At 39.5% G+C, this 72,089-nt stretch overlaps 1 pseudogene; it reads right to left on the bottom strand.

Moving 5' to 3' along the window:
- Positions 1-35,406: 35,406 nt before the first annotated feature.
- LOC127675510 (peptidyl-prolyl cis-trans isomerase A-like) lies at positions 35,407-45,273 on the bottom strand (annotated as a pseudogene).
- Between the last annotated feature and the right edge of the window lie 26,816 nt (positions 45,274-72,089).

The raw sequence follows: 72,089 nt of genomic DNA, 5'->3' as shown, positions 1-72,089 counted from the left end.
GTGGTAGGGACTGAGTGTTGAATTGCATTCATGGTAAGAAGGCAGAGAGTTTGGGCCAAAACTTGGATTTATTGATAATCCCTAAGACCTAACTTTCAGTTTCCAAATTCCTCTAGCTTAGCCCCATTGCCCAGCAGTTCTACAACTTCCCAAAGCAGAGCAATCAGCTAAGGAGCTAAGTATGTAAACACATTGGCTTCTGAGGTGACATTTTATACTCAAAACATAACACGGGTTTGCATATACTGCCTTGGGCTCTTGGGCCCTACCTTACATGCATGAAATGGAAGAGCCTAAAACCTCTCTGACCTGAGCATTGGGCTCCATTCTGTGACTCAAAGCAGATACACTTTCTTCCCATGCGTGTTACCAAGCTCGCCTTTTAACACTTCTTATTTTCTTGTGTCATTCAACAGGGAACAAGAGCCACAAGCACCATTAAGTGTAGCTACAATCCAGTACAAGGGAGGTGGAGAGTGAGCAAAGGCTCTGCTGAAAGGTGGAGGTCTGGGTAGAATTGCAAAACAATTGTGTCTGTTCTCACAGAACCGTGAACATTAGAATGGACTGTAACTTTAATTTTTCAAATCCTATTTTTGTTTTGTTTTATCAAGACAGGGTTTCAACTGTGTAGCCCTGGCTGTCCTGGAACTCACTCTGTAGACTAGGCTGGCCTCGAACTCAGAAATCTATCTGCCTCTGCCTCCCAAGTGTTGGGATTAAAGGCGTGAGCCACCACTGCCCGGCTTCAAATCCTATTTTTAATGATGGTTCTTAAATGCTTTAACATTCCTTGTAAACCTACCACCCACCAGAGATAATGGGAAAGAAAGGATATGGGGAAGTGGACCTGTTTAGAAAGGTTCTTTACAGCAATTCTTGTCTGTGTTATCTGTAAATCCACAGTCCAGGTCACAGGTTAGTTAGAGGCAGCTCGATGCATTTGCAAACACTTCATGGATACATCAGCAATCTAGTTCGGTAGAGTCAGGATAGTAAACAGGAATCAGCAGCTGGGCCAGGACATAGCAGAGCCAGCCAAGCCTCAACCTGGGCTCAAATGAACAGCAGTGACCAGCAGGAATACCAGAAGTTCTTGGCTATGTCTCTCTCAGGGAAGAGAACATCAGCTAAGATGAGAGACCCACAAACTTTGCACAGCTAGCTGTAACAGCAATCCAAGCTCTGTCTCTGTCACTCCGTAGAGCACTATTTATACCCTCCAAACATCATGTGTCCTCCATGAGCCTTACCTCAGCACAGTTTTTGCCTTAACACATGCATCCAATCAGCCTGAGTCTGCAGAGTCCCGACAAATGCAGCTCAACTATGCAATGCAAGGTAGACCAATACATGTGTGTTGTTAGCAAACAATCCTTCATCACATGTCCTTTCCCATGCTTGCCTTAGCAGAGCATCCCCTCTCCTGTGTCTACAGCAAAGTGTTCCTTCATGAGTGTGCCTTAGCCTTTCACACCTGTGTCCACTTTAAGGCCACATTCCTTCATGTGTTTGTCCCAGCAAAACACCATCCAACCGACTTTCCAAAGAACGCTTATGTGTCCACATCAATGGAACACCCACATAGGGGAAAGAAAGGACCCTAAAAGGAAAACAGGCAATGCCACAGGCTTTTTCTAGACAGTTCAGGACTTGTAAGGGCTATCTCCAGGAACACCCACACTAGGCACAGTTATGGTGAAGGAGAGTTGCTGTTTTTCACCATAAACAAGTCTCTGCATTTAGCAGAGTGTCTGGTTCATGGAGACAGGGAATGGATACAACAAAATGGCCATTTTCTAGCACTAAAGCTAGAGCTAGGAGTAATGTGGCCCTCAGAGGGCAGTAGCTTCCCAGAGAGCTTGCTGGTGTAGTGCTCTGAGTGAGTAGGTGCACCTTTTCTCTGCTCTCTCTCTCTCTGGCAGCAGCACAGAATGAGCTCATCTGAGTAGATGACCCCTGGAGGCTGATGAACAGAAGGCAAGCCACTCTTGCCTACCATGATGAAAATGAGCATACATTTTTGCAAAATGGCCTTACTCAGCTCAGCAATCTTCAGGACAAGGATAAGGTAGGAAAATGGGAGCTGACTCTAAACCTGTCTTTGTGGATGCTAGAACCTTCTTCCTTCTTGCTCCTTCAGCTAGTTGGTCACGTACTCATAATGTGATATTTGTTACATTAATCTGTTACTGAAATTATTTATGGGCACTCTTCAGGCCAAAACCAGAATGACCAGACTTTGCTCACTCTGTGGGCCTCTTTTGATGACACAGAGCCTCTAGACTAGGGGACCAGTGGACTTTGCTGAATGCTTACCTCATATACATTTTGCTTGAATATTAGCCATGAGGTGGTAGTGAAGAATTAGTCAGAGGCTCTTTCTGATGACAGTATTCCTGGACACCATTCTTTTCAGTGTTGGATATAGGAGAGGCATCACAAACTCATGTCAGGAGATAATGATAGCACTAACTAGGCAGTAACAGGCCATGATGTAATATTACTGGAGCAAAGTGTCTAATGCAAGGGCTTCCACCCAACACCCAGGAAGGAGGAGGCCATGCCAGAAGAGTCACGGTAGATGGCCCTGGGACAGGACCAGAGCTTTAAGGGTTTGTGTTCAGGGATTCTATCTGGGTATTTATGTTTCTGTGAATTTCACCAACCAAAGCGAACTCTTAAGAATGAAACTCAAAGTCAGGGCTCCCTTCCTTCTCTGAGCATAGGGAGTTGAAGGGGGAGGCAGGTGCATACTTGGACCCACGAGGTCTGCCATTTGACTTCTTTTTTCAGGAGGTATCTGAATAAGTGTAATGGATTCCAGAAGGAAGCTGCTCTCAGACAGGCCCCACCCTTTGAACTCCTCTGAATTCTAATTCCTATGCTCAAAAGTGCAGCCAAAAGAGATGAGGTGTGTTAGACTGAGTTTACTTTAGAGCAAACTTTGAGTCAGAGATTGGCATACAAGAAATTTGTTGGGATCGCCCTCAAGAGCCACATCTATAAGGAAGGGAAGGCAGCCGGATGGGGCAGAGGGAAGAGCTTGAAATGTAATGCTGTGGCAGGGGCCTCAGCTGATACCTCAGGGAACTCTAGCACTGAAATATCTGCAGACTCCCCCCCCCCCCAAACAAAGGAGGTGGACTTTAGTAGTGCCTCCCATCCAGGTGGACAAAAGCTCCTGTCAGGTGAAAGCGGATCCCAGAGAGGGACTCAGCCGCTGACAGAGAGAGTGTGTAAAAAGGCCCCAGAACATCACAGCATCAACTACAAGAAGCCAGAAATGCAAAGACTGGAGAAAGCAGCTGTCTGGTTCCTACAGATAACAAGGACTGAATGATCGCTTTCAGATCCTTTTGGATAAAGTTTGGCTTCCATGGGTCATGGAAGGGGATCTGAGCTTGACAGGAACAGAACCAAGGTGTCAGATGAGAAGAGAGCCAGTGAAGAGGAATGTGGCCTCAGACGCCACTTGAAGAGGTGAAGAGGCTTAGGAACTTTGGAAAATTCCACCAGACCCCTTCCCTCCTAAGAAGAGAAAGGTCCTAAAGAACATTGGCACCCCCACCTCCGGAAAGGAGGGGCTAATTACATTCCTCAGACTACAGGGAGAAGGCACACTGCTGGTAGGGGGAGACCCAGAGCTAGTAGACACACTCCTTGACTGACCATTGGCCACCAACAGACAAACAAAGACAAAGACCTCACCACCTCATTCCCTAAAGAACAATCAGTTAAAAAGTCACACTGTTCTGCCAATCACATTGTGCCTAATGGCTGCTGCTTTGAGAACTGTATAAAGACTCACTGAACTGGCTGTACTGTGTCATCATGCTGGAGCAATAAAATTCCTCTTGCTTTTGCATTGATTTCCAACACTGAATTGTTCACTCAGTGGGTCTCCGGTAACTTAAGGCTCCCCTGACTCTTACACACTCAGTAGACATAGACTCACCCTGGGCTGCTTGTGCAAATAGAGCTCTGCCCCCCGTGAAGTGTCCAGATGTCCTATAAAGTAAACCTTGTTTTCTGTGGGATTGTAGGCAGAAATGTGCAGCTATTTCTGTTCTCTTTCCCTTTGGCAAATGAAAACCGGATATGCCACATTCAGGGCTCATTCAAACACAGCCTTTATAAATCCATTCAAGGTTGCTTTTCTCTGTAAAAGCAAATCAGGAGGTGAAGTGCTTTGGGAAATGGCTGAGTGGTAAGACAGCTTGCTCTGGAAGCATGAGGACCCAAATTGTAAAAGGCTGGACATGGGTGTGGATGGCTTTTGCCCCAGTATTGAGAGGTGGAGACAGTCAGGTTTCAAGAACTGTCTGGCCAGCAAGCCTCTATGAGAAACAATAGAACAAAGACATGTGATGTCATGCTCTGGCCTCTGTATGCTTGCTCCCTGCTGTGCACACCCACTCTCTCACATACATACACCACATATACACCCCCCCCACAACACACACACACACACACACACACACACACACACACACACGCAAACTGACTCGCTATTTTCTAAGCCCATTTTATCAAATCCCTCTCTGGAGGCAGCTCCTGTCCTTCATGGAGTCCTGTCAGCACTGTGAGCTAGTGCCAGAAGAAATCTACCAGACATGTGCCTGGAGACATTTGCATTTGAGTGAAAGGGCTGATGGTCTTGGTCTCACAGTGAGGCTTTTCTGGGGTGGCAAGTGAAGTGGCAGCAGGAAGCAGACAGCGACCTAATTAGTAGTTCGCTCTCAGAGGCTGGCCTCCTTTTTTGCAAAAGCCGACACTTGTAGGCCCCTAAAGCAGCTCTTGCCTCTTCCCAGCCTGGCCAGGTGGGCTTAGAGCAGTGCCAGCCCAGCTGTTACCCCGTGCCAGATGCCCTCCTGGAAAGAAAGCGCCTCTCCTCTGCTTCCCACCCCAGCTCTCCAAGTGGGGTTGGGAAAATAAGCAGTCCGCTCAGCATGAAATCCCCAAGGAAGGAGGAAAAAGAGATGGCAAGAAAGCTTTCTGTATCTCTTGGGGGTTGGGCAGGCTTGCTGCCTTGAACAGAGGTCTGAAAATATGCGATGGAATGGAAGACACCAAGGGTCCTCGCTGTGGCTAGTGGATGCAGTCCCCAACATCTCACACGTGTTGTTTTCTGCTGTGACCACATGTGCGGGTGACCCCCCCAGGAGCTCCAGATAAACAGGCAAGGAGTGTAATTAATCCATTGTTTAGCATTAGTGGAGCTTACTGCTGTGCCGGTTCTTCCTGGCAGCTCTCCCAGGCAAGTAAGGGAGGAGGTTCAGCGGCCTCTCTGATGGTGGTGATGGAGGCAGCAGCTCAGAGAGCGAGGAGCAGGAGGGAAGATTGAGACATCAGGACCAGGGAGGGCAGCTTCTTATTACGGGAGCCAGACTGGTTGCTAGGGGTGAGGGAAAAGACAACATCCGGCTTTCCTCCCCACTAGGAAGCAATGTCTATCTGTCTGACTCCTGCTGAGAAAACCAGCTTCATGCACCTTCTCCATTCTTGGTCCTTAGAGGCTGGCTGGGCTGTGAGCATAGTGCTGGAAGATATTTGCCCAGAAGCCTGATCTCTATCTGGTCTTTGTATTAGACAGGTCTGCTTCCTGCCACCACCTGGTTTCTCCCCTGGACTGTGTATTAGTGACCCAGTCTAAGCAGGGCTCTTAGCTTCCTTCCTGTAAGCAAGGATTAATAGTTTCACGGCTCTGTTCAGAAGAATGGCTATACAATTTCTCATTGAGTCTTCTCCAAAACTCTATGGCTAGTTGTTCTCTTTACACATCTTTTGTAGTCAGAGCAAAAGGAGGCACAGAGACACCAAGGAATGCAACCAAGATAGCACAGCTTAAAAGTGATGCAGATACTCTCTCAACAGAGTCTGGCTCCAGAGTCTGTGTGTGCTATGCTATGGTTTCCTGAAGTTGCTTGGCTCTGCTCAATCACCTTGCACATTTGGCGCAAGAACATTTCCTGGTCTCTCCAGGAGGACATTTCCATTTCTACTCTAGGTTGAGATTACCTAGCAGAGACCTGCAATGCTCTGGATATGGTTTCTCCCTTCCAAAAAATATGTATTTTCCTTAAGTAGTATTTGAGTCATGGTGGCTCGTTTCTCATGAACAGACACATGGCATTATCACCGGATGAGGACAGTCTTCTCAAGAACAGATTATTATTATTGAAGTGTTTTTTTTTTCTGGCTTCTTCTGTTTGTTATTGCTTTCTATTTTACCACATGACCATGTGTGTTTTTCTCTCTCTGAAATCAAAGAGGCCAAACTCCTTAAGTAATGGGGGCCCTATTCTCTTGCTTTTCCCAGCCTCCAAACATGTGGCCGAAATAAATCTTAATTCATCGATTGCTGCTCTATGTATTTTTGTGAATACAGTGGAAGACTAAGTAAACCTTGCCTGCTCTTTTTAAAAGTTCTGGACATAGCTTCCATGGTCTGGCATGTTTGGAAACTCTAGAGGTAGGAGTTTACTTCAGTTCAGTGTTTCTCAAATCAAAGTGTGAAAGGCAGTCACCATAGGGGTGATATACTTCCAGTCCCTACACCTTTTGAGCACCCTGTTGATTTTTGGCCTTGGATTCCCTAGTGGAGTTTCTTCACTGTGTATCTGTTGCGGGCTCAAGAGGACCCAGTTTGTGTGTGTGTGTGTGTGTGTGTGTGTGTGTGTGTGTGTGTGTGTGTTCTATATGCATCTTGACTGCATGACTGCATAACACTAGACTCAGGTAGCCTTGCAGAAAAAGGCAAGCTGAGGAACAGGCTGAGAGATCATGAACAGCGCCTGACACTGCTGCTGCTTAATTGAGTGGTTATTGGATTTCAAGGGCTAGCCAGGGCTGGTTCCTTACTCAAAAGCAAGCAGAAGCCCTGCTCAAGATAGAGTTGGAGGCTTTGTGCTTCCCTGGTCCTGTGTACAGCACAGTGCTTTCTCTTTTTGCTCAATTTCTGGAATTTGAAACTGTCAATAATAAAAACGAGTCCCCCCCACAGCTCATGAGTGAGTGTGCGTGTAAGTATGTGTGTATGCGTGTGTGAATGCATGTGTGTGTGTGTAACCCAGAGTGTAAGAGAAGGAAGCACAAGCTAGGGAGTCAATCTCTGAAGAGGCTGAAGAAAGATGGTTTTACGTGCTAGATGGGAAAAGCTTTCCATTAGGATCAAAACCTAGTCCTGAGGGCTGTGTAGGAAGTACAAAGCTCTGGACACAGTAAAAGACAAGAGTGACTGTTCCTGATTTAGAGAAATGTCTGCAGTTTGTTAAGTTCCGTCTGAGGGAGGCACTGGCATCCTGAGCAATTTCAGCATGTAGCACTCAGATTTTATCCCTCCTAAGCAAGCACTCTCCAAAATGCAAAGCTGTCCTTTTACAGCTTGCTGGGGCTGTGGGTGCTGCAAACATGGAAAGATCTCATTTTATTCTCAAGTCACTCTGAGCCCTATTTGATCTTGGTGGGCTACCAGCCACCCGGCAGAAGAGAAAGAACATGATGGCACATAGCCTCATTCTCATCCGGCAACCTCTCAACCAATAAGAGCGGGAGACTCTGGCATGTTGGCCTTGCTATGAAACATTCCCTCATGATGAACTGTGACTGCAATTTGTGCCAGCACCATGCTATTCCAAGTTGCTGTTGTTTGAGCTGTGGCTAGAAATGGATGAGGTGCATTTCCCGGGACCAAGATGACAGAGTGGGAAGGGATGAGTCATAGGACACGTTAGCTCTTGATCATAGTCTGTCTAGTTGCAGGGCTTTTACTCGCCTGTCCAGATTATAGTGGCATAAGCAGCCTCTCTCCTTCCAGAACTGCACACGGGGTTCTCTTATGCTTCCCTCAGCCAGAGGCTTCTGGATTCCAGAGATGCTTATTCAGAGTTTCAGGCCCTGTGGAAATTATTCCTCAGATTTCTTTTCCCCTGGTTATTCATAAAACACCATCAGTAGAACATATACAGAAGAATGGCTTCCTGGTTCATTTTCTCAGTGTGACTCCACCTACAATTCCCAGGCAAAGCATTTGAACAGAATTGGCAAGGTAGATCAGCAGAAGAGACTCTGCTGCTGAGCCTGACGACCTGAGTTTCATCTATGTAAGACATACATGGTAGAAAGAAAGAACTGGCTCCACTGAGTTGTGGCCCGTGTGTGTGTGTGGGGGGGGGGGACAGGGTAGGTGTGTACCATGCTGTGGCTTGTGGATGTGGATGGGTATGTACATCCTCCCATGGGCACATGTCCACATATGCCTACACACAAACAATTCTGATTATCATATTTTTGTCCATGTGATACAACCTGGGGTCATCCGAGAAGAACAAAGTTCAAATGAAAAACACCTCCATTAGACTGGCCTGTGGGCAAGTCTCTTAAGGAATTTTCTTGATTAATGATTGGGTGGTGGCACCCCTGGGAAGGTGATCCTGGATTGTATATGAAAGCAGCCCTAGCAAGCCATGGGGGACAAAGCCAATAAGTGGCACTCATCTGTGGCATTTGGTTCAGTTCCTGTCTCCAGGCTCTAGCCTTGCTTCAGCTCCTACCATCATGAGGGTCTGTAAACTATGAGATGATACAAACCCTTTCCTTTCCAAGTTGCTATCCATCATGCTGTTTAGCACAGAAATAGCAAAGCAAGCTAGGACACACCCTAGATAGATAGATGGATAGATGGATGGATTGATAGATAGATAGATAGATAGATAGATAGATAGATAGATAGATGGATGGATGGATGGATGGATGGATAGATAGATAGATAGATAGATAGATAGATAGATAGATGGATGGATGGATGGATGGATAGATAGATAGATAGATAGATAGATAGATAGATAGATAGATAGATAAATGGATGGATAAATGGATGGATGGATGGATAGACAGACAAATACATAAAACATCAATTATTTTTATTTTTATTGAAAATAGGTTTTTTCTTACTATGCAAACATCAATTATTTTTTATTTTTTTATTGAAAATAGGTTGTTTTCATACTATGCATTCTGACTCTGGTTCCCCTCCCCCAGCTTCTCCCAGATCCTCCCAACTTCTTTATCTACTCAAAGCTATGCCCTTTTCTCTTTCATTAGAATACAAGCAGGTATCCTACAAAAAAACCAAAGAAAACCACATAAAAGAAAATCAATTGATTCCAAAGCTAGATACACTGATTTACAAATAAATACAGACCTTTTGGGGCCTCTTACACAGGCCTTACTTTGGGGTGAATTGGGCCTCCGCCATTCCTGCCAGCTAAACCTCTCCTATTTTTAACACACTCAGAAGATGGCACACTATACGCCAAAGTAGTCCTGTAGCAGCCATCAGGTTGAAGCAAGGGCATTTTCTTGGTAGCCTCAGGTTCTATGGAAGAATTAGGCCTGCGTGTGTTAAATCATCACTGGGAGATTATCTCTGTTTTCAAGTGTTCCCTTTTGTTCCATGCTTCAGTGACAAAGCAGGGGAGTCAGCCACCAAATGCACGTGAACAGCCTTCCTGTGTAATATGGGAGAGACACATGAGAAAGTGCAGGGTTAATGCAGGAGTTACATTCCAATTTATCTGCAGGGACCTCAGCTAGTTCTGTTCTTGCATTCCTCCCCACCCCCACCATCAGCTGAGCATAATGAAGTCAGTTCAGGATGGGCTTTAAGCCCAAATTCACTTGCTTTGGGATTCGTCACTCAGGCTCCTATATTAAATTCACCTTGGGGTCTATGGGAAATTTTATGAAATGTTACTTTCCTCTTTACAGCTAGCATAAACATTTATTATACAACCTGTGATATATGTTTCCAGGAAGTAAGGAAATGTTGTTGTGGAAAGATATGATTCCCAATTGATTTGAAATATAGACGAATACCATGTTTTAGAAAGGGGCTAGGACTTTAATGGAAAAAAAAAGTAGCTATCAGATTTTTTTGTATGTGTGTCCTTCTCTGCTTTTTCTTCTGGCACCAGTTAAAGAAACATTTCTCATCCCTTCTCCCCATGTACACAAAAGATGATACCTGATATGAAATGCTGTCAAATCTTGCTTCATTAAATCCCACAAAAGCTAATGCACATCACCCCTCACACTGCCCTAAAATGGGAACAAAGAAGCAGAATCGTGTCAAAATAGATCACAAAGAGAAAGAGTTTGTCCTCTGGGCTTGGGAGATGAAAGCTATCTGGAGTCATTTTTGAATGTTGGGTTGGGCCAGTATTTCTAGGGCTTCTTTCTGAGATGATGGGGGATTACCAGAGTGGGCCATTTATGTATGTGTGTGTGTGCATGCACACACACACACACACACACACACACACACCAAGAATGCAGTGACATGCCTCCTTTAAGAGCCCAAGCCATACTACTGTCATCCATGCAATCTTGCAGCAGGAAGGACTCCCTGACTAAGGGGAATGCAGAACCTTGACTCCCCGACAATAGAGAAGTCCTTGAAGAGAAAAGTGGTCTGAGAACATGGTTTGGTTGGGAGAACCTGATTAATAGATGCAAGAAACAGATGATGCTGAATTGTGATTTGTTTTCATAGGGAGATAGCTATAGGAAGAAGCAAGTCATTGCAAAACCTTGCCACTCCTGGTAGTGTCAACAACCATGAGGGACAAGCCACTTGGATTTATGGCTTCTAAGCAGGACTCAGTAAGTCATAGATGTAGCAAATGCATATTTTTCACTAGGTCAGAGTATGAACCCTTAATGGCACATTGGGCAATTGGAGAATAACAACTTAGGTGAGAGCACCAGGCAGTGGCAGCTCTGAGAACAGAAATCTAGCACTAAGGGATGAACTAACGGGATGCTGTCACTCTGTACACCACAATGCCTGCCCATTTAGTCTCTGGTCTTCTCGTCATTCCCTAGTTATTCTTCTGAAATCCACTGATAAAGCCAGATACTGGGCTGCTATACATTTGTTTTTATAGCATTAGGTGCAAAGTGATATGGAAATATGGACGCATACAAAGAAATACCATATGTGCAGACCCATGTAATGATGAGAACTACCTGAGTTCAAATCTTTCCCCATACTTTCCTGTCATAAAGAGCTGCACCCCTTTGGTAAAGCACTGAATCTCTGAGTTTCAGTTTCTCAGTCTGTAATGCAAGGATGGTAACAATTTTGTTTCATAAGAAGTTTTTTAAAGAGACACTGATGAGGTATATATTTTACATATCTAGAATGAAACCAATACATGACAGAGACTTACAGCTTACTCCGGAGGAACATCCTTATAATGAGGTACTCTATTTCAGACTCTCCCCACCAATGTGCTGCAAATGGATTCTTATTAAGTCTGGCTAGAGACCTCAAAAGGTGGAGACACAGGGAAATGAATAGTTGTAGTTTATCCTGAGAAGTTTGCAGAAAAGAATCATGAGTTGCTAGATCCATCCCAGATGTGTACACGTGTGGATACAATTCCAAACTGTATATCAAAATCTTTGAAGAGCCAATAAAGAAACAGACCAGTGTATGAGTCCAACACTAGCCACTGGATTGTGCACATTTCTGAATGAGCTAAAATGTATAGCTGAGACTTGGAAACACAACTGCCATGGAGACCACAATGCACAGAGAAGGCTTGCAGACTGAGACCAACCAGGGAGATTGCCTATAAAAGAGAAACAGTCTTCATAGCATATAAACAAGACCGAGTTTAATAACATTGTATTCAAAACACTTAGGATACAATGAAAATGACTAAACACACAGATAATCAACTGAATAATGCTGAGATGACATAGATGCTAGAATTATTAGCCTACCAGCTTAAAACAGCTATTACTAAAATACCCTCAGATATTAAGGTGATCCTATGGTTTGGGTCTGAACTGTCTCCCATGAACTCATGGCTTGAATGTCTTGTCCCCGCCAGCTTGTAGTGTTACTTTTAAAGGCTTTGAAGCTTAGCTGATAAATTAGGTCAGGCCAGCAAGGTGGCTGAACAACTAGAGTTGTTTGCCTTCAGGGACAATGACCTGAGTTTGATCCTGGTATTCCACAAGATGGCAGGAGAGAACCAACTCCCAAGAGTTGTCCTCTGACCTTTATGTGAGCGCTACAGTATATGGACACCTGAATTCACACATAACAATCAATCAGTTAATTAAATGAACTTCATTGTTTTCGTTATGGTACAATATATGTGTCTGTTTGTGTGTTTGTGTACATGCATGCAGGTGCCTGCAGAAACCCAAAAGAGGGTATCAGATTCCCTGCAACTGGAGTTGTAGGCAGTTGTAAGCCAGCCCTTATGGGTGCTGGGAACTGAACCCATGTCTTCTTCAAAAGCAGTACACATTGCTTCCTGAGCCATCCCTCGAGCCCTTAAATAATTCAATTTTTTTTAACAATAGAAAAAGGTCATTAGGGGCTGGCCTTTGAATGTGGTAGCCACTTCTGGTTTCAGCTGGACCGCTATGTTTTTTCTACCACTGTGTAAATACACTAGGGCTCCATTCTCCTACCAGCCTGGACCAAGCTGTTCTTGTCATCATGACTTTCCTGTCAGGATAGACTGAAATGCAGAGGCAACTGGATGCCAGAATAAACCCGTAAATAAACTTCCTTAAGAAGTTTACTTGTCAGTGTTTTAATTAAAATAATATAAAAATAACTACTAACATGCATAAAATAGATGAAAAGTTTGAATCTCAACAACAGCAAAATAAATAAATAAATAAATAAATAAATAAATAAATAAATATCTGGCATGAGATATACAGATGTACATACATACATACATACATGATAGAACTAAGAGATACAACAGGTCTAGGGAAATGGCTCAGCTTTTAGAGTGTTGCCCAGCTCTGGGTTTATGCCATAGAGCTGTATAAAAGCAGGTGTAGTGGGGTATGCCTCTAATCCTAGCATTTAGGAGATAAACTGAGGAAAAGCAGCTGAAATATTTAGCTACATAGCAAGTTTGAAGCCAGTCTAGGCTATGTGAAAGTCGATTGCGAAGATTTTTTTTTTCTAATCTAAGAAATACAATAGCTGAGATTTTTTTTTAAAAAAGGCAGAAAACCCTCAGTGGAGGTTCTCAATAACAGAATGCAGATAATGGAAAGGGGATCAATAGAAAACAGAGAAAGAAAAAAAGGTTGAAAAAATTAACTTTACCTCGTGAGGCTAAAAGATAATACTAAAACGTATAATAATCGTACCCTCAGAATCCCAGAGGAAGAAAAATTCTATGTTGAAAAATATTCAAGGTCTCTCTCACAGCCATGGATATGGCTCTTACCTTACCACTATGTTTCTTTCAGGACAAAAAGGAAGAAAGTAAAGAGAAAGTCTTTTTAAAAAAATATGGGCTGAAGTTTCACATAGTTTAAAAAAACTGATCATAGATTCAAAAACATGAGTGAATTCCCAGTGAAGGAAACTAGAAACAATACACCAATCAAACTGGTAACTAAAAACAAAGAAAATATTTTTCAAAATAGAAAAAATGCACTATTTATAGCAGAACAATGATTTTTAATGACTGTCAATTTCCAGTAAGAGATTGCGGAGACCGAAAGGAAATATTTTCAAGAGCCAAGGGCATGATGAACTAACCCCTATATTCCTTAAAAATCTTAAAGATAGTCTCCAGTCAAGAAAAATTCCATTGGCAAAATTCCTATTCTTAAACAGTAGCACAAAGAGTCTGTTCAAACAGAAGGATCACCAAATGAAGAAGCAATGATAAACAGTCCATATTTACTACTGTGGAGATGTATGCTTCCTGAGTAATTGTTTCCTGAGTAATGCCAGGTGTGATGGTACATGGCTACAATCCAAGTTATTCAGGAGGTTGGCATAGAATAATTATGTCAGCCCAGTAGTTAACAACTAGTCTCACAGCAACATAACAAAACCCCATCATGCATTTAAAAAGAATTTACTTGGTAAACAAAATTGACTCCTCATTTCTTAAATGTTGAAAATAAAAAAGGTCAATGATTGAAAGAAAGATTATAACATTGAATGAGGGGATATTTATTGTATTCAAATGGGAGAGGGTTAATATCCCTTTATAATAATAAATTCTGAAATTCTATTAAAATTGACCAAATATTTATTTTAAGCATACTGGAAAAGAGAAGTATGTATATTCTAATACCTAGGTCACACAACCAAAAATCTGCACAAACATACAATCAACAGCTTGCTTAATTGAAATGTAATCAAACATTACCCAAACAGCCAAAAGAAGTCAGGCTTGAATAAATGGGCATGTCAAATAAAGCAAACATAAAATAATGCAATGTATAAATTAAAACACACCACAAATTGCATTAATAAAATAATCTAATCTAAATATATCAATTAAAATATAGATTGTCAGAACATAATTTATAGAATAATTAAAGTATATGATGTTTACACAAAATTCTCCTTTTGTAATGCAGTGATGTAACTACTTGGATGTACTTACTTTAAAAATAAAATGATAAGCCAGTTGTGGTGACTCACAACTGTAATCTCAGTCCTTGGGAGGCTGAAGCAGGAAGATTTCCAAGAATATGAAGGCAGCCTGGGCTACAGATTGAGTTCCAGGTCATCATAGGCTATACTGTAAAACCCTGTTTTAGTAAGAAAATCTACAATGATGATGATGATGATGATGAAGATGATAATGATATATAAAAAGTATGTACCAATCAAAGAAAGCTGAAATGGACAGTATTAATATTAGATAGATTTCAGAACAAAGAAAGTCACCAGGGATCAAGGGAAAATCTATGAAATGATGAAAGAAGCAATAACTGAGAAAGCATAATATTAAATGTATTTGTGTTAAGACTAGAGGAATAAATGACATGAAGCAAAAATTTTGGGACTGGGGAGGTGGTTGAGCAATTCCGAGCACTGGCTTTCTTCTGAGGATCCAATTCAATTCTCAGCACCCACATGGTAGTTCACAAGTATCTATAATTCCATTTCCAAGGTATCTGATACACTCCTCTACCTCAGTGGGCATAAGACATGAGAGTGGGGTATAGACATACATGTATGCAAAGAACCCACATGTATGAAATATTTATAATTAAAAATGGTCTATTAAAATTTTGCAGTTGTAGAAAGTATTTTTTATAACTCAATAACACAAAGATAAAAACAAAATATGGAAATACATGAATGTTAAACACATAATCAAAAACACTGTTGGCCAGTAAAGAAATTATAATAAAAAGTATAAAAAAATCTAAACTGAATGTAGATGGAAAATCATTATTCAAAATGTATAGAAAATACATCAATGATGTTTCAAGGAAAAGTTGTAAGCATTAAAACTTTATATGAAACAAGAAGAAAAGTCTAAATTAATAATCTGAGTTTACACATTAAGAACCTAGAAAAAGAGGATAAATAACCAGAAATAAGAAAATTCTCAGAAGAAAGCTGACTAGATAGAAAAAGCAACAGAAAAAATTCAGTCTGTCTCTGATTTATAAAACATAAAGCTTGAGGAATATTGACAGAGAAATTAAGCATGGGATGGGGATTCACAGTACTGGGAATCACATGATACCGTCCCACTACATGTCTCATTGGCATGAAGAAGATAAGGAAAGGTTGTGAATGACTAACTATATAGATGTGCAAGCAGATAATACAGATCAAATCTTGCAAAGTGAAAGTGGCCCAAATCTACCTGGTGATTACTTGAACTTATAGTGAAAAACTTTTTAGAAAAGAAATCCCAGTCCCAGATGACTTCTCCACATAATTCTACCAAACACCTAAAACAAACAAATGAAAACACCACCATTTTTATACAGCTCCTTCTGGAATATAGTAGAATATGGAACTCTTCCCAATTGGTTCTGTACCTCCAACATTACTCTGATACAAAACCAGAGAAAGGAAGTATAAGCATAAGAATAGATAACTATTTCTATGGATTAGATAGGCTTTGTCCCTCAAATGGTCTTGCACAGGGAGTTAAATTTCTAATGTATTGGTAGTCAGAGATGGTGACTCCTGTAAGAGAAGATACTTAGTGGGAAATAATTAAATTATGGGCATAGATAGCACAGTGGGAATGCATTCATGGATGTTTCATAGGACTGAGTTAGGTCTTATGATACTCAACCAGTCCCTGTGATGTATGGTTTTATGTCATCTTGACACAAAACTAGAGTCACTAAGGAAAAGAGACTCTCAATTGAGAAAATGCCTCCAGGACATCTGCCTGTAGGCAAGTCTGTAGTGCATTTTCTTGTTTAATGATAGATGTGGATGGGGCCTGCTCACTGTGGGTTATGCAACCTCTGGGCAGCTAGTCCTAGATAGTATAAGGAAGAGGCTGAACAAGCCAAGACCAAGCAAACCAGTAACCTGCACTTTTCCATGGCCTATGCAACAGATCCTGCCTTCAGGTTCCTGCCTTGACTCCCTTGAATGATGGACTACAGGCTGTAATATTAAATAAAGCAATACCCAAATAACACCAGGAGAGATCTGGTTTCACAGGAATACAGACAAGCCTGTGAGCACAGGTAAGACCACCACTTCTGCTCAGAGGGACCCACCTGGAACCCTCAGGACACAGGAACCAAGGAGCACCCTGGGACAGGACACTGCCAGTTTCCATCTGTACCCCATAGCTGACACTGTACCACAGTTCTCCATACCCAAATTCCTCCCAGAGAGAACTTGTCTCCCAGGAGTGCTGACACACAGGCTTACAGGAGGGACAAGCCACAGTCAGAGACAGCATGACCAGCTAACTCCAGAGAAAACCAGATGGAGAGAGGCAAGGGCAAGAACAAAAGCAACAGAAACCAACCCTACATGGCATCATCTGAACCCGGTTCTCCTACCACAGGGAGCCCTGGGCACCCTAACATACCAGAAAAGCAAGACTCTGATATAAAATCATATCTCATGATGATGATAGAGGACTTTAAGAAGGACATAAATAACTTCCTTAAAGAAATACAGGAGAGCACCAATAAACAGGTAAAAGTCCTTCAAGAGAAAACAAACAAACAAACAAAACCTTAAAGAATTACAGGAAAACACAACCAAACAGGTGAAGGAATTGAACAAAACCATCCAGGATCTAAAAACAGAAATAGAAACAATAAAGAATTCACAAAGGAAGACAACACTGGAGATAGAAAACCTAGGAAAGAGATCAGAAGTCATAGATGCAAGCACCACCAACAAAATACAAGAGATAAAGGAATTTCAGGTGCAGAAGATACCATAGAAAGCATTGACACAACAGTAAAAGAAAATACAAAATCCAAAAAACTCCTAACCCAAAACATCCAGAAAGCCCAGGGCATAATGAGAAGCCCAAACCTAAGGATAATCGGTATATAAGAGAGTGAAGATTCACAACTTTAAAAGCCAATAAATATCTTCAACAAAATTATAGAAGAAAACTTCCCTAACCTAAAGAAAGAGATGCCCATAAACATACAAGAAGCCTACAGAACTCCAAATAGATTGGACCAGGAAAGAAATTCCTCCTGTCACATGATAGTCAAAACATGATGTCTTAGCTTTGTCTTAGTCAGGGTTTCTATTCCTGCACAAACATCATGACCAAGAAGCAAGTTGGGGAGGAAAGGGTTTATTGAGCTTATACTTCCATGTTGCAGTTCATCACTAAAGGAAGTCAGGACTGGAACTCAAGCAGGTCAGGAAGCAGGAGCTGATGCAGAAGCCATGGAGGGATGTTTCTTACTGGCTTGATCGTTCTGGCTTGCTCAGCTTGCTTTCTTATAAAACCCAAGACTACCAGCCCAGGGATGGCACCACCCACAAAGGGCCCTCCCCACTTGATCACTAATTGAGAAAATGCCCCACAGCTGGATCTCATGGAGGCACTTCCCCAACTGAAGCTCCTTTCTTTGTGATAACTCCAGCCTGTGTCAAGTTGACACACAAAACTAGCCAGTACACATGAAATGCACAAAACAAAGAAAGAATATTAAAAACAGCAAGGGAAAAATGTTCAAGTAACATATAAAGGCAGACCTAATCAGAATTACACCAGGCTTCTCACCAGAGACTATGAAAGCTAGAAGATCCTGGGCAGATGTCAAACAGACCATAAATGCCAGCCCAGGCTACTATGCCCAGCAAAACTCCCAATTACCATAGAAGGAGAAAGCAAAATATTCCATGACAAAACCAAAATTACATAATATATTTCCACAAATCCAGCCCTACAACGGATATTAGATGGAAAATGCCAATACAAGAAGGAAAACTACACCCTAGACAAAGCAAAAGGTAATCTTTCAACAACCCCCCAAAAAGATAGTCAAACATAATTCCACCTCTAACAACAAAACCTCTTCAAACTATTCCACAAAATAGAAGCAGAAGGAACACTATAAAATTCGTTCTATGAAGCCACAATTACACTTGTACCTAAACCACACAAAGACCAAACAAAGAAAGAGAACTTCAGAACAATTTCCCTTATGAACATTGATGCAAAAATACTCAATAAAATTCTTGCTAACTGAATCCAAAAACAAACCAAAACAATCATTCACCACAATCAAGTTAGGCTTCATCCCAGGGATGCAGGGATGATGGTTCAGTATACAGAAATCCATCAATGCTATCCACTACATAAACAAACTCAAAGCAAAAAACCCACATGATCATTTCATTAGATGCTGAAAAAACATTTGACAAAATTAAGCATCCCTTCATGTTAAAAGTGTTGGAAAGATTAGGAATTCAAGACCCATATCTAAACACAGTGAAAGCAATATACAGCAAACCAGTAGCTAACATCAAACTAAATGGAGAGAAATTTGAAGCTACCCCACTAAAATCAGGGACTAGAAAAGACTGCCCACTCTCTCCATATTTATTCAATATAGTACTTCAAGTTCTAGCTAGAGTAATTAGACAACATAAGGAGGTCAAAGGGATACAAATTGAAAAGAAAGAAGTCAAAATATCACTATTTGCAGATGATATGATCGTATACTTAAGTGACCCCAAAAATTCTATCAAAGTACTCCTACAGATGATAAACAACTTCAGCAAAGTGGATGGATATAAAATTAACTCACACAAATCATTAGCCTTCTTATACTCAAAGGAAAAATGGGCTGAGAAAGAAATTAGGTGAACTACACCCTTCAACAATAGTCACAAACAATATAAAGTATCATGGTGTGACTCTAACCAAACAAGTGAAAGATTTGTATGACAAGAACTTCAAGTCTCTGAAGAAATAAATTGAAGAAGACCTCAGAAAAGGGAAAAATCTTCCATGCTCTTGGATTGGCAGGATTAATACAGTAAAAATGGCCATCTTGCCAAAAGCTTTGTTGGACTTCAGTGGGAGGAGTGGCCCTTGGGCCTGAGGGTGTTTGATGTCCCCAGTGTAGGGGAATGCCAGGGCAGGAAGAAGGGAGAGGGTGGATGGGTGGGCGAAGCTCCCTCATAGAGGCAGGGGGAGGGGGATGGGATAGGAGTTTCCAAAGGGGAGACCTGGAAAGGAGAAAACATTTGAGATGTAAATAAAGAAAATATCCAATAGAAGAAAATGTGGCAAGAATGGGGAGGAAAGGGAAAAAAGATTAAATAAATCCTTTCTAAATTGCTTTCACTCATGGGTTTAATCAGAGCAATAGAAAGACTAACAAAGACACTTACTTTGAGAGTCAGGCTATTTTAAAACAAGCATGTATAAATGCCTTTTCACATGTCTCTTATGTTCTTACAATGCTCCTGCAATGTCATTCTAACATTTAGTGGGTGATGATATGACAAACATGCCCCTCTGTACGTGGACATCTGAGCTTAGATTTTTCAGACTTCAAAACTCCAAAACAAACTTCTTTTCCTGATAAATTTCTCAACTGCAGATATTTTATAACAGTAGAACATACATTTAATCAGCTGCAATATAATGTCTCTTGTAAAAATGGTATAGAGATCCTCAAAAATGTATTTGAAAGTCCAATTCAGTAACATTAGAACAAAGAGTATACTACAAGTAGGTTTTAATCTGGTAAGATAAGCCTGATTTGGTTCTCAAAAACATCAGCCAGTGCAATCAACCGCACTCGCAGTCAAAAGAAACAAATCATATGATCATATGAATGGATGTAGCAAATTCATTCAACCAAATATCAAAAGCCACTCTTAAAAAAAATCCTTTCCACAAATTAGAAACAGAAGGAACTCTTCATAACCTGCTATAGAGCATTTAAAGAAAACGTGGATAATGCACTCATCTGATGATAGACAGACTGAACGCTTTCCTGTAGGATTAGAAACAGCAAAAGAATGGCCACGCTGCTCTTACTGATCATCATGGTAGAAATTTTAGTCTACTCAGTATATAACAAACACACAGGTTAGGAAGAAATCAATGACACTGGCTCTGCGAACAAAAGATGGGATAGTTTCTGTCAACAACAGAGCAAAATTTCTAAAGACGTGTGTGAGCACATGAATGAAACAAAATGTTTTGTTTCAATGGATGTTTACAACAAACATTTTGAAAGTGAAATATGAATGATAACATTTCTAATATCTCTGAATGAAGTGAAGGACTTGGAGGTATAAATCATAACAAACCCATACACTAATGTTTGAATTATCTCTACATTTTAGTCACCAACAACTGGAAACAATACAAATGTCCCTCAAAAGGTAAATGAATAACTGATAGTATATCTATATAGGGGCACCTTGTTTCAGTGTATATAGAAGCTTATTATAGATAAATAAATCAACGCCAAAACTATGAGTAAAAGAATTCAGCCTCAAAAGGTCACACACTACAATGGTTCTATTTTATTCAATATCTTCTGATAGACAAAACTATAAAGATAAAGACCAGATCACTTGTTGTGAGGAGATAAATGTAAGAATAAGGAGCAGTCATCTACAGGATGACTTCATGAGGATTTTTGTTATAATGGAAGTGTTTTTACCTAGGTGGGGTTTGGTGGCTACATAGATGAGGACATACATTAGAGATTCATAGAAATTCATATTTTACCCACAAAATTCATTTTATTGTTCACTAATCTAAAACTCAAAAATGAAAATCAAACAATAAGAAAAGGAATTCTGCAGCTGGGTGTTGTGGTACACACCTGTAACCACAACATTCCGGGAGATGAAACAGGAAGATTGAGAATTAAAGTACAGCTTCCAGTCCTGGATACATAATGACCCCACCACCAACAACAACAACAACCACAACCACAACAACAAGAAAAGGATTGTAGAAAGATGAGGAGAGAAAATATGAAATATCAGGAATCTGTCTCTACAAATAGGCAATCAACATGACAGCAGATGTTGGATGTTATCTGTTTGGAAATTTATTGAAGGCAGACAACATACATTTAAAATGAGCCATACACTAAATTGTGCTCAAGCATACTCTTAAGAGAGTAGCAGTTGCCCATTCAAAATTCCTGGATCTGTAGCAGGCAGCTGTATATTCTTCCCTGGAATAACATGCTCACAGCATGTAGAGTTCAGTATGGACAAAGAAAATCATTATTTCTCTGAACTGGGGATCTATTCTCTGATCAACGTTAGATGGCAGAAATTCAGCCATTATTTCAAGCCCTTCTCTATCTAGTTGAAGTGACTTTCAGGGAAGTAAAAGTTGTATACACCTCCCTTTTACTCCCCTAGTTTGTTTCTTTTAATCTTCAGTTTGAGAGCCAAGCACTGAACCCTAGTAGGTTAAAGAGCAGCTAACAAACTACCAAGTGTCCATGTGTGGCAGAGAAAGTGCAGGCTCCAGAAAGAACTAAGATCTTCAGTTGATACTTTGGGCTGATACCTGGCACAGACATTATAATTAAGCCAGCAATAAGAATAAAAGAAATAAAAATAAGAACAAATAACAGTGATCACTGGAAAAAGAAGAGAATCTGATTGCTAGAATTTTCATATAATTAGATTCACTTGTCTATCTTTCAACTGAAAAAAAAAACACAAGGTATACAATGGAATAGAGAAGTGTGGGCATTCAAAAGAAAGAAACTAATTGACAAGACTTCTCCTGACAAAGACCCAAATGGAAAACTACTAGATAGACTTTAAAAAGAACAATCTTTAAACTGCTAAATACTAGAAGAACACATGACAAAAGTCAAGAAAATGTTGTCTGACCAGTATGGATGTATCAATTAAAAAAACTCTAAAACGTAAAAACTGAAAAGAAACCTTTGTTTTGAAAACTTACACACACACAACACACACACACACACACACACACACACAAAGAACAATCACTAGAGGGATTCAGAGGTACAGTTCAGGAGGCAGAAGAATAACTAAACTTGAAGATAAGACAGGGAAATTTATTGTGCCAAAGGAACAGACAGAAATGAAATTAAAGTGAATAGCCTAAGAAAGCCTGTAGATCACCATCAAGTGGTCTAATCCATGCATAGTGAGATTCCCAGAATGAGAAGAGGCATAAAGTAAATATCTAAAGAATGAATGAGAACTTGCAAATTCAATAAAAGATATGAACACAAATACCTCATAAGATTAATAAACTCTAAGTTATATAAACTCTGACACACCAAGATACATTATAAACACACTTTTTTAAAAATGAAGGGTTGTCAAAGAAGCAATCTTATTGCACAGATCATCAGTTAATATGATAAATAGATTCCCCTCAAAAAATTTAGAGGCCAATAGGGTATAGGCAAATATAGTCAAAGAGGAACAAATGACTGTCTAGTAATCCTATATCCAGCAATATTGGCCTGAAAACATGACAGTGACATTATGGCAGTCCAAAATAAATGAACACTGAAAAAAATTTATCAGACTTGCCCTTAAAGGGATACTCCAGACTCCTGGAGTAAAAACTAACAAGACTCTAGCCCAGGAGTTCTCAACCTTCCTAATGGTGCCACCCTTTAATACAGTTCTTAATTTTGTGGTGGTCTCCAAGTATATAATTATTTTTGCTGCTACTCTGTAACTATAATTTTGCTACTGTTATGAATGATAATGTAAATTTTTTTGGAGATAGAAGTTTGTCAAAAGGGTGGTGACCTATAGGTTGAGAATCATTGCACGAGATATTAATGCTCTATAAATAAAGAGCAACTGCAATAAAAGTCAACACATGGGCAATTATAAAACTAGTATTATTTCAATAGCACTTTGTAACTCTACTTTTTTCCTTATGATTTAAGGGATTAATACCTTTAAAAGTTATTAGTCTCAGAACTAATATCATGTTAGCAGGGTTATAAAGTATGCATGTTCTTTGCTGTATGGTTTAAGAGACTATTGCATTTAAGAGAATTATTTGTTCATGTTTTGGGACACATAATTCATAAAGATGTAACTTTGTGACATCAAACGACCCAAAGAAGCTATTAAAAGGCCAGAGCTGTTACAAGAATATTGCATGTTCCTAAGGATAAGCTGATATAAATTCAAGTTAGAGAATTACAAGTGCAAGATGTAAAATTTGATGCCCACAGTAGCAACAAAGAAAATAACTATAGAATACACACAAAAGGAATGCAAACATTTCACTACAAAAGAAGATAAAGAATGCTCAAAATAGTAACACAATGACATGGAAGCTAAAGAATAAACAGTCCTATAAGGTAAACTGAAATCAGACAACAAAATAACAGGAATAATTCTCTCTCTCTCTCTCTCTCTCTCTCTCTCTCTCTTTTTAGGAATTACCTCAAATGTAAGTAGATTAAACTCTATAATCAAAAGACAGAGATTGTCAGAATGAATTTTTATATATTTACTTGCTAATTTTGGTTTTGTGAGATACTGTAGCCCAGGCTAGCTGAAATTCACTACATAGCCCAGAGTAGCCTTTGAATGACCAGAGGTTCTCTTGCTTAAATCTTCTGAATACTGTGGTTATAGGTATGACCTACACATCCAGATCAAAAGGGGGTTTAGTTTATGCTATTATTTATTTATTTTAATGAATTATTTTATATATTTACATTTCAAATATTGGCCCCTTTCTGGTTCCACCTTCCAAAGTTCTTCATGCCCTACCCCTTCCCTTTGGCCTCTGAGCGGGTGCTCCTCCCCTCCACATCTCCCTTCCCTGAGGCATTACTCTCTTTAGGATTAGGCATATCATCACCCACTGAAACCAGACAAGGCAGTCCTCTCTTACACATGTGCCTGGGGTTGGGGAGTTGGGGGTGGGTGGGCTCCTTCAGACCAGCCTGCATGAGTTCTTGGTTGGTGGCTTAGTCTCTGGGAGCTCCCAGGGGTCTAGGTTAGTTGACACTTTTGGTCTTCCTATAGGGTTGCCATGCCTTTCAGCTCCTTCTATCTCTTCCCTAACTCTTCCATAGGGAGTCCCAACCTCAGTCCAATGCTTGATTGAAGGTATCTGCATCTATCTCAGTCAGCTACTGGTACAGTCTCTCCAACACAACAGCAATGTCAGGGATTGGTGCCTGCCCATGGGATAGATCCGAAGTTGGACTGGTCACTGGATTGCAATTCCTTCAGTCTCTGCTCCATTTTTGTCCCTCTATTTCATTTAGACAGGAACAATTTGGGGTTACAAAAGTTTGAAGTGGGTTGGTGACCCCATCCCTCCACTGGGGTCATCTATCTACTGGAAGTGGTCTCTTCAGATTCGATCTTCCCACTGTTGGTCATTTAGGCTCAGGTCACCACCACTGAGTCCTGTGAGCTTCTCACAGCCCAGATCTCTGAGACTTTCTAGAGATTTTCCCCACCTCCACCCCCAAAAGCTGCATATTCCATTCGATCTCCTTGTCTTCTGGAGCTTCTCTCCTGTCTCTCTCCATACCTGATCATATTCCTATTTTCCCCTCCCCCTCTCCTCTCTCACCCAGGTCCCTCTCTTCCTTTGTTTCTCATGATTATTTGGTTCCCCCTTCTAAGTGGGATTGGTGCATCCTCACTTGGGCCTTCCCTCCTGTTAATCTTCTTATGGTCAGTAGGTTGTATCATAGGTATTCTGTATTTTTTGGCTAATATTTACTTATTAGTGAGTACATAGCATGCATGTCCTTTTGCGTCTGGGTTATATTACCTGGGATGATATTTTCCAGTGCCAACCATTTGCCTTCAAAATTCATGATGTCCCCATTTTTAATAGCTGAATAGTATTCCACTGTGTAAATGAACCACATTTTCTGTAGCTATTCTTTGGTCGAGGTACATCCTCAGTTTCTGGCTATTACGAATAAGGCTGCTATGAACATAATAGAGCATGTGTCCTTGTACTATGGCGGAGCATCTTTGGTATATGCCCAGGAGCACTATAGCTGGGTCTTCAGATAGAACTATTTCCATTTTTCTGAGGAAATTCTGACGTGGTTGTACTAGTTTGCAACCCCACCAGCAATGGAGGAGTGATCCTCTTTCTCCATATCCTCACAAACATGTGTTGTCACCTGAGTTTTTGATCTTAGCCATCCTGGTTGGTGCAAGGTAGAATCTCAGGGTTTTGATTTGCATTTCCCTGATAACTAAGGATGTTGAACATTTCTTTAACTGCTTCTAGACCATTTGAGATTCTGCAGTTGAGAATTCTCTCTTTAGCTCTGTACCTCATTTTTAATTTTTGTGTGTGTGTGTCTAATTTCTTGAGTTTTTTTAAATATATTTTGGATATTAGCCCTGTATTGGAAGTAGGGTCAGTGAAAAACTTTTCCCAATCTGTAGGTTATCTATTGACTGTCCTTTGCCTTACAGAAGCTTTTAAGTTTCATGAGGTCCCATTCATCAATTGTTGATCTTAGAGCTTGAGCCATTGGTCTTCTGTTCAGGAAAAGTTCCCCTCTGCCAATATGTTTGAGGCTATTTCCAACTTTATCTTCTATTAGCTTCACTGTTTCTGGTTTTATGTTGAAGTCTTTGGTCCACTTGGACTTGATCTTTGTGCAAGGTGATAAATATGGATCAATTTGCATTCTTGTACATGAAGACTGCCAATTAGACCAGCACAGTTTATTGGAAATGCTTTCTTAGTGTCCATACATGTGTGGGGCTTTTTCTGGGTCTTCAGTTCTATTCTATTGATCGACCTGTCTGTCTCAGTATCAATAACTTGTGGGTTTTATCACTGTTGCACAGTAGTACAGCTTGAGGTCAGGGATGGTGTTTGCCCCAGAAGTTCTTTTATTCTCAAAAATTGTCTTGGCTATCCTGGGTTTTCTGTTTGTTTTCCACATGAAGTCAAGAACTGCTTTTTCCATATCTGTGAAAAATTGTACTGGAATTTTGGTGGGTATTGCATTGAATCTGTAGATTGCTTTGGGTAAGATGGCCATTTTCACTATGTTAATCCTACCTATCCATGACCATGGGAGATCTTTCCATCTTCTGATGTCTTCTTTGATTTCTTTCTTCAGGGACTTCAAGTTCTTGTCATACAGATATTTCACTTACTTGGTTAGAGTCACACAAAGTTATTTCATATTATTTATGGCTATTGTGATGGGTGTTGTTTCCTTAATTTTTTCTCAGTCCATTTATAATTTGTACAAAGGAAGACTAATGACTTGTTTGAGTTAATTTTATAACCATCTACTTTGCTGAAGTTGTTTATCAGCTGTAGGAGTTATCTGGTAGAATTTTGAGGATTGTTTATATATATATATATATACTATCATATTATCTGCAAATAGTGATACCTTGATTTTTTCCTTTCCAATTTGATCTCCTTTTTTGTGTAATTGCTGTCGCTAGAACTTCAAGTACTATATTGAATAAATAGAGAGTGGGCAGCCTTTTCTTGTCCCTGATTTTAGTGAGATTGTTTCAAGTTTCTCTCCATTTAATTATATGTTGGCTATTGATTTGCTGTATATTGTTTTTATTATGTTTAGGTATGGGCCTTGAATTCCTGATCTCTCCAAGACTTTTTTTTTAATTTTTTTATTCGATATAATTTATTTACATTTCAAATGATTTCCCTTTTCTAGCCCCCCCACTCCCCAATCTCCAAGACTTTTAACATGAATGGTTATTGTATTTTGTTAAAGGCTTTTTCGGAATCTAATAAGATGATCATGTGACTTTTTCTTTGAGTTTAATTATATAGTGGATTATATTGAACCATCCTTGTGTCCCTGGAATGAAGCCTACTTGATCATGGTGAACAATGTTTTTGATGTGTTCAGTTGAGAGTTTTATTAAGTATTTTTGCATAGATATTCATATGCAAAATTGGTCTGAAGTTCTTTCTTCGGTGGGTCTTTGTGTGCTTTAGGTATCAGAGTAACTGTAACTTCATAGAATGAGTTAGTAAGTTAGGTAGTGTTCCATCTGTTTCTCTTTTGTGGAATAGTTTAAAGACTGTTGGTATAGGTTTTTGACAGTCTGGTACAATTTTGCACTAAAATCATTTGGCCCTGGGCTGCTTTTGGTTGAAAGGTTTTTAATGACTGATTCTATTTCCTTAGAAGTTTTGGGACTGTTTAGTTTACCTGATTTTGATTTGACTTTGGTATGTGGTTTGTGTCTAGAAAATCACGCATTTGATCTAGACTTTACATTTTTTTAGGTATAGGCTTTTGTAGTAAGATATTATAATTTTTGAATTTCCTCAGTTTCTGTTGTTATCTCTCCCTTTTCATTTCTTGTTTTGCTAATTTGGATACTTAAAATGAGTTTTAAAATTATGCAAACTGTCTCAGATTCACTTTAAATGCAAACACACATATAAATTTAACTTGAAATAATGGATAAAATAGTTTAATTAAAAATAATAAAAATAGAAAGGATATCTATTCTTTTTCTGTTTATTTTTTATTTTTTAATCTTTTTTAAATTGAGTATCTTCATTTACATTGCCAATGGTAAAACCTTTCCCAATTTCCCCCTCCCAAAAGCCCCCCTCCCCAACGATTCCCTACCCCTCCTTTCACCCCTTCTCCATGTATATGCCCCTCTACCTGACACACTCCCATCTCCCCCCCCCCAACTTCCTACCCCCTGTCCGTTTCCCTTTGTTGGGGCCTTTATTGAGAAGGATAGCTATTCTAAATAGAGTTTAAATCAAAATAACTTACAAGAGACAAATAAGGTTAGTGCACTAAAAAATGCCCAACACAACAAGAATATATAAAATTTATAAACATTTATGTCTTGATAGAAGATCATGAAAACCAATGAAGCAAAAGCCAATAGAAATGAAGAGAGAAATAGATATACTACAATAATGGATTAGATATTTCAATAACCTTTCAATAATTGATAGAAACACATAAAATATAGGAAATTAAAGAACAAATTAAAAACATAATAAATCAAGTAGGTTCACAGACATGTACACAACACTCACCTCAACAACAAATATATTTTCCCAAAATGTATATAAGGTATTGTGCTGGTTAGTTGGTTAGTTGGTTAGATTTTTTTGGTCAGATCAACACAGCTATGAGTATTCGGGAAAAGGTAACTTCAATTAAGAAAAAGCCTCCTTCTGATTGGCCTGTAGACAAATCAATGAGACATTTTCTTGATTAATGATTGATATGGGAGTGCTCAGCCACCTGTGGGCACTGCCACCCCTGGGCCGGTGATTTTGGCTTATATAGGAAAGCAGGTTGAACAAACCGCAAAGAACAAGCTAGCAAGCAAGATTCCACACCAGTTCTGCTTCACTTTATGCCTCCAGATTTCAGCCTTTACTTCCCTCAATGACAGAATGTGATCTGGGACACAAAAGCCAAACAAACTCTTTCCTCACTGAGCTGTCTTTGTTAATGATGTGTGTTACAGCAATAAAAGACCAACTAGGAGAGGTGTTTTCTAGGGTAGATCATGTAGCAGGGAACAAATTAAATCTGAATTTTAAAAGGCACACCACACTAGGCAGATTCTTTGACTAGAATGAAATCAACTTAAAACGCTGGTGTCAGAAGTCAGAGTGAAATATTCACAAATTTATTAGAATTAGACAATACTCTTCAATATCCAGTGGATCTAGAAAGAAATCATAAAGAAAACTAGACAATATAGAGAGGTACAAAATGAAAATACATCATACCAAAATTTCTAGGACTTAGCAAAAATAACTATTTTATTGGAAATCTCCAGGCAAAAGTGCTTGCGTTAAACAAACAGGATGGAGGTGTTCATGATGGCATGAACCTGTGGTCACAGAACTTGGAAAGAGAAGAGAAAATTTGTCTGTTTGCAGATATTATAGTCTTATCTGTATAAACATTAAAACTTCTAACACAAAACCTCTTTTGGACCACTATATGAATGCAGTAAAATACCAGGAAACAAGTTCAATGCACAAAAACATCAGCTGTATGCTCTGCATAGTAACAATGAACAAACTGAAGAGGAATTATAAATATAACATCATTTGCAATACCGCCAAAATAATATTTAAGAATTAACTGGGGAGGTTGAAAATTACACAAGAACTAAAAACAACACTGAAACCAAGAAAACCAAAGTAAATTGAAGTAGATACCACATTTACGGTTTGCAAAACAATTTCATAAATATGTGCATGCTACCCAATGTGACAGACATTCAGTGCAGTCTCTGTGAAATCTCAATAAAAATTTTTTTGCAGAAACAGAAAAATATCTCAAAATTCATCTGGAGTCTCCAGAGACCTCACATACCCCAAATTATGTCTACAAAGAAAAACAAAACTAGATGACCTTCGATTCCCTGACTTCAAAACTTACTACAATGCTATAGTAATCAAAAGTGTGGTGCTGGCATAGCATACACATGTATAGGACATATAGACTGGATACAATAGCGATCCTGTAAACAAACATTCTCAATATGGTCAAATGAATTTTGACAGGATGCCTAATCCATTTGATGAGGGTGATCTTTATAACAACGCATACTAGAAAAAAACTGAATACACATTTTTAAAACCATGGCTTTTTGCCTAACATTGTATTAAAAATAGACTCAAAACAAATGAAAAACCTGAATGTATATAGGACCTAAAACTATAAAGCACTTGGCAAACCATACAAGTACCAGATTTAATGAAAACTTAAAATCATTTTCCCGTATCAAGATATATTGAGATTCCAAGGCAACCTAAATAATTGGAGACAATATTTTCAATTCACAGGTGTTAAATTGACATTTCTTCAAAGCAGACATACAAATGGCCAATAAGCACATGCAAAGATGTTGAGTATCACAAATTATTAAGAAGTGTAAATGAAACTACAATGAGATGCCAAATCCATTAGCATGTCTACTGTCACATGCACAATACACAGGAACTAGTTTTTGTTGAGGAAGCATATATATTGGAACTCTTGTACACTATTTGTAGGAGTGGAACATGGCGGGGCCACTGAAGGAAACAGTATGGTCATTCCCCAGTAAATGAAAAAGATAATTACCATATGTTCTAGTTTCATTCTGCTAATGTGATAAAACATTCTGGTCAAAGGCAAAGCGAGGAAGAAAGGGTTCATTCGGCTTACACTTCTGTGTCACAATCCGACACTTATGGAAGTCAGTGTAGGAAGTCAAGGCAAGAACCTAGATACAGGGGCCATGGAGGGCTACTGCTTTTAGACTTGCTCTCTGGGTTTCTCAGGCTCATAAATGTTCTTTAGTCCAAGAACATTTGCTCACGGAATGGTATTACCCACAGTGGGTTGGGCCCTCCCACATTAACTAACAAGTGAGACAATGCCTCAATAAAGACCCACAGATCAACCTGGTAAAGGCCATTACTCAGCTGAGACTGTTCTCCCCACCCCCTCAGTGATTGTAGACTCTATCAAATTTAACAGTTCATGCTAACTCATAAATCACATGATCCAGCAGGCATGTCCTTTTCATGCTCATCTTTAGAGAAACATCATTCAAACTAGCTAAAATATAGAAGCCATCTAGTATTTACTGACAGATGAGTAGATGAACAAAATGTCACGGTAGTTTTCAAATGGAAGGAAATGCTGCAGATGTAATATGAGCAAAACGTTAGGACATCATGCAAAATGAAATAAGCTAGTCATACACAGAAAGACACATACTGTATGGTTTTACTTGTGCTGAATGCTTCAAGTAGTACCCAGCATAGGCCCAGCACATAGAATGCTAGACTTTGAGTACTAGATTAAAAGAGTGATGGAGATGGATGCCAAGGATGACTACATAAAGGCATGCACATATCTAAAAATTCATGAACCCTCCAATGAATTGTGCACTTTGAAGTGGTTCGGATGGCAAATGCTGCATGTAATTTAGAACAAGAAAAGATGAGGATACAACAAGGCTATGTAACATCATGGTTATGATTAGCATGTTCTTTTCATCATCATCTTTTCTTGTGGAAGGTAACATCCAGCAATTTTCCCATGTCAGAATTTCCCTTACTTCACTTGTGGATCTTGTTAAAATGCAAGGGGTATTGGCTGGAACCTAAAATTCTCTGTGGGATGCTGCTGCTGCTGCTGCTGCTGCTGCTGCTGCTGCTGCTGCTGCTGCTGGTGGAGGTGGTGGTGGTGGTGGTGGTGATGGGGTGATGGTGGTTCATGTACTATACTTTAAGGAGCCAAGATTTACTATTCCGTGGCGAACGAGTGAAGACCAAAATTCACACTCTGATCATCAGAGATGAGGCCTAGTGTTCTTTCTATTCAACTGCTGTTACCCAGAGATTGTTTTTCTCTCTCATGCTGCAGTTTGATAGAAAGCGACTCAGCAGAGTTAATTACAGGTTGCCAGTTTCAGAGCATGGTGTTGTACAGCAAAAGACAGAAGGAACCCTCCCATTCCCACCCCCTATTCATGGTCACTTCTGTACTCCCGGAGCAGCCCTGGCCACAAGAAGTTGTGTAGGTCCAGTAGAACTGATGTCATGTTTCAGGACTGAACTTTTAAAAACTAAAATCTTGAGACTGATTGGGGTGGCTTCATGGTGTCCCATCTGAGGAGAAGTAAGTGGGAAAGGGGAGAAATGGATAGAAATGAATAAGCTTGTTTGAAAAACACCAATGAAGATGACTAAAGGAGACTGGAAAGTAGATGGAGAAAATGTCCAAGTTCTGTCAGTAGTACATTTGGGAATGATCGCTATCCATAACAAAGGAACCATCAGCATGCTATTAATTGCCTGTAGCTGGTAGCAGACCAGAGCTGCTTAGGACTCCTGAGTCATCCATGACTCTGTGAAAGGACCCTGCTAATCATTCATTTGGATCACAGGTTTGTCGTTGTGTAGACCTGACTATGTCAGCCTGCATGAGGACCGGTTGTTCTGATTTGGGATAGGCTCCTCTGATGATGATGGATTTCTGAGTTAACTGCCTTCTCTTGTTTTATAGAATACTGCACACTATTACATCAGGACGGTGTGGAATCCACCATTTGGATTTGTTATTGGCAAAGTGTAATGACTGGCTCAGGTCAACAGAGCTATGCACATGAGACACACACAACCCTTTCCTTTTTACATGATTTCAGTTTAAATGGCTACAATGAGCTATCCAGTATTTTAGTTCTTTTTATTTATTTTTAAAACAAAGTATAACTTGTATAAAGTACAAGAACATATATTTGAAGTGTGTGGTTTTAATTCTTAAACCCGTATTATGTGTGGTATATATATTTGTCTCTTAGTGCATGCTCTCACACACAAGCATGTATACACACACATATCTCATACATATGATTTCTATAGGTTTTTTGAAATTGTCATTAATTCCTATAGTATATCCATATTACAGTAGAGAATAAAGGAATTTACCATTAAGGAAGTCAATCACATGGCGTTGCTTTTTGCCTCACTGTTGTCGTAAGTGCACTTCTGCAGGTGTTCTTTATGCACCTGTGAAAGAGCCTGTGTTTTTTCTATTTATTTTACCATGACAAAAAGCTTGAAATAACACATAAAATTGAAAGTTGATTTGGGCTCAGAGTTTGGGATGTTTCAGACTGGTTGGCCCCGTTGCTTTGCTATATTAAGGTAGCATATCATGGCAAGGAGTGTATGACAATAAAACAAAACAAAAACAAAAAACAAAACAAACAAACAGCAACAACAACAGCAAAACCCCAAAAACAAAACCTATTCACCTCCTAACTGGGACACGAAAGAAAGAAATCCTGGTTCTGCAAACCTCTTTGAAGATGTGACCAACTATCTAAAATTTCTCACCAAACCTTACTTCCTAAATCCCCCATTACATTTCAGTAATGTGACCCTGGAGAACCTAGCCTTTAATCGTAGGCCTTGGTAGAGATTCAAGACCCAAAATATAACCTTCTCACAGCCTATTTTCACATTATGATGCACAATAAATTAGCCCAAAGGCCTCTTATTACTCAACTCAAATGTTTATTTATCATTCAATTGAAGAGTTATATAAACATTGACTGATCTAAGCTGGACTCAGGACAACTCTGCTTGACTTGACTGGTTTTACATTTTTCTAGCATTTCTAAAAGTCCTAACTAAATTTGACTCAAGGCAATTCAACTCTGCTGCACCTGTGTCTCATATTTCTGAGATGAGACTGAAGTCCAGCCATCTTTCTTGTGGCAATGACAAAGGATCAGAAAACAGACTTGTCATCAAATTTATCTTATTCTCTTGGGTAAAGTGATTACTTGAGTGGACCCACAATGGAGAAGTACACTCTTCTCCAGATGGAAGAAGGTATCGATGCAAGGAAGGAATGCTGCGACTGCAGTGTAACACACTTGCTAAGAGCTGCTGGTTTCTATTGCTCGGAGAGCACCTGATGCTACCACAGCCTAGCACCATATCCAGATCCTTTCTGACATGACAAAAAATGTCAAGTCCAAGAAGAAGGAGTATTTACACACACTTAGTCACCCTCGGAAAGCAGTCATGGCTTATGGCTTCTTTTGCCCCACTAACCTTTGGAGCAAAGATGGAAATGCACTGATGTGACCTCTACCATGTGAACGTAGGATCTCATAGTGATCCTGAAAGAGTGTGGTCAAAGAAAACAGCTTTTCTCTTTTCTTCCTACCAAGATGCTGCGAAGTCCCACTAAGGTTATACCACCTTCCTTTGTTCCATTAACAACATGAACCAGACCTAAATTATATATTTCATTTTTCATAATAACCATGCAGTCAATGACCTTCTGAAATGTATCATATTTAGAACAGTTGTTTCTCTTTTAATTATCTTTCTATTTTATTTCACTTTAATATAAAATTTTTCTCTCAATAATACTCACTAAATAAATAAACACCAAGGATTAATATCTTTCCATTATAGTCATAGTTGCAAGGAAACACACACCAAATTAACTGATGTAGTAGTGTTTGTTGGAGTGTATTCTATGCATGTTCTGGATAAAGGTAAGATGCTTTGCCTTACACATACAGGTTTAGACAGAATGAAAAGGTCACATGTTTGAATTTTGCTGTGCTATTCATGTGTGCTACATAGTCTTCATTTTGCCCTAAAGGTAATTTTCTAGCCTAAAATTTTCTGTGGGGCAAAGTTTGAATTCAGTATATCCCTGAGCCTCACCAGGTTGAAATTTTGGTCAAGGAAATGATAAAGAAAGAAGAAATATAGAGAGGATCCAAAAGATAGGATGATGGATGACAGGCTGCAAAATGTCATTCTCTAGGATTCATACAAATTTTACACTCATCAGCTCACAGCAACTTGAGTTAACTGCGTTGAGCCTCACATGTCCTAGCAATGATCAGTCAAGGGAGCAGGAGGGGTCCAAGGCCTGCATTTTAACTTTGAACTATTGGATGCTGAAATATTCTGGGAGAGGCCCGATTACTGGTTTTAGTTGTATAATCATTGCTGAGCCCACCAAACCCCAGCACCAAATCCATGGTAGCATTAATCTCAATGGGCCACAGAGCAAAATGGACAGACATGAACATGAGCAAGAGATTTGTGTGGAGGGGTATATATGAGAATATCTGAAATGCATGGTATATATAGGTGAAAAGGTCTAAACTAATTTAATAAAAAGTCTACCTAAGTCTTTGAAAGAGCAACAAAAGAAACTGGGAGAGAAAGCAAATGAATGAGTCTCCTAAGCATGGATGACATCACATTTCTATTCCTGTCTTCTCCTTGTCACTTGGGAAGAACACTCACTCTTAGTGACATGGTACTTGAGGTACACATTGTAAACGTTCCTTTAAAATAACATAGCTGTTTAAAAACTTGTTATTATATAAGTAATTCATTTTATCTGTGGATATCTCTTCTGTATTATTTTTCTTATTTAATTTTGCTTATAATCATAAAATGAACTCTGCAACACAGCTGGACTTGGAGGGGAATGAGGAAAATAAGGAACCCATAGAACTTCAGTGAGAGCAGAGATTACAGGGTACTGAGAGCAGATGGGTTGGGCGTGCTCTCCTGAATGGAATGGTCTGGTGGATAAGATGTCCACAAATCAAACATATTAGAGATGTCCACAGTAGGCAATGGTGATCTTCTTGCTGGTCTTGCCAGTCCTGTACCCAAAATGCTCCATGGTGTCCACAGTGTTCATGCCCACTTTTACCAAAGGCCATGTGCTGACATCCAGCCACTCAGTCTTGGCACTGCAGATAAAAACCTGGGAGCCATTAGTGTTCAGCTCAGTGTTTTCTGTGGACAAAATGCCAGGACCTGTATGCTTCAGGATGAAGTTCTCATCCTCAAATTTCTCCCCATAGATAGACCTGCCACCAGTACCATCATGGCATGTGAAGTCACCACCCTGGTACATGAATCCTGGAATCATTCTGTGAAAGGAGGAACCTTCATATCCAACCCTTTCTCTCCAGTGCTCAGAGCACAAAAGTTTTCTCCTGTCTTTGGAATTTGTCTGAAAACATCGCAATGGTGATGTGGATCAAGGGCTCGCCATTGCCATGATGTTGAAGCACATACTGGGGTTGACCCCAGCTGCAGCAAGTGGTAACAAGGACAATGGCATCAGAAAAGTTACTTTCTATATCTTAGAATAGAATAGATCACTAAATAAATGGAACTTTGGGTTTTAGACAAAAATGAGTAAGCACACTTCACATTATGCTTAAAGACCCTGAAGATGAGGCAAGCATAAGACAATGAATAGAAGAGGGCTGCAAAGGGTGTGCCTGTAAGCCATGAGATTTGAGAGATGAACTGTTTACTTTCTGTGTATCTTGGTGTAGGTGTGCCAGAGAGGCTTAAGAACCAGAAACAACAAGCATATAGTAACCAAGTAAAAGCAAACACTAAGACAAAATAAGCATTTTCTCTCTGCACAAATGACTGGGAAAGAAGCCTTTTCTTCAGGGCAAAACCCTGTCAGCAGCACAAGTCCTATTCCATTTGAACATTGCCCCCAAATATGTGTTCTCCTTGATCTGATTGTGCATGGCAGTCAACAACAGAACTGTGTAAGGAGACCCCTGGCTGATACTACTATTTTGAAAATGACAGTAACTGGCAGGTTGGTGGGTATCCACACAGCCCATGTGCCAGTAAATTCCTGACTACAAGTCCAGACAAGCAATAATGAGGTTAGCATCTGTTAGCATTCTGCTCAAGCCATTATAAGGTATGTCCCTTCTCCTCCTGACCAGTTGAAAACTGTAGAGGTTAGGTATGAAAACAGAGATGTCTATAATCAGGGAAGTATTAAGTAGCAAAATGTAAATAACAATCAGAGGTGAAATATGCAAATTGTTCAGGATATAATTGAAAATCATCCATAATACCAAGAACTATGAACATTTCAATTAGAACAATAGATGAAGATGAATAGATACTAACACCAGGGTGACACAGATGTCATAATTATTTGACAGCCATTTTAATACAACCATCATAAAATGCTATTATGAATAATTACTATTTTGAAACAAAAATTCTCATCAAAGAAAAGAAAGACACAAAGGAAAACTGAATATAAATTCTAGAATTGAAAGAATAATTTTTTAAAGTTTTTTTTAAAAAGCTTACAATAGGAGAGCAGGGATTATAGAAAAAATCATGAGCAAGGTTAAAACTAGAGTAACAGAAATTATAGTCTAAACAATGCAGAAAATATAGACAGGTAGTACAATAAAATATCTAAAAGCAATATTATTACACACCTAGAAGGGAAGAAAAGAAAGTATGAGATTCAAGAAATATTCAGAAAAAAAAGTGTTAAAAACTACCCTGAATTTGGTGGAAGGAATAAGATAAACAACAGCAACAACAACAACAACAACAAAATGCATTTCAAAATCAGCTAGAAAGAAATTATATACTTTTCATGGAGGAAAGTCTCAGAGACTCCTATGGAGCCTAGAGTAGGCTCCTAGGACTAAATGTGTGTGACCTTAGCTGAAATGCCCAACAGTAAGGAGGTGGAACCTGAAGAGACCACCTCTAGTAGTCAGACAGGATCCCAGTGGAGGGATGGAGGCACAAACCCACCTATAAAATTTTCTACCCCATATTGTTCCCATCTAAAAGAAATGGAGGGACAAAAATGGAGCAGAGACTGAAGGGAAAGCCACCCAGTGACCAGCCCAACTTGGGATCCATCCCATGGGCAGGCACCAAACCCTGACACTGCTGTTATGCTTGCAGACAGGAGCCTAGCATATCTGTCCTTGGAGAAGCTCTACCAGCAGCTGACTGAGACAGAGGCAGCTACTTACATCCAACCATTGGGCTGAGCTTGGAGGCCCCTATGGAAGAGATGGGAAAAGGATTGAAGGAGCTGAAGGGGATGGCAACCCCGTGGGAAGACCAACAGTGTCAACTAACCTGGACCCCTGGGAGCTCCCAGAGACTAAGCCACCAACCAAAGCGCATACATGGGCTGGTCTGAGGCTTCTGGGCACATATGTAGCAGAGGACTGCCCTGTCTGGTCTCAGTGGGAGAGGATGTACAAATGTGATGCTCTAGGGTCAGGGGACACTTGTGGAGGGGCACCCTCTCAGAGGCAAAGGGAAGGGGCATGGGAGAAGAACTCTTTGAGGAGGGACCAGAAGAAAGATCAAACTTTGGGTTGTAAATAAATAAAATAAACAATTAATAAAAAGAATATCATTTTAAAAATGTAACAGGATATTTCTTGTCAAAAATCAGAGACCACAAGAAAATAGTTTGGCATTTTCCATGTACTAGAAGAATTGCCTATCCATGCTTTTATGATTTGGCCCTTAAGTGTCATCTGAATGAAAGGAACATGAAGGAACTCTAGGTGGTGGGGCTTATCCAAAGGTTGTTAGGGATGTGCCACTGTGGAAGATACCAAGACACCCAATTGGGATGAGTTAATTTTCTCAGGTTAATGTTCATAAAGCTAGATAGCTAACAAATAAAGAGGAGAGGAGAGGAGAGGAGAGGAGAGGAGAGGAGAGGAGATGGGAGGAGAGGAGAGGAGATGGGAGGGGAGGAGAGGAGAGGAGATGGGAGGGAAGGAGAGGACAGGAGAGAAGATGGGAGAGGAGGGAAGAGGAGGGGGAAGGGGAGGAGAGGAGGGAGGAGAGGGGAGGGAGGGAGGGAGAGAGAGAGAGAGAGAGAGAGAGAGAGAGAGAGAGAGAGAGAGAGAGAGAGAGAGAGAGAGAGAGAGAGAGAGAGAGAGAACAAATTAAACAAACACATCAGGTAAAACAAAGGCTTTCTCAGACAAGAAAGTTTATTGCCAATGGAACCACCTTAAAAGATATGTTTTAAAACAGAAAAAAGTGATCACTGACTGAATTGTATCACATTAGGAATAAAGGCAGGACAACAGGGTGGGGAAATGTATGGTCTCATGTACTACAGTATTGATGGTCTTTTTGGCTATTTTTATTGGTTTTTATACCTCCTTTCTAACCTTTATTCTACTTTAATTTTTGCAACTCCACAACACTAGGTAGGAGAAAAAGAACATTAGAAGGGAAAGAGAGCATAGATCTCTTTTAGTCAACAAAATAGACTACTTGCTGCTGATTAGGGGCATTGGGTTTTAAGGGCCAAAGTCCAATCTTGTCAGGATATCTCCAATTTCTTATCTGTTCACGAACACTTGACAAACTGCAATAGCAGCAACTGGGAGCTGTTGCCTTCTTCCTTTTCTTCTTCCCCTTCTTCCTCCTCCTCTTCCCTCCTCCTCTTCCTCCTCCTCCTTCTTCGTGCCTCTTGCCCCTTTGGGGGCTCTGACATTTAATTACCCTCCAGAGTCCTTAGAATTAACCTATTTGTACCTGGTAAAGATCATGCCCCTCCTAGAGCATGAGACAAAAACAAGACAGTCCTAGTTAACAGCTGTTGACAAACTGAAGCAGCCCCATATCCCCCACCTGGGATTCAAAAAAACATATTCACATAACATAACTGGGTTTTCAAAGAAACCCAAACTCTCACTACATAGTACCTTTTACATTCTGTGTTTATCTTAAATTGCTTCAACCTAGGGAGAAGAAATATTTAAGAAATCAAGTTATTGGATGACAAGAAGTGCATACCAAAAGGAGCATGTCACGGTTGTCTCAGGAGGGGCCCTCCCAGAGACTTACAAATACAGAGGCAGATGCTAGCAGCCAACCACTGGACTGTGCGTGGGGCTCCAAATGGAGGAGTTGGAGGGTGGACTGGAGGAGCTGAAGGGGTTTACAGCCCCATGGGAAGAACAATGATGTCAGCCACCCAGATGCCCCAGGACTCCCAGGGACTGAACCATCAACCAAGGGGTAGACATGGTTCCAGCCAAGTATAGCAGAGGAAGGCCTTGACAGGCATCACTGGTCCTCGGCCAGGTGAAGGCTCAATAGATGCCCCAACAAAGGGAAATTGAGGGGGTGGAGGTGGGAGTAGGTTAGTTGGAGAGTCATATATGTGGAGGTAGGGAGTGGGAGGAGGGGTTGGGGGTTTTGGGTAAGGGGAGGAAACCAGGAAAGGTTTTAGCATTCGAATTGTAAATGAAGATTATATTAAAAATGTTCTAGAATGTTCCACACAACTATACTTGGGATCAACTTCTGTATCTGCTCCTGGTTGTAGTTGACTTGTATTTATTCCTGGGAATAAAAAAAAATGGTGGAAAGAATATTTACAAAAAAAAAGAAATCAAGTTATAATAGAGGGCAAAATAAGTAAGATGCCTACATTTAATCTGAAATGGTAAAATATCGAGACTAATCAACTGATACACACACACACACACACACACACACACACACACCTTTATATCCGTTGATGAAAACAATTTGGACACTTGGGAGGCAGAGGCAGGAGGATCTTGAGATTGAGGCTGGCCCTATTTCCAATGCAAATTGAAGGTCAGACTGAAATATATACGAAGAATATTTCAAAATAGAAAATGAACCAAAACACTATGTAAAAAGGTAATATGCTTAAACCTTAGTGAATAGAGCAATACATTACTTAGCAAGTTTAAGTAACAAAGAGGGTGTATGACAAGCGTGTGTGCTTAGTCTTACCACAGTCTTTTTATCAGTGAGTCTGGTCTGGCTAGAGTCCTGTCACATATGCTTTATAGTACACCAAGGAACATTCCATCTTCATCTAATTTTTTTTAAATTTGGACAAATGCCTTTTTTCACATTATGGGAAGGGAGTTGGGGATAAATTAGTAGGCCATGAACTTAGTTGTAGGGAAAATAAAGCCTTACACAGAGGAGCAAATTCTATTCAGTCATAGTACATCATTCCTTTCATATGTTTTAAAATGTAATTTGTCAGTATTGGGGAAATTTTTTACATCCACATTCAATTGCAAATGTTAGACTATAATTTTCCTTTTAGTGCTGATACCTAGCTTTGGTATTAAGCTAATGGTGGTCTCATGAATGTGGTTTTCAAGTATCTTTTTGTTATTTTTTTTTTTTTAGTTTTCTCACTTTTCCTTTTAGTATAGCTAAGATGTTACAATTTTGTTGATATTTTCAAGAACAACTCAGTTTTAATGATATAATTCTGTTAATCTGTATTGATTTTCCCGTTTCTTTCTGCTCTAATCTTTATTTTAAATGCTATAACTTCAAATGCTCTAAGAACAGTAAGTGTTCAATACATATTCTAATTTTGAGTTTGGTTTCCCTTTGGTTCATTTTTAATGTAGCAATAACTTTTGCCTTTGATAAAAACCATTCTTTTTAAAAAATATTTTAAAGTGTTTGTATAATTTTACTGTACTCCAATCAAAATGGCCAAAATCAATAACACAAATGACAAACCACATTTTGATATGTTCTGTATATCTTCATTTGTCTCAAGATAGTTTCTAATTTATCCTTTGACTTCTTCAATCTATCCCTTTAAAAAAAAGAATAAGCTCTTTAATTTAGAATTTGTGGGTTTTCCACATTTTTTGCTATTGATTTCTAGTTTTATGTTACAGTAGACAGATATGATGCTTGGGAAGATTTAGCTCTTCTTAACGTTCTTAAGATTTGCTTGGTGACCTAACAGTCCAGGACAGTGCTCTATGTGCACTAGAGAAGAATATATAATTCACTACTTGGAACTTGGAGTGTTCTGTGTACATCAATTTTGTCTAATTGGTCTGTAGCTGTTCAAGTGTCTACTGTTCTTACTGATTTTCTGTCTATTTGCTGTATCCATTGTGGAAAATGGGCTACTGAAATATCCTACTATTATGATATTACTATCTATTTTCTCCTTCTGTCAGCTGTTTTTTTTTTCCAGTTGCAATTTTATTATCCCAGTCGAAGTGAATTAATTGGTAGCAATAAGCTGACAGGTTGGTACAAGTTTAAAAGCTAGGAACTCTGAAGACATTGTTTTGTTTTAATGACTATAAAATACATGATATTTATATTCTTCCAATTAAAATTATTGATTTTAATGAATTTTTCATATAATTCTTTTCTACTTTTCTTATATCGAAAATATATTTTTTTCATAAAATATATTCTCATTATGGTTTTCTTTCCCCTCAACTCCTCTGAGTTCCTATTTTCCCAGACTCTGTAAGGGTCTGCACCAGATCCTTCCTCATAATCCACACACCCAGCTAAAAAGCACACACACATGCACACACACACAAACAGAGAGAGAGAGAGAGAGAGACAGAGACAGAGAGAGACAGAGAGAGACAGACAGAGAGAGACAGACAGAGACAGAGACAGAGATAGACAGACAGACAGACAGACAGAGAGATGGAGTCATTTTGTATAGGCCTGAGCATGAGGCCAGCCCTGGAGTGTGGTTGATATGCCTTAGCATCATTTCATTGAAGAACACTGTTGTGTTTCCCCCCTCCCTCAGGAGCTATCAACTGTAACTAGCTTCTTGGTTAAGGGTGGATCTTTTAGCCTTCTTCCCTTATTCTGTTCTAGGATTTTTGTCTGACTTGATCTTATGCAGGCCTTGTGCACTCTGTCAGTCTTTTGGAGCTCATATGTGTAACAGTCCTGTTGTGTCTGGAAGACACCATTTCTTTGGAGTCTTCCCCCACCTCTGCCTCTAACAATTTTTTCACCTCCTCTTCGTCACAGATCTCTGAGCCTTGAGGGGCCATTGACATCCCATTCAGGGGAGAGTGCGCCAAAGTCACTCTGCACGGTGTATTGTTGTGGGTCTCTGTGTTAATTTCCATCTACATAAAAAAAAAGCTTCAATGTAAATAAATTATATCGAATAAAAAAAAGCTTCTCTGATGAGATTTAAGTGATGTACTGAACAGTATGGCATAGAACTATGTCGTTAGGAGTCATTTTATTGCAACTTTCCTTTAGTAAAATAATAGTCATACAATTTCCCTTAGGCTCATGACCTGTCTAGTATCAGGGTCTCAGCTTCATTAACAGTGTTAGGTATGGGTTTCTGTTAATTATTCATTCATATATTTAGGTACTTTGCAACTAGGTGAATACATTTTTTACAGTTGTTACATATTCCCAGTTAATTGATGATCCTCTATTATATGTTTATCTTGTGCAAAAGACTTACTGAAATTTTATTTTATCTAATATGATAAAATAGCAACTTGTATGAAGTTTTATTATTTTATTTTCAGTCTCCCTCCATATATAATTAAGAAGTTTAAAGTGGGTGTCTTATAAATAGCATATAGGTGGATCTTGGAGATTTACTTATCCAATTAGTAACTGCATGACTTTTGATTGAACAGTTTAATCCATTTACATTTAAAGTAACTACTAATAGGAAAACATACTATCACAATCTGTTTCCCCTTGGTGTTATAGTTATGTTGGTTATCTTTACTTCTCTGATATCTTTCCTTCTTGTTAATTTTATAGGGACACAATTTGATTTATTATTCTATTTTGTACATCATGTATCAGTACTTTGTGGTTACCATGGGGATTACATAGTAATGCCATCCTGTTTTAACTGATGACAATTTTTCAATCACACAGAAAAACTGTTCTCTTTTACATCTTTCCTCCCCTACTTTAGACTATCAATGCTATAAATTATATCTTTTAACTTACATATCCATTAGCATAGTTCATAGTTGTAGTTATTTTCTTTGCTTTTATGTTTTAAATTATATACCTGAATTAAGTTATCTATGTACAAAATTACAGTATTATAGCATTCTGCATTTGTCTATATATTTAACTTTACTATAAAACTTGATGTTTGTATGAGCTTTTATGTGTCTATATAGTATCTTTTCATCCTAACATGTAGGACACACTAAATTTGTTTGGCAGGTCTTGTAGTTATGTATTCTATTAGTTTTTTCTAATCTGAGTAAGTTTTCAATTTTTCTCTATTTTTGAAGGAGAGTTTTGTTGAATATGTATGCTTGATTAACTTGGTTTTCTTTCCATACTGTGAACATATCATTCCACTCTCCTCTGTCCTATACTGTTTCTCCAAAAAAGCTATTGATGATTCTATGAGTGGTTTCATGTTTACAAGAAGTTGTTTTTCTCTTGCTGCTTTTAAGAGTCTTTGTTTTTATTCTTTAATGTTGACATAAAAGATTATTAAATGCCATGGACCTATGTTGAACATGTAAGATAGGAGTTCTTTCAAATTGATGTGTTTTGATAATCATTTCATTCCTCAGATTTGATGATGTTTTGGTTATTATATCTTCAAAAAAGTTCTCTCCCTATCTATCTCTTTTGTTCTGGGACTCTTATATGTGTTGATCTCCTTGAGAGTATTCCAAAAATCTCTTATAAATGTTTACCCTTTCATTTTTTTTCTAGCCTGCTAACATTTAATGACTGGTTCTCAAATTTATTCTTTTCATTCTAAGGAACTTTTACACTCAATTACTATGGTTTTTTTTTTCAGTTCTAAAATATGTTTTTTTCCTTCTCAAAGAAAGTTTATTAATTTCTAATTTTGAAAATTATACACATGTACACAATGCACAGGTTTTCACTCCCCATCACTCTCTCACATCTCACTCCTTTTCCTGTGTAATGCCTTCTTTCTACAAACTAGTCACACTCCTACATCATGTCTTTATTTGGTGACGCTCTGAGTAGTTTAAGTGGGGTTGCTTGCAGATCATGTTTTTGGAGATTTTACAAGTAGCTATGACACTGAGGAAAATGGCTGCCTCCCCTTTCCCTGTCAACCTGTTAACTGGCAAGCCCTCATGAGCTCCTCTCCCATCTTCGTTGGAGTGTTGATAGGCTTGATCTTGTGCCAGCCTCTTGCAGGTAATCACAGCTTCTATGAGGTTGAGATTGCAATGGTGGATTATACCCAGAAGTCAGTGTCTCATAGAACTCTCTCCATTCTCTTTATTTTAAAACTTTTCCACACAATCTTCCTTGGAGAAAGTGATATAAATGTGACCTATCTGGATAAACACTCAATATTCACATAATGTTACTATTTTGATAAGCTTTGAGACACTAGATTAACTCATGGCTACCAACTACAAAAAGAAAGGTGAAGAGTTACACTTATTTATAGATATAAATATAAGTATTTATAAGGTCTTTTAAAACCTGTCCATTTAATCAATTCACTGTAATAGATTCACTTCCCATAATCCGTGACTTCTCCAGCCATGGGCTTTTGACTAGCATTGTAGTACCAGACATTAAGTACCTCTTATAGAACAGGTCTGAACTCAAAGCAGAAAGTTGCTGGTTCTCATAGCAGTCATGCTCTTCTTTGCATTGGTGTTCATATTTTGCCTGACAGATCAGTATCGTCAAATGTAGTGTCCACAGCTAGGGGAAAGGGTTTATAACTTTTCTCCTCAGTTGCCTGTATAGCACCGTCCACCTCAGTGATTGCACAATGAACAATAGTAAGCCAAGAAGGATGTATCTGGTTCAATTCCAGTTTGATTTCTTTGTGTCCTAAAGCTGAAGTGTACGACATCTTCATCAATACAATCTTACCAACAAACTTAGCTTCTCTTTGTTAATGGTCTCATTCTATCCATGTATTTTTCTTATATCATTTGATTGTATAATATTTTTATTAGATATATTCTTTACATTTCAAATATTGCCTCCTTTCCTGGTTCCCCCTCCCCAAAAAATTCCCTAACCCATCCACCACCACCCCCTGCTCAACAATCTACACACTCCTGCTTGGCTGTTCTAGCATTCCTCTATACTGGGGTATCTAGCCTTCTGAGGACCAAGGGCCTCTCCTCCCTTTGATGTCCAACAAGGCCATCCTCTGCTGCATATGCATCTGGAGCCATGGGTTACTATTTTGATAAGCTTTGAGACACTAGATTAACTCTTTGTTAATGTACTCCATGTGTACTCTTTGGTTGATGGTTTAGTCCCTGGGAGCTCTGGGGGTACTGGGTGGCTCATATTGTTGTTCCTCCTATGGGGCTGCAAACCCCTTCAGCTCCTTGGATCCTTTCTCTAGCTCCTCAGTTGGGGACCCTGTGCTCAGTTCAATGGTTGGCTGAGAGTGTCCCCCTCTGTATTTGTCATGTACTGGCAGGTCCTCACAGGTAACATCTATATCAGGTTCCTGTCAGCAAGCACTTGTTGGCATCCAAAATCGGGTCTGGGTTTTGTAATTGTATACGGGATGTAACCCTAGGAGCAGCAGTCTCTGGATGGTCTTTCCCTCAGTTTCTGCTCCACACTTTGTATCTCCTCCTGTGGGTATTTTGCCCCCCCTTCTAAGAAGGACCAGAATAGCCATACTTTGTTCTTCCTTCTTCTTGAGCTTCATTTGACATGTGAAATGTGTCTTGGGTATTCCAAGCTTCTGGCCTAATATCCACTTATCAGTGAGTACATACCGTGTGTGTTCTTTTGTGATTGGGTTACCTCATTCAGGATGATATTTTCTAGTTCCATCCATTTGCCTAAGAATTTCATGAATTCGTTGTTTTTAATAGCTGACTAGTATTCCATTGTGTAAATGTACCACATTTTCTGTATCCATTCCTCTGTTGAAGAACATCTGGGTTCTTTCCAGCTTCTGGTTATTATAAATAAGGCTGCTATGAGCATAGTGGAGCATGTGCCCTTATTACATGCTGGAGAATTCTCTGGGTATATGCTCAGGAGTGGTATAGCAGGGTTGTCTTGGTAGTATTATGCCCAATTTTCTGAGGAACCGCGAAACTGATTTCCAGAGTGGTTGTATCAACTTGCAATCCCACCAGCACATCCTCTCCAGCATCTGCTATCACCTTGGTTTTTGATCTTAGCCATTCTGACTGGTGTGAGGTGGAATTTCAAGGATGCTTTGATTTGTATTTCCCTGATGACTAAGGATATTGAACATTTCTTTAGGTGCTTCTTAGCCATTCAGTATTCCTCATTTGAGAATTGTTTGTTTACCTCTGTACCCCATTTTTGAATAGGGTTATTTGTTTCTCTGGAGTCTAACTTCTTGAATTCTTTGTATGTATTGGATATTAGTCCTCTATCAGATGTAGGATTGGTAAAGATCTTTCCCCTATATGTTGGTTGCTGTTTTGTCCTATTTACAGTGTCCTTTGCCTTACAATTCTATGAGGTCTCATTTGTCAATTCTTGATCTTAAAGCATAAACTATTGGTGTTCTGTTCAGGAACTTTGCCCATGTGCTCAAGGGTCTTCCCTGCTTTTTTTCTATTAATACCAAGGACTCTCAATCCTGTATATCTATGCTTCAAATTCAAGGATCACCCACATTCATAAAAGAAACTTTACTAAAGCTCAAAGCACATATTGCACTTCAGACAATAATAGTGGGACTTCAACACCCCACTTTCATCAATGGACAGATCATGGAAACAGAAACTAAACAGAGAAACAGTGAAACTAACAGAAGTTATGAACCAAATGGATTTAACATATATCTATAGAACATTTTATCCTAAAACAAAAGAATAGGACCATGGTTCCAGCCAAAAATGTGGCAGAGGAATGCCTTGTCAGATATCAGTGGGAGGATTGGTCCTTGGTCAGGTGAAGACTCAATAGATGCCCCAACAAAGGGAAAATGAGGGGGGAGGTGGGAGTGGGTCAGGTGGAGGGGCGTATACTTAGAGACAGGGGGTGGGAGGAGGGGATGGGGGTTTTCAAGGAGGGGGAAACCAAGAAAGGTTTTACCATTTGAAATGTAAATGAATATTATATTCAATAAAAAAGAAAAAAACAAAAGAATAAAAATAATATACCTTCTTCTCAGCACCTCATGGTACCTTCTCCAAAACTGACCTTATAATTGGTCACAAAACAGGCCTCAACAGATACAAGAAGACTGAACTAATCCCATGCGTCCTATCATATTATCATGGATTAAGGCTGATCTTCACTAACATCAAAAACCTTAGAAAGCCCACATATATGTGGAAGCTGAACAACACTCTACTCAATGATAACTTGGTCAAGGAAGAAATGAAGAATTCAATGAAAATGAAGGCACAACATACCCAAACCTATGGGACACAATGAATAGCAGTCCTAAGAGGAAAACTCATAGCTCTGAGTGCCTTCAAAAAGAAACTAGAGAGAGCATACACTAGCAGCTTGACAGCACATCTGAAAGCTCTAGAACAAAAAGATATTTTCATACTCATCATTCTGTAGATCATTTGGTTAGTTCTCTGATCTGAGCTGAATTAGCTAGAGATCGTGGTCCATTATGATTTTTATTAACATGTCTGGAGACTCACTAAAATATCTGGGGTGGTTATATGAGTAGCACTCCTAGTCATTCATTCTCTAAAAGATGAAGTCTGGACTCTGAACACACTAGAAAATGAGTTCCCAGTAGCTTAATGATGAAGCTCCAGTGCATAGTGCTTTTCAAATTTCTTTTAGATTTATGAATTTTATTTTATGTATATGAGAGCTTTGCCAGTATGTGAATACATGAATCACGTGCATGCTTGGTGGAGTCATAGATGCTTGTGAACCATCCTCTGGGTGCTCAGAATCGAATCTTGAACCTTTGCAAGAGCAACAACTGCTCTCAACCACTGAGCAATCTCTCCAGGCTCCACTTTTCAAATGTCTAATTGAAGTCCCATTTAGCAAAGCAAGTCACAAGTCCAAGTCAAAATTCAGAGGGTAGAAAAATAGGTTCCACCTTCCAATGGGTGGAGCCATAAAGATTTATGAACATTTTTGCGATCTCTTGAAAACCACTAATAGGCCGTTTATTATGAACAGTATTTCTTTCCATGAAACATTGATACAGCCAAATTATTGGATAATCCCTTGAACTTTGTTTTATTTGATTGATATTGATCACCCCCTCATAAATTAGACTGCAGTGGCATTTTTGACTCGAAATACAAAACTAATCACTTTGCTTTTCAACTTTTTGCCTGGGGAAGATTTAGACTCACAAGTCATTGAAAACTGCAAATAGCATTTACATGTGTTCGGCCTTGTCACTTGATTTTGTAATACTGGTATTTCTGGCCATCTTCTTGCCACTAAGATGAAAACTTGAAATCTCAACAACCAAAAGAAGATAATAAGAAACTCTGTTTCAAAGAAGCACAATAGCTGCACTCCACTGCAGTGGTGTGGGAAAGCAGTTGAACAAGGAACTACTAAAGGAAATAGAGTAGCACCTGCTGTGAAAAAACAACATAGAAACCACTGAAAATTCTTGAAACACAATGATGCTCCACCTCACATGGGAAGCAAGGACTTATGGGAGGTACATTGATGTGAGGAAACTATGAACAATACCAGTTGGCTCACTATGGCCCTGAACTGTAGCTGAATGGGTGAGTAACTCATTTTCTCCTGTTCAGGATGCAACTGTTCAGTGACTGAGACATCATGAAACTGTGTTATACTGGGATTTCTACTTGTGTAAATATGTAACAATAATAATAACCAGGTTTTACTAAATAATTATTACCTTCTAGGCACTTTTTCAGGTGCTTTGCCAAGATAAACCCATTTAATCTTTCTACTGCCCCTTGGAGATAAGGTGACTATTAAAAGCCAAGGAAACTGAGTCATGAGAACTTAATTAATTTGCCCCATATTTACACAGTTTAAAAAAGCATATTAGATATGTGAAGCAAGGGAGTCTGTATTGAAAGCCTGTCCCTGTACATATTACACCATTTATATATATATTAATATATATATATATATATATATATATATATATATAGAGAGAGAGAGAGAGAGAGAGAGACAGACAGACAGAGTCTAAATATTCACACAGAAAGATAACTCATTTCTAGATGGTAAGATTACATGTGATTTTCTTTTCCTTTATTTATTTAGCTGCACTTTAGTAATGTTTCTATAATGCTATTTGGATAATCCTAATAAAGAGTTTTCCAGATCATACCATTAACTGCTTTCCACTATGGGCCTCATCTTGAACACAGTGTTCAACAGTCTCTCAGTCAGTGAGGTGATGCCATCAGTGACACGCTCGTCTCTCCCTTCTGCTCTGCCGAGCTCTGAGCGCTAGAATTTGTTCCCATGCTTGTGAATTCAGAGCTGATGGTTCCTGCCACCATCCAAGGATTACAACTTTACTCAAGGACAAGAAGAAGAAGGGACAGTGACTAAAGAAACAGGAAAAGCATTGATAGCTAGTGTCTTTTAACAAAGCAGCCACCAAAAAGATTCCCCTTTAATACTATTGGTCGGTTCCAGCTATAAATCAGCATGAAAATGAGTGTGCGGATTCCAGTGCATATAGTCAGATGCAGAAAGAGGGGAAGTAGTGGGAGTAACTCTTCAGTTGGCTAATATTAGGGCTTGGTATATCCCTTGACAGTAGAAAACACATTCTCTATCCTAGAAAGATTCAACAGATGGCTTACAGAAGAGAGCAGTCAATACCCTAGTCAGGTATTCCAAAGATCCTGGTTCAAGTTCTGTCTCTGATACTAACCAGCTTTGAGGGACTGGAGATATAACATATTTCCTCCCCTTGGGGCTCAGGAATTTGTTTCTTTTTAAAATGGAAGTTTCCTGCTGGGGTAACTATCATCCCAATAGCTTAACTACAAACCAATAAACCTTGCAAATATTTATACTTTACAAAAGTCTATACTAAATGACACATGACACACATGGAAGAGCCCCCCCCCCAAAAAAACACAATTGTAATGGAAAGGAAATGGGGCACCTGGGTTGGACAAATGGATGTTGCATGACCATGAAAACAAAGAAAGATAGGTTTTTGGAATCCCAGCAAAATTTTAAGTTCCTCAAAAATAGGTCAATATCAGCATTTGGAATTTTTGAAGGTGATAATTCTGCTAGAGAATACAAGATGTCACAGAAATGGAAATTAGAATATTCATTTGGAAGCCACATTCACACCACTTACCCCCCCCCTCTCTCTCTCTCTCTCTCTCTCTCTGTGTGTGTGTGTGTGTGTGTGTGTGTGTGTGTGTGTGTGTTTTCATGGATGAAGTCACTTTCTTTTGCTGGTGCACACTCGAATTGCATTGATCATTCTTTTCTGAAGCCCCATAGCCTCTCTAAATGGCCTTTCCATTATGCAAAGGCTGGAAAACTAAAACTACATTCTCCTATATACCCTGACAACACAATTTTAACTACAGATACAAATTTTATATTCTGCTTAGTTGAGTTCACAAAAAGCAAGTGAAGGGAAGAAAGGCTTTCAGAAGGCGGCAGTCACAGCCTTACTTAGCCTTTAGGAGGTTTTTCTAGAGGCAAGGTCATATCCATGTTTCATCCCTCGGAGGGTTGCAAGGTTCTGGCCACAATTGCTCATGGATTAAGGCTCATTCTTCATTCTGAATTCCTGATTCCCTTGTTCACAACTGCAATGCTCTGTTCTTCAGCTCAGTGACGGCACCATGGGAGTCACTACTATGCCGCCATCACCACTCCACCACTCATTCACCTGCAGTTTAGCAATCATTCTTTTAAGCTTTCCAATGATAATGAAATCCCCCAATTCTCTATACTCAGCTTCTACCTTTATATAATACATGGGTTTGTATTCCCTACAATGAACCTCAACAGTGGCTTCTTCTAGAAAACCCTTCCATCAAGCATACAAACTTACACCAAAATAAATAAGACCCTCTTCAGATGTCAACTCTAACCAGAATTATTTTTTATCCTCTACTTCCTTCACTTTACCATTTCACTGTAACTTTTTCCAAACCAATCTAAAGGCATATTGGAAAGACCACCCAGAGAAGCAAAAAGGAATCTTCTATGGTGGTAATTAATTTTGATTACCCAGAAAATGAGATCTAAAATGAAAATCATGCCGAGAAAAGAATTTATAGGTTAGAGTTTGTTGTCACAACAAGAACTCTTTACCCCCATTTTATTGTATTATTAACTTATTTTTCATGGGTTTGACTGACTTCTTGGTTGGCCAAAGTCAATCTAGAACTCATTTCCATGGCTACAGTGGACAAAGGCCAATGCTTCTGTTGAGAAACACAAAATGGCTTCTGAATTCTACTCGGACAAGTGAATTGTTCACACTTTGGTCCCACATGCATATTTTCACCAGGCTCCAATTTTTACCAAAATAATAGACATATAATAGGAAGAAATCAGCCAAGCAAGTGTGTAGTTTTATGTGCCACAGAAATGTGTGTTTCTAAAGGGCCCATAGGAGTTGTAGGTAGGCCAGGGAGTCTGTCAGTGAGTGACAGATATTCTTCCCGTGGGGACACATAAGGATACGCTATTTTAGGGGAAAAAAAAAAACTTGTCGGTATTTGAAACCAAAATGCCTTTGACTTTTTGTTTTATACATTTATTTATTTGTGGAGAGGAGTGGTATGCGTGGGCCACAGTGGGCATGTGGAGGTTAGAGGGCAACTTCTGAAAGCCATTCTTCCCTTCAGCCGCGTGGGCTCCAGGAGTCAAATGTTAAGGCATGAATGAGCCTTGGTAGCAGAACTATGTTTAAGCCACTGAGCCATATCTTAGGCCCCTCCATGATTTCATATCTAGATCTTTTGTGGCAAGTATATCTCACTTTATGATAAGCAGTTTCAAGAGAGGAACTGGTAAATTAATGAAAGAAATTAACTATCTTATTGGACTGTATCTGGATTATTCTCATCTATTTATAAAAGCCTACAAGAAAATAAAGTTCTATATACTCAATGGAGGATGCTCTATAGTAGTTATCAAAGTACATATCCTAAAGAAAAATATTGATAGGATGGGGAAACGGAGTAAATTGGAGTAAGATTTCTGGAAGATAGTCTGGCGGTATATATGAAAATTGAAAATGTGTTCTTTTGATCAAGAAATTCACTGCAAACACATTTATCATAAGGTAAGAATCAGAAACTGCAGGAAGACATACATCCAAGGATGTTCACTGAAGGACTTTTCTAAAATATAAAAAGTAGAAACAGTCAAAGATTGGTTGGTAGAATACATATTTAATAAAATATGATGGAGCTTTCCAATGGAATATTATGCTGCATTAAGGAAATTTATGTTTAACACAAAAGTATATCTGTAAGAAACTGGTCATTGATAAAGGTAGTAAAGTAGTGTTTATCATATTGTGTATTTTCAAGGATCTGTATATACCACAAGTGGTCCCACTTATACTTAGAGCAGATGCTAAATTAAATTTAGTAAATTAATTTATGTAAAGCTATTTTGTGCATTACATATTCTGGAAGGGCATATATCTGTGCAGTAACTGTGATTTTGTTTTTTGTTATCGCATGGGGTTGAAACCTGAAGCCACAGTGGAAATTATTCAAAACAACTTCTATATTTATAATTGTTCATATTCTGAATTATTTGCACTTTAACGGAAACAAATGCCATTTTTACAATTTTTAAATTGCATTTCTATTTTGAAACAACACAATGTGCTCATGTAGTGTGATAAAGAAACTTTGAACATACGAGAAATTTTTTTCAGGGCAAATAAAGAGGAACAAACAACTCAGAAAAAAGGGTAAGTGGCATTAATGGGCTTTTCTTGGAACATGTGAGCTGGAAGAGCAAGGAACACGTATTAAGATGCCAACATAAAATAATGGCGTACCATCTCTTAACCACTCCATTGGCAAAAACATTACATCTGACAATACCCCAGGTTTTCAAAAATATAGGGATATGCAAGCACCGTGATTCTGTACCAGCACTTTGGAAAACACCTGGTAAAATGGGAACTGTGCCAGCGACTGCACTCAGCTTCCCCTTTAGAGAGAATGACAGTCCTTTGCAGAAAGAGCTGCCAGCACTCACTCAGGGTGTTACAGAGATTTCCAAAGAATGTGCTCCCAGAGGCTGGAGAGGAAGCTGCGGAAGCAGGCTAGACTGAGAGAAGGAGCAGAGGCCTGGATTGAGAGCAAGGGCGGGCCCTCTGGGCTGAAGCAGCAAGGCAGCGAGCTCCAGGGCTGCCTTGCTTTGCACCTGTGGTTGTCTCATGGCTCCCTAGATGGTACTGATATAAACAATCAAGCCCTTCTAATTGTGACTGGAGAGGCAGCGGTTCTGGAACCTTACAGGTAAGCTACCTAGTCTTTATTATGGGATATGCCACTTGAGTTCAGAAGGGACACATGGTACTAGTAGAAAAGTCTGTATGGGTCTGGGTGAAGAACTGACAGCACTTGTAATAGGTGTCAAAAATACAACAGATGGATATTAAATAAAGTTATAGTTTGCACTGAGGGGGTAGGAAGAGAACCCTATATGCCTATACTAATTTATATATTTGACTTGGAAAATATGATAGCAAATATATGCTTAAAATTGGAATCCTTTTATACATTTTCACAAACCATCAAATGCAGTCAGCTCTGGCTAGAGGAAAGCAAATTCTTACAACTTGGTTTTCAATAAGATCTGAAGCCAGGGGTGGAGCCACATTCGGATAATTTTGAAAGGCTTAGAGGGTCTGAAGAGTTCCAGGCCAACCTGGGCTACAAACGGTCTCACAAGGAAGCACAATAGGGAAGGGAGATAAACCACAGAAACTGAACCCTCTCTAAGTGTGTTTTGCTGGAGGGTAAAAGCATGGTTGAGAATATTAATTCTACATGAGCCAATTGTTGCTGCATTTTGGTTTTCTTGAAATAAGCTCAGCTATTAGTAATAAGCCATTCGGCCCCTTGAATGACAGCTGATATTGAGCGGGCCTCTATCAGTGACACATCTTTTTTTTTTTTTTTTTGTCAATCCATTTTTGTTGAACTCTACAGGTGTTGGTAACAAGCAAAAGAAACTTATTATAAGCACTACCATTTCGTTTTCAGACTCCATTTGATCATAGAGACAAACTAAAATCAAGGTCACATACCCCAGAGGAGCTGGGGACTTCCCTATAGCTGAGCAGCTTCTGTTGTAGGCAGTTGTCTGAGTCCAGACAACTCAAAGACAACCTCTCTATCTTGCTAGCAAGGGTCAAACAAGTTCATGTTCCCAGGCCTAGGAATGAACATCTATCCCACTTCTCCAAATGTTTTCTTAATTGTCTGGTAACCAGTAAAGAATATAGAAATTGCTGTTATCTAAACCAAAGTATTTATGTTATAAAAATATGTAACCAATTGCCTGTTATGCCCTAATTAACTACATGGGGCTGACCCGATCTTTTGTCCCCTTATCACTCTGAGCTCTGGACCTAATATCTAGGAGTATGAATTAAGGACCTTGAAGCCAGGTGCCCTAGATATGGCCCAGTTTTCAACAGGTGCTCCCTTATTTAACCCACAATGTCAAATACAGTTGGATAACACTGTGGCTCCCCTCTTGATTTATATTTCCATCCTATAAAAATGTTGTACATTCTCCCAGAATGAGGTTCAGATCTCAAATTGCCCCTCTTTCCCGAGGGCTCAGAAAATACCCAGCACAGTCATGAGGAAGAAATCTCACTCCTGTATAGGACCACTGCTACTACAGATGTGCGTAATAAAATGGCGGCCATATAATGTGGAGGGAGGGGGCACGTCAGCGGGCCCGTGCCAAGGAGTCTCCCTGAGGAATTAACCATGCTGCAGGACAAGTTTAGTATAAAAGGGAGTATATTTGGGGTAAGGGAATGGACCTAGAAAAGAGGTAGAGACAGAGAAAGGAAGACAACAGAGAAAGTAGAGAGAAAGAGAGGAAGAGAAGAAGGGGCTGGCTGAGAACATGAGAGAGAGAGAGACAGAGACAGAGAAACAAACAGACACAGAGAGGAAGACACACAACACACACACACACACACACACACACAGAGAGAGAGAGAGAGAGAGAGAGAGAGAGAGAGAGAGAGAGAGAGAGAGAGACTTCTTATATGCCTGGCACTTGGCTCCATGGCAGGCAGACACTAAAGCTGTTGCTAGCTAGCTGTTGGGTGGAGCCTAGAGGAATTGTTAACAGTCATGGCTGCTATTAAAACCACATTTCCCTTGGGACTCTTTGCCCTACACAAGACTGAACAAGGCAACTTGCACTAGCTTTGGAGGGCCCATTCTGGGAAAGATCTGTAAACTGGATGGTCCTGTCACCATACAATTATTCTCTCTGGGAAAGGAGAGAGATTACCAATGACTCAGCAAAAGGCTTTTGACTGGTACAATGTAAGGTTTGCGGTTGATCTTCATGTAAGGCTTCTAATAGGTGAAATTGGAAGCCATGCATCTCCAAGGCTATAATTGATGAAATTATAGTCCATGCACAAGCATGCTGTGCCCCCTTTTTTTGGTCATATAAGCAGGTTGTTCATCATTGTTTGAGAGTCAGTCTGGGAGTCCTCTTTCCTGTACATTAAATACCTCCTAATGTGCAACATTAGGTACTAATAAAGGCTTCTCCCAAATGGTCTCTTCACTTATTTGTGGTCTTTATCATGGGTCGAGCAGTCTGGACTGCTACCACAAAGAGTAGACAAGACCTTTGAGGCTTCCAAGTCTGGCAACAGGAGCAACAAAGCAGCTAAGAAGAGGTTTAAAGAACCACAGAGAGCTAAAGGCCCTAGCACCTAAAGCTCGGAGCTCCAACATCGAGAGGTAGCAGCTAACAGTACCAAAGGGTTGCCAAGAACTAAGGTCTCTACTGTTAGGTCTCAGTTCCCATGGAAAAGAAAGAAAGGCAGTGCCACTCTGTCATTATCTAAAATGACAGTCTGGCCAATGAGCTCACAAGCAGCCTTCCTCAGAAACCTGTAAAACATGTTTCAGTCTACAGAACCACCCCCCTTACCTATTCCTACTTCAGGCAAATTAGGCTACATATCAAAGCCCCACACTAACCTCCTGGCTCCTTTACTTCTCATTAAACCTGTGGTACCTATCAACACCACCAGGATCTTCTGGCCCTAAACTTCCATGCTGTTCCAGCTTACAGCTCTCCCTACCCCACCACCCTGTAGCTATGTGCTACCTCAAAAACCCACAACCACCCACTCCCTTGTTCCTTTTCTCTCTGCTTCTGAGAGATAGCCCTAGCAGTTGCAAGTCTGCCCTTCTCTGTGCCCTGAGAGATAGCCATGGCACCTTTGGACTCCCTCAAATGCTTCTGGCTTATTCTCTGTCCACTGAAGAGATATCTACACAGCAGTTTCATATTTACAAACTTGTTCAGTGCTTTCACTGTGCTCTAGCTTACGTAGATAACAGAAGGCAAACACACACACACACACACACACACACACACACACACACACACACGAGACTAGACTCAGAGTGGAAGGTTCCAGAGAGTGATTAAAGGCAGAAATTTCAAGAAACTAACACCAGAGCATGACTTGGTGGAAATGCTAAGAATACAGAAGATGAAAGGCTGACAGGAGATGAAGACCGGAGCCCTGTCCATGAGGACTGCAAGACATGGTTGCTAGATGGTTTCAGTACTGCTGTCAAAGGTTAAAATGCAGAGGTTCTATTGAAAACTGGAGAGTTATAACACTAGTTGCTAGGTATTAATACCCAAAGCTTAGAGCAGTATGCTCCTCTCTTGAGCACCTAAAACGATATGCCTCCATCCTTGGAACCATAAGCTTCTAGTTCTCAAAGCTTACAGCTATAAATCTTTACATTTAGGGTACCAATTTTGAGCCTCTGGAACGCAGGACTGACTATTCTAAGAGAGCTGGTCCTTTCCCTAACTGTATTTTCTATGTCCAGATAGATCAAAAGAACCTCTAGCCAGCTATTTTTGACAGAGCCAGAGAGATTTCTGCATGTGAATGTCATGTGTTTCTTGATTCTCCAGCACATAGCAAGTGCGCAATTGAGAAATAGGACCAGAGCTTTGTGTGATCTTATGTAGACTGTTCCAGACTTTGTGAAGTGCATGCTTGGCTCAACACCCCGTCTTACTTTTGCTGCTTTGAAGTTAGTGCCAACACCAGACAAAAATTTCAGAGTGTACACACACACATACACACACACACACACACACACACACACACACACCAGGCAAACACCCTCTGTGGACTCCCAGAAGGGTCTTGGAGAAAAGAAACCAGGTTAGGATGGTTCTTTGTTAGTGGTTGATACATCTCAGAAGCAGGAGTGGGTTAAAAGTGAGCTCTTTCAGCCCAGGGAAGTGGGGCAAGGTTTGGGCATCAACAGAAGATGTTTTTAAATTGGAATGCTGTGATGGTTGTAAAACTGTAAATATGCTAAAATTCATAGAATTTCTCACTTAAAACATATGAATTTTATGCTGTGTAAATTATATCTCAATCAAGCTATTTATTAAAAAGCTCAGCCATTTATTCTTGAGGAAGGCTTAGTAATCAGCAAAACTAGGACCCAGATGAGACCTGTGGCTTCTGCAAAGAGCCATCTGTGGTTTTGCCATGCAGTGCACTGAGACTTGCTACTGGAGAAATTCAGAATTCTTGTTAATATGCTGTTAGTACAACTGGCATGCTGCATAGGTCACAGATATGCCAGGACACTGCTGATGCTTACAGCTCTCAGGGCAGCTGCCGGAGGCCTGGCGTACAGAAAATTCTCTCAACTGCTTCTGGATAAGAGCCTCCTCCATTTTCTTCAGTGTGTCAAAATAAACAAATATTATAAATTTACTTTGGGTCTCATGATGTGCAAATGGCTAGAAAGCACTATACTTCAGAGAAAACCCCATCTGTTGCGCTTCTCTGTGCAGACATCTTCTTAATAAAATCCTAGGTCTTATGCTGATGAGGACAGCACGAGGCGTCTTGAGAGTGGCAGATTCGGGGTTTCATTCAATAAAAGAAAGAGGGGGCTCCATAACTAGGAGAAGGCACCCTAGGTAAATGTGAGGGCAGCCAGAACCAACCATGGGAACTGACCTGGATGCTCCCGCCCCCACCTGCTCCATGTCCCTCCCCTACATGGCCCCTGCTGAGAATCACATCCATTCACTTAGAAAGCAGAAACTGTTGCTAACTGAAGCAGAAAAGCAGTTTCCATGTGGATGTGAGAAAAGAAGACCAAGATGGGGGTCACCTCTTCCTCTAATCTCAAAGACAGAAACTGCAGCCTGGGAATAATTTGTAGGGTTCTGGAAAACACTGTAAAATGCAGAATATTTTACAGTCAGATTTTAGAAATCCCTTACTAGGCTAATATCTAATATATACAAAGAACTCAATAAGTTAGACCCCAGAAAACCAAATAACCCTATTAAAAAATGGGGTACAGAGCTAAACAAAGAATTCTCACCTGAAGAACTTTGAATGGCTGAAAAGCACCTTAAGAAATGCTCAACTTCATTAATCATCAGGGAAATGCAAATCAAAACAACACTGACATTTCACCTCACATCAGTCAAAATGGCTAAGATTAAAAACTCAGGAGACAACAGGTGCTGGCGAGGATGTGGAGAAAGAGGAACACTCCTGCTCGTGGGATTCCAAGTTGGTACAACCACTGTGGAAATCACTCTGGCGGTTCCTCAGAAAACTGGGCACAACACTTCTGGAGGACCCTGTTGTACCACTCCTGGGCATATACCCAGAGGATTCCCCAGCATGTAATAAGGACACATGCTCCACTATGTTCATAGCAGCCCTATTTGTAGTAGCCAGAAGCTAGAAAGAACCAGATGTCCCTCAATGGAAGAATGGATGCAAAAAAATGTGGTATATATACTCAATGGAGTATTATCCAGCCATTAGAAACAATGAATCCATGAAATTCTTAGAGAAATGGATGGAAATGGAGAATATCACCCTAAGTGAGGTAACCCAGTCTCAAAAGATCACTCATGGTATGCACTCACTGTTAAGTGGATATTAACCTAAAAGCTTGGAATACCCAAGACACAATTCACACATCAAATGATGCCCAAGAAGAAGAAAGGAGTGGTCACTGGTTCTGGAAAGGCTCAGTGCAGCAGTGTAGGGGAATACCAGGACAGGGAAGTGGGAAGGGGTGGATGGGGGAACAGAGAGAGGGAAGAAGGCTTATGGGACTTTCAGGGAGGGGGGACCCAAAAAGGGGAAATAATTTGAAATGTAAATTAAGAATATATCGAATAAAAATAAAAGAAATCCCTTACTAGGCTCATCTGGACTTATCTACCGTGACTTGCCTGTTTGGGAAGAAGTACAGCAATGTCTTTTCCCCAAACGTGGGGTTTCTCAGGCTTTACTATGATGTGATACTAGGAATCCTTTCTGATCTCTTAATGTGGGTTCGGGATAATTAGTTTAGTTGGTTGGTAGAAGGAACCCAGGAAGGCTTATGAGAGGTGATCACAGAAGTGGGAGGAAGAGAGACAGGAAAGAAAAGGAAAGGAAAGGAAAGGAGAGGAGGGGAGGGGAGGGGAAGGGAGGGGAGGGGAGGGGAGGGGGGAGGAGAGGAGAGGAGAGGAGAGGAGAGGCGAGGAGAGGAGAGGCGAGGCGAGGTGAGGCGAGGCAAGGCAAGACAGTGAATTAGCAAGCAGAGCAGCACTATAGACATCATTAGGTAACCAAACTGGGAATGTGTAGAAGCAGCATAGAATTTACATCTTAGAAGTGTGCATCCAGAAAGACAAGAATCCTTGCCCTCTTCCCTGTCTGCTTTCATTTCTCACATCCTGGACCTCTGTATATTGCCCCCAGGACCATTACATGCAGGGTGTGTGGGTCTGGTCATTGCAAGCAAGGTTTTAGCACATTGAGGCAGTAAATGAAGCAATATGGTTGGGTACTGACAGCCCTGTCACACATGGCTAAGGCCTTCTTGTGTTTGAAGCGCTAGCTGTCTTTTTCCTAGAAAGTCACCGAATGATATGTTCACCAAATCCTTACGCTCAGAGCAGGGGATCAGGCAGCACCAATTTCTGGCCCAACACAGTATGGAAATTATAGCCAGCGTTGGTGCATGGGAGAGTTGTTGGATGTTCTGAGAATATCACGTGTCTTACTCAGAAAGGCACTGGGCAGTTGTGTAACTAGTCACACAAAGCCATGCACTGTAGCTACCTGTGCCTCTGAAAACAGAAGTCCGAGCCTCCAGCCACCGCTATTAAGTCCAATGGTTTCCCAAATGGAGACTCAGTAGCTCAAGAAAATGGGTCAATCTAAGCTCTTGGCAGATAGTTCTTAATTGTTATGGAATCCTTGTGTGCTGACAAGAAGACTTGGCCTTCTCCAATACCAGTTGCAGACACATACATTAAAAAGGAAATATGGTAGAATGAATGAGAATGTGCAGGTGACACTCTTAAACCGATGGCTTCAAATGCTGGATTTACTGCTTTTTCAAGTCACTTAAACTCTTTGAGCCCTGATTCCACTTCCAAAACACCTTCGCTGAGGACTAGAGCAAGAATGGTGTTAGAGAAAACCTCTAAGGCAGTCGGAGAGCACTGAGCATACACCTGTGATCAGCAAGTTTTAAAAGCTCTATTTGTGGGGCTGAAGAGATGACTCCATAGGCATGAATACTTCCTACTCTTTCTGAGGGCGCACATTTGGTTCCCAGCTCTCCAGTTGTGCATCTCATAACCATGTGTATCTGTAGCTCAAGCAGATTCAATACCCTCTTGTAATCTCCACAAGATATCTGCACTTACATCTACCTACCCACACACGGACATGTGCACACATACATAGTTATAAGTGAATAAAGATAAACCTTAACATTTCTTTTTGTGATAAAATTAAAATAGTAGAAGTACAGAGATGTATTCATGGTAACTGTCATCTACTTCTACCACTATAACAAACTTCCTGAGACTAGATAATTTATAAAGAATAAAGGATTATTTGGTCCCTACTTTCAGAGGCTTGGGAGGCCAGGACATTAATGCCAGCATTTTGTGAGGGACTCTACTGAATCATAACATGGTGGACAGTTTACAGGGTGAAAACAAGGAAGCTTAAAGTATGGTTATTAATGCCATCATAAAGACCCCGCCCTTACATCTCGTTGAATCCTATCCGCCTCCCATACACCAACAACATGAATTTCGGATTAAGTCTCCAATGCATGGTGCAGTTCCCCTAGAGCTCCATAGTCAGGCCACCTCACCACCCACCTTCATCGCCTTGCAACACCAGGAACATACAAACTGGACATAGTATAATTGTCACCTGAGAGGCTTCATCCAGCAATGGATGGAATCACATGCAGAAGCCCACAGCCAAACATCAGGTGGAGCTCAAGAAGTCTTGTGGAAGAGTTAAAGATAGAAGCAAAGGATCTGGAAGGGTCAAGGACACCACAAGAAGATCTACAGAGTCAGCTAAGCTGGGCTCATGGTAGTTCACAAAGACTGAACCACCAACCAATAGCATGCAGGGGTTAGACCTAGGACCCCTACACTTTTGTAGCAGATGTGCAGCTTGGTCGTCATATGGGTCCCATAGCAATTGGAGCAGGGGCTGTCTCTGAGTCTGTTGCTTGCCCTTTCCCCTAGCTGGACTGCCTGGTTGGGCCTCGGTGGGAGAAGATGTGCTTAGTCCTGCTAGGACTAGACATCCTAGGCTGTGATGGGACACAAACAGGGCTTCCCTTTCCCTGAGGAAAAGAGGAGGGGTTGTGGGGAAAGTGATTTGTAAGGACTGGACTGAGAGGAGAGGAGGGAGGAGGCTGTGATCTAAATGGAAAGTGAAGAAAAAATAAATTCTTAAAGAAAAAGCAATTTCTAACATATAATATTTAGAAGACACATTGAAGTCATACTACTCACAAGGCAAATTAGAAAGTATTGTGGCTGAGAGATCTTGCTGGCTTCTAGCCCTGCCATCTTTCCTCTCATTCACATATCTGAAGAAGAATCACATCCTAAGTCATATTGATAACACCAATCCTTCCACCAACTCCATGTATGGAGTCTTGAATTTCAGCTCTGATTTCCATGCAGCTAAGATTCTAACCAAACCTTGGGTCATAATCCCAAGTTTGACAATCCAGTGCTCTAGGTTCTCTTACCATCTCCTTCTCTTTCCCTTGAGCTCAGAATGAAGCCTGTCTAGTGTCAGGGAAATTGATTATAGTAGTTCGCTTAATAAGTAGGAGAGTCAATATTCCCTCTACCAACCAAATGCCTGCCTATGGAAGGTGGATGCTCTTCACTGCTGGACCCGAGACACTATAATCCATTTTCCTTGCTTGTCTGTCTGAATAAAATTTCACCATGGATTCTTATGCCTGCCACATTCTCAGTCTTAGTTCCCTTGACCTAACCATTAAATATTTGCCTGAGCAGAGGGGGAAATAGCTGCTATCTCTGATAGACCCAGATTCTAAAGCAAACCTTCCTTATAGCACCCACAGTTGAGCAGATGTGTAAGCAAGCAGGTATAATATGAGGTTATAAATACTAAAATAAGATGTCATTAAAATGCTATCTGAATGTCAATAACTGAAGAACTAATCCTATGTGGAAAGGGCAAAGGAAGCTTCGAAATAGATGTGAGGTTTGAGCTAAGTTTAAAAGGCGAGTAGAGCCTTACCAGATAGAAAGGAGGAGGAGACACTATTGGCTTTTTTCTGTTTCTAAAATTTCAACTCCACTGGATTCTCTTATAGTGGTATTGCTAATGCAGTTGTCCTTAGGGAAGTGGTTCCATGATGCCTAGGAAATCTATGGATGATCAATTCTTTAGCACCCTCAGAACCCACAATGGGTCCTGTGGGCATGCACCTTGTACCCTACTTCCACTTCCTTCTAAACTTCATTGTTCTGGTAGGTGATGGACCTGCTGGCCTTGGAGATGTCTCAGTCCAAGCTGACTTCACCATGCTCACTTCCCTCCAACAATAATTAACAAATTGCTTCTGGTTTCTAGCCAATCCAACACCAGTTGATTCTAAAACCCTGAAAGTTCTAAACCAGGTTCAAGCTAAAGCAATACTTGAAACTCTGCTTAAATTCACTATCAATTTTTCATCCTCAATTTTGGGTGATAGAGGTGTAAATATTAATAAGTCACATGCACTCTCTCCTGATGAAGAGGCAGATGTGTAAGCAAGCAAGCATTATATGAGGTTATAAATGCTAAAATAAAATATCATTAAAATGCTATCTGAATGTCGATAAGCGGAAAAATTAATCCTTTGGGGAAAAGGCAAAGAAAGCTTCAAAAAAGATGTGATGTCTGAGCTAAGTTTAAAAGGTGAGGAGAGCATGAGCAAAGAGGAAAAAGGAGCAACATTGTATTCTGATTTTTCTTTCTTTTTATCCTGAGGCTAGGGGAGCTTTGCAAGCCGTTGCTTCAACAATTTACCAGAATTTCACCCCTTATGCCTTTTTTCTTACGTTTTCAACTCCTCAGGATATCCTGACAGTGGTATCACTGAATACAGCTGTTGATGTCCTTAGGGAAGTGGTTGCAGGGCACTCCAGGTGACAGGAATCTATGGATGATCAATTCTTGGTATAAAATGATGTAATGTTTACATATAACTTGTGCTCATTCTCCCATATAATTTATTTTTCTTCATAGATGCTGACAATTAAAATAGAATTACATCACTCTCCCCTCCATTCTTTCCTCCCTTCAACACCTCCTAAGTACCCTTACTCCAACAGCTCCTAAGTCTCGCCAACTTTCAAGTTGATAGTCTCTTTTATGCCATTACATATATACAGTATATGTTCTGTATATATAATATGTATACATGTATATACACACAACATGCATGTGTATGTGGTACATGTATATATAGTGCATACATGTATCTATATGTATCTATATATAAACATATTATATACACTACTGAGTGTAATTTTGTTGTTTGTGTGCATACAGTTTCAGGACTGATCACTTTTTATTGGACAACCAATAAGCAGAATGACCCTGGGAAAGAGTCATTCTTCTCCCAGCAGTCATTAGTTGCTTATAGTTCTTTGTCTAAGGGAACTTGTGAATTTTCCCCATTCCTTGTGAATATTTCTATCAATATTTCCATTGCTTCCAGTCTTGTTTCTGCAGCCATTGATAGCAGAGAGTGTCTCACAGCAGATTTCTTGATATTGTGAGTCTTACAATCTTTTTGCCCCTTCTTCCACAATGTTCTCTGAGAGATGCAGGAAGAGATGGGTAGAAGTACCCATTGGGGCTGGGATTCCCATGATCTGTTGAGCTTTGTGTTGTGGTTTTCTGTGATAGTCTCTGATAGTCTCTATTTGTGGTAAAGACAGACTTCTTTTTATATCTCACATAATTTTTAAAAGATATATTAATTTTTATTTTATGTGCACTGGCATTTGCCCCCCCCCCGTGTGTGTGTGTGTGTGTGTGTGTGTGTGTGAGAGAGAGAGAGAGAGAAAGAGAGAGAGAGAGAGAGAGAGAGAGAGAGAGAGAGAGAGAGAGCTTCCTTGAAACTGGAGTTACAGTTGTGAACTTCATGTGAGTGTTGGCAAATGAACCCAGGTCCTCTGGAAGAGCAGTCAGTACTCTTATCTGCTGAGCTATCTCTTCAGCTCCCATGATAGCCACGTAATTTAAACCATCTCCAGATTATTTGTAATATTAAAGGCAATGCAAAAGTTATGCAAATAATTGCTATACTGCATTTTGAGGAAATAACCAAAATCTGTATATGTTTTATACAAATCCCCTTTTTCCAAATATTCTCTACTCAAAATCTGTCGCATCTATGAGGGTGAAATATGCATGTACTGAGGGCCAAGTGTTTACTTTGTATAATACACAACACTCTCTAAAGTGTATATGGTTTTTATTTACATAAATTATTATAAATACCATCCCCTTCCCTACAGTGTTTACTCAAGACTGTAAACCTAAAGGTCTTAGGGTGTTGTTGTTCTATCTTCTACTACAGTGCAATGCTCTATGGTCCTCAGAAAAGCCTTGTCTTTCTTCCAAAATCCTCTAAAAAATATCTAGATTGCTTCTAAGTTGTTCCCCTCTCTCCTAATAAACATCTTCACATCTGTCCCCTTACAGATCTATGTTTGAATGGCTCTCAGACATAATCCCGGGGTTCAGGTTGTGTGGAGCATCTGCATATCTAATTCTATGAGACATTGGTAAAATACTTCCGAAACATGTATCTTCAGAAAAGATGTATTTGAAAAGCAACCACCATTCCAGGCATTATTCTGGGCATAGGAGATTAAACAGTGAAAAAAAGTCTCTTTCTCAATGAATTTATAGTTGAATATAAGAAAGTGCAATGACTTATAAATGCATAATGAAATATCAAGAGAAAATTGCCATGGGGAAAAAGTAAAGTGGGGCTGGGGTCAAAGAGTGTCAAAAAAGATCTATTGTAGCAAAAGACTTTGGAGAAAAGCTCTCAGAGGGGTGATATTTAATGAGAAGCCGAGTGAAATAAGAGAGCACCTTATATTGGATGGGGGTGGGTGAGAACACTCAAGTCAGACAGAAGAACCAAGCTTGGGGGAGGGAGCAGGGTGTGTGTGGGTGTGGGTGTGGGTGTGGGTGTGGGTGTGGGTGTTATCAGAAAGAGAAATGTGTCTTAGAATTTTTAGCCAGTAGATTTCTATTAGTCAATAGTGCTAGCAAAATGCCTAGCACCACTCACATGCTCATTTCGGATCAACTATTACCATGAAAGGAGCTCAGCTGGAAAGGTTTGGAAAGGCCCTTCTTTTGGCAGAGGAAGGAGAGTGGGGTGAATGGAGGCCAATGAGAAGGGCTGTGGCCTATGTCAGTGCAGTACATTTTGACTCTTCTGTTCTCTAGTAGCAAAGCATTTGTGTGTAGAAAAGCAATTTTTTTTTTGGTTTATTTTCGGAATAACCCATGGGACCTGATTTCCTAGCCAGCCCTTGTGCTAGCTGATAGTTCTCATTCACCTTGATTGGCAGCATAAAGGCACCTAGAAGATGATGCTCACAGCAGAAAAGCTATTTTAAGAACTGAGGAGGTATTCAGAAGACATGCTGACCCTAAACACACCCCTTGTTCATTGGGAATTTAGAGCAGACAGCATCTCAGCAGGATGCCCCAGGTTAGCCCCAAATAGTCTGCTAATTACTTGGGTTTGAATACAGCTGAACAAATCCACCTTTCCAAGTCACTGGCAGAAAACTTTATTCAGTTTGAAGAACTTCATTCTGGCTACATTTCAACATGGCACACTAAAGCTCAGATTGCTGTACTTGGAGGGATATTTTCACTTGTCTCCTCCCTAATCCTGCAGGACAATCAGTTTTCTTGCCTACAGGTTTGGTGGGGTTCATTGAAAATATGAGGAGATATTAGGTTCCACTAGAAATTGATATGATGAAATTATAAACAGGAATGAGAGATTACTTTTTCACCTACTGGACTGGCAAACATCAAAGGGGCTGATAACATCCACTGTTAGGAAGAGTGGGAGGGAAATGGCCACATTGTTCCCATTCGTGGGAGATTTAATTGGCAAGGACATTTTGGGGAGCAATTTAGCAACGTGTAGAAACATTCAGAATGGTCAATGTTTGGCACAGCAAGCCCTCTTTCAATCCAGTTTCTTAAAATTCTATGTAATAGATACATTTGTATGTGTGTACCCAAAGATAGATGATATGTGAGTAGATAAATCAATAAAGACATATATAGGTATATATAGTAAACAAAAAAAGTGCAATTGACCTAAATGTCTATCCACAGGGAAATATTTAATAAATTATGGCATATCTGTACAATGAAGGCCTTGGTATGTACTGACAAGGAAAGACACCATAATATGGACATAATAATTGAAGACTATTTAAGATGCAATCATTACACATATGCACACATGTGTGTGTGTTTGCAAAGGAACTATACATTTACATAGAACCAAACATTTGCTTAGATATTTTTCTAGAAGTACACTTCAACCATTAGCTACATCACCTCCCCAGGGAGGAGAATTAAAGGAAGTTGGTAAGTGTAGTTTAAAAGTTGCTTTGTTGTTGTTGTTGTTGTTTTGTTTTGTTTTGTTTTTGTCTTCTAATTTAGCACCCTTGTGTTACTTGAGCATTTAAAGGCAATTTTATATGGCAAACAGAAACTAAAGGACTGTATGCCATTGTATTTGTCTTCCTTCTCACCAACACCATTATCACCCTGATCACCCACTCAAACCCTTGAGGCCTTTTCTTTTTCTTAGTTGAGGACAAATCTTGAATCCTAAGCATTCTTACTGTGGCTGATGGCAGCTCTGCCAGCTGTTAATTATTCATGCTAATGGAAGGGGCTGGAGGCACAGATAATGCGAAATCAAAAGGAGTAAATCTTTCTGAGTCTGATCTACTCCCCTCCTGGATCCCTTGAGAGCCAATCACTTACAGAAGATATTTACTCAGCAATGAGCATTCATTGATAGAGATTGATATTTGTCTCTGCAATTTTATGTCCATATCCTCAGACCTGCAGATTCACATCCCTGCTCAGTGACTTCCTAATAACTTTACTGGCTTTTTCCCTGCTAGTGAGGTCTCACCTCTCTCAGGGTATCCAATGAATACCCTCGGAGGGGGGGATATCCCATGAATATTTTCAAGTCCCAGGCATTACCTACCAATCAGCTAGTCCTTTCATGAATAGATAGTAGGTGTCCTTGTTCTCTCTCTCTCTCTCTCTCTCTCTCTAAAACGGATAAATCTGCCAATTTGTGGCTCAGAATGCTCAAATACAAACAAGAATGAAATGGCTAGAATTTTTTAAGTGACAGCTGTTATTACAGACAAATATACAGAATAATCAGAACCCATACTTTGCTAATTGGAGTATAAAATGGTAAACATTCTTTGGAAAACTAGAAATTTCTCATAATCATACACCTGAACCTATTCCCCAGCAATTACATACCTAAACATTGCATTTACTCAAGCCATATGAGAATAGGTTCACAATAAGACATAGTTATGAACATTGATAGCAACTTCATTTGTGATAGCCACAAACAAGGACCAACCAAATGTCCACCAATAGATTAACAAATTGTGGTATAGCTATACAGTGGAATGCATCCAATGCTAAAGAGGAATCAATTGATAATTCTTTCAAGAACTTGGGTGAGTCTCAAAAATACTTAGTCAAAACTATTTTGGCACATAGGGCATAAGATCAGTGGAGCAGCTGGGAAAGAAGTCTTCCCGCCACCATTGGCACAAGGGAACCAGGAGATTCCACAGCCTTCTATGCACAGCCTGCCAGGAGAGAGTGATCTCCTAGCAGTGCTTTCACTTCTGAGCTCAGAGGAGTAAAGACACAGGCTTACAGGCCCACAGGAGGAACAAACAATACCAGCCAGAGACAACAATACCAACTATTGGTAATTGGTATTGGTAATTGCTAATACCACCAGAGATAACCAGATGGTGAAATGCAAGCACAAGTACCCTACGAACAGAAATCAAGGCCACATGGCAACCCATGTTCTCCCACCACAGCAAGTCCCGAATACCCCAACCCACCGGAAAAGCAAGAATTGGATTTAAAATCATAATCTCATGATGCTGATAGAGGGCTTCAAGAAAGGCTTAAATAACTCCCTTAAAGAAATACTGGAGAACATCAACAAGTAAAAGCCCTTAAAGAGGAAACACAAAAATCCCTTAAAGAAATACAGGAGATCATGGGTCAGCAGGCAGAAGCCCTTAAAGAAAAAACACAAAAATCCCTTAAAGGATTACAGGAAAACACAATCAAGGGAAGGAACTGAACAAAACCATCCAGGATGTAAAAGTGGAAGTAAAAACAATAAAGAAATCACAAAGTGAGACATCTCTGGAGATAGAAAACCTTGGAAAAGAATTCAGAAGTCAACAGAATACAAGAGATAGAAAAAAGAACCTCAAGTGCTGAAGATACCATAGAAAACATTGACTCAACAATCAAAGAAAATGCAAAATGCATAAAGTTGGTAATCCAAAACATTCAGGAACTCCAGGACACAATGAGATGACCAAACCTAAGGATTATAGGTATGGGCGAGAGCAAAGATTTTCAACTTAAAAGGCCAGTAAATATCTTTAAAAAATTATAGAAGAAAACTCCCATAACCTAAAGAAAGAGATGCCATGAACATAAAAGAAGCCTTTAGAACTCCAAACAGACTGGACCAGAACAGAAAGTCCTCCCGGCACATAATGATCAAAACACCAAATACACTAAACAAAGAAAGAATATTAGAAGCAGTAAGGGGAAAAGGACAAGTAACTTATAAAGGCAGACCTAGCAGAATTACATCAAACTTCTCATCAGAGATGATGAAAGCTAGAAGATCCTGGGCAGACCTCATACAGACCCTAAGAGAACACAAATGCCAGTCCAGGCTACTATATCCAGCAAAACTCTCAATCATCATAGATGGAGAAACCAAGATATTCCATGATAAAAACCAAATTTATACGATATCTATCCACAAATCCAGCCCTACAAAGGATAATAGATGGAAAATGCCAACACAAGGAGGGAAACTACACCCTAGAAAAAGCAAGAAGGTTATCTTCTTCCAACAAACCCAACAGAAGATACCCACATACAAATAACATCAAAAATAACAGGAAGCAACAATCACTATTCCTTAATATCTCTTAATAACAATGGACTCAACTCCCCAATAAAAAGACATAGACTAACAAATATTTCTCATGTAAATCTTTAATTTTATCAGAAAATGTTTGTAATTCCCCTTATAATTAATTTAGTAATTTTTTATGTCTACCATTTTATCTGCATTATTTTTCATGATAATCTTCAATTTTAATGTCTTTCTATATATTTTCTCTATTTTATCAGAAATGTTTTCAATGTAAATCTTTGATTTTATCACAAATGTTTCTAACTCCACCTTCAATTAATTTAGAAAGAGTTTTTATATCTACCATTTTATATGTAAAATTTTCCATGAAATAGTCAATTTTAACATGTTTGTCTATGTATTTCTTGAATTTTACCAGAAATATTTTCCATGTAAATTTTCAATTTTATCTGAAAATGTTTATAATTCCACCTTCAATCAACTTAGAATTATCTTTATGCCTATCATTTTATCTGTATAATTTCCATGTTAATCTTTAATTTTAACAAGCTTTTCTATATATTTCTTAAATTTTATCAGCAATATTTTTCATGTAAATCTTCAAGTTTATCAGAAAATATTTATAATTCCACTTCCAATCAACTTAGGAATACTTTTATGCCTACCATTATTATATCTATATAAAAATTTCCATGATAATTTTCAAGTCTAACATATTTTTCTACATTTTCCTACAATTTTATCAGAAATATTTTCCACATAAATCTTCAATTCTATCATAATTGTTTCTGTTTCATATTGCAATTAATTTAACAATGTTTTTATGTGTACCACTTTACTCTTTAATTTTTCATGAAAATTGTCAATTTTAACATGTTTTTGTATATATCTCTTCTATTTTATCTAAAATATTTTCCATGTAAATCTTTAATTTTATCATAAAGTGTTTTTACTTCCCTTTTCAATAAAAAAAGAAAAACATTAAAAAAACATATCATTCCTGGACATGTACTCAAAAACTACATACCCTACCACAAAGACTCTTAGACATTCATATTTTTTGTTGCTCTCTTTACAATAGCAACAAACTGTAACTGGCCAAAGTGACACACACACACTCTCACATATACAGAATGAGAGATTTTTTTTAACTGTAATGAAAAATGAAAAATTCAAGAAAATGTGTGAATCAGAAGTAGAATATTAAGTCAGGTGATCCAAACTCAGAAAACTAATAATAAACAATACAATCAAGCTTTTTCTAATATGTAAATCTTAGCTTTTAATGTGTGTGTATAAATGATATAGATAGGAGTAAAGCCTAAAAGCCTAGAAAGAAGACCAAGAGATGGTGAAAGGGGAGCCTAGGAATGGGGGAAGAGCAAAAGAACATGTGTTGCATAAAAATGAATAGGAGACACAGGAAGCAGGGCAACACATGACATACTTCTGTCTCCTCATCTGATCAGCCAATCTAAGTCTTCATCTCTTCCTATAAGGGCATTTATCATGACATTCTCAATTGAACTTCAAAATTATCTGCCTTCAAATATAGCCATGCTCTGAGGTACTGGGGAGAGCAATTTAGCCCATCATAATAACTGTATTTCTTTATACAGAAATTATTTCTCAATGGAAAAGGGAGCTGTGAAGCTAAGTCTCCTCTACTCTTAAATTCACCCACTATCTTAGTTTGTGGAACAGCTCTATGCCATCCAAAGTCAAAGACAGAATGAGGAAGTAGGGATGCCATGACAGCCAGCTCATATTGGCCAGAGACCTTTTCGTGAATCAATAGATTCAATCCCTATAATAATCTTGTAAGGCATATATGTCTCCATTTGTCATATATAGAAGCTGTATAAGAGAGAGAGACACAGAGAGACAGAGGAATAGG

This window comes from Apodemus sylvaticus, chromosome X (assembly GCF_947179515.1).
Source record: "Apodemus sylvaticus chromosome X, mApoSyl1.1, whole genome shotgun sequence".
NCBI lineage: Eukaryota > Metazoa > Chordata > Mammalia > Rodentia > Muridae > Apodemus > Apodemus sylvaticus.
Note: the sequence above shows the minus strand (reverse complement) of the source record. Positions and strands in the feature narration are given on the sequence as shown.